At 37.4% G+C, this 69,661-nt stretch overlaps 7 protein-coding genes and 3 pseudogenes across 10 annotated transcripts; 5 read left to right on the top strand and 5 right to left on the bottom strand.

The window, feature by feature from the left end:
* Positions 1–14,726: 14,726 nt before the first annotated feature.
* LOC137736894 (ribonuclease III domain-containing protein RNC1, chloroplastic) lies at positions 14,727–18,721 on the top strand. Its single transcript, XM_068476210.1, has 5 exons — positions 14,727–15,697; positions 16,702–16,927; positions 17,333–17,533; positions 17,912–17,998; positions 18,127–18,721. Exons 1-5 carry the CDS (start codon positions 14,898–14,900, stop codon positions 18,448–18,450), a joined length of 1,638 nt encoding a protein of 545 aa, XP_068332311.1. The 5' UTR covers positions 14,727–14,897; the 3' UTR covers positions 18,451–18,721.
* A 1,506-nt stretch (positions 18,722–20,227) lies between these two features.
* On the bottom strand, positions 20,228–21,219 carry LOC137734690 (uncharacterized; annotated as a pseudogene).
* A 226-nt stretch (positions 21,220–21,445) lies between these two features.
* Positions 21,446–22,829, bottom strand: LOC137721942 (protein ALP1-like; annotated as a pseudogene).
* A 2,770-nt stretch (positions 22,830–25,599) lies between these two features.
* On the top strand, positions 25,600–26,581 carry LOC137733920 (uncharacterized; annotated as a pseudogene).
* Positions 26,582–28,663: 2,082 nt separating this feature from the next.
* LOC137733639 (casein kinase II subunit alpha-2-like) lies at positions 28,664–32,734 on the top strand. The gene is made up of 10 exons (XM_068472779.1): positions 28,664–29,014; positions 29,302–29,431; positions 29,634–29,828; positions 30,688–30,845; positions 31,170–31,260; positions 31,379–31,444; positions 31,746–31,828; positions 32,072–32,135; positions 32,279–32,347; positions 32,515–32,734. The coding sequence occupies exons 1-10, from the start codon at positions 28,716–28,718 to the stop codon at positions 32,569–32,571; spliced, it is 1,212 nt and encodes a 403-aa protein (XP_068328880.1). The 5' UTR covers positions 28,664–28,715; the 3' UTR covers positions 32,572–32,734.
* A 656-nt stretch (positions 32,735–33,390) lies between these two features.
* On the bottom strand, positions 33,391–34,969 carry LOC137733648 (uncharacterized protein At2g23090). Its single transcript, XM_068472790.1, has 3 exons — positions 34,761–34,969; positions 34,432–34,472; positions 33,391–33,780 (listed from the first exon to the last, which is right to left on the bottom strand). Exons 1-3 carry the CDS (start codon positions 34,834–34,836, stop codon positions 33,661–33,663), a joined length of 237 nt encoding a protein of 78 aa, XP_068328891.1. The 5' UTR covers positions 34,837–34,969; the 3' UTR covers positions 33,391–33,660.
* A 5,058-nt stretch (positions 34,970–40,027) lies between these two features.
* Positions 40,028–43,702, top strand: LOC137747829 (uncharacterized). Of its 2 annotated transcripts, XM_068487974.1 has the most exons (10): positions 40,028–40,522; positions 40,767–40,911; positions 41,025–41,193; positions 41,286–41,544; positions 42,137–42,225; positions 42,478–42,660; positions 42,760–42,845; positions 42,956–43,040; positions 43,211–43,475; positions 43,554–43,702. In XM_068487974.1, the coding sequence occupies exons 1-9, from the start codon at positions 40,297–40,299 to the stop codon at positions 43,343–43,345; spliced, it is 1,377 nt and encodes a 458-aa protein (XP_068344075.1). In that variant the 5' UTR covers positions 40,028–40,296; the 3' UTR covers positions 43,346–43,475; positions 43,554–43,702. The 2 variants fall into 2 exon arrangements, with proteins under 2 accessions (XP_068344075.1, XP_068344080.1); XM_068487979.1 differs by lacking the exon at positions 43,554–43,702 and having other exon boundaries at positions 42,760–42,858; positions 43,211–43,246.
* Positions 43,703–43,849: 147 nt separating this feature from the next.
* On the bottom strand, positions 43,850–46,871 carry LOC137747845 (probable prolyl 4-hydroxylase 9). Of its 2 annotated transcripts, none has more exons than XM_068487988.1 (8): positions 46,537–46,871; positions 46,318–46,428; positions 46,038–46,195; positions 45,721–45,823; positions 45,134–45,229; positions 44,635–44,700; positions 44,453–44,558; positions 43,850–44,166 (listed from the first exon to the last, which is right to left on the bottom strand). In XM_068487988.1, exons 1-8 carry the CDS (start codon positions 46,669–46,671, stop codon positions 44,027–44,029), a joined length of 915 nt encoding a protein of 304 aa, XP_068344089.1. In that variant the 5' UTR covers positions 46,672–46,871; the 3' UTR covers positions 43,850–44,026. The 2 variants fall into 2 exon arrangements, with proteins under 2 accessions (XP_068344089.1, XP_068344092.1); XM_068487991.1 differs by having other exon boundaries at positions 44,439–44,558; positions 46,537–46,869.
* An 845-nt stretch (positions 46,872–47,716) lies between these two features.
* Positions 47,717–57,221, top strand: LOC137718484 (protein CONSERVED IN THE GREEN LINEAGE AND DIATOMS 27, chloroplastic). The gene is made up of 7 exons (XM_068458048.1): positions 47,717–48,583; positions 49,092–49,244; positions 49,572–49,649; positions 50,089–50,184; positions 56,380–56,415; positions 56,512–56,693; positions 56,765–57,221. Exons 1-7 carry the CDS (start codon positions 48,350–48,352, stop codon positions 56,925–56,927), a joined length of 942 nt encoding a protein of 313 aa, XP_068314149.1. The 5' UTR covers positions 47,717–48,349; the 3' UTR covers positions 56,928–57,221.
* Positions 57,222–57,540: 319 nt separating this feature from the next.
* On the bottom strand, positions 57,541–62,104 carry LOC137709224 (uncharacterized). 2 transcript variants are annotated; one of them, XM_068448325.1, is made up of 5 exons: positions 61,641–62,104; positions 59,964–60,854; positions 59,278–59,363; positions 58,835–58,975; positions 57,541–58,445 (listed from the first exon to the last, which is right to left on the bottom strand). In XM_068448325.1, exons 1-5 carry the CDS (start codon positions 61,968–61,970, stop codon positions 58,301–58,303), a joined length of 1,593 nt encoding a protein of 530 aa, XP_068304426.1. In that variant the 5' UTR covers positions 61,971–62,104; the 3' UTR covers positions 57,541–58,300. The 2 variants fall into 2 exon arrangements, with proteins under 2 accessions (XP_068304426.1, XP_068304431.1); XM_068448330.1 differs by lacking the exon at positions 58,835–58,975.
* Positions 62,105–69,661: the final 7,557 nt, after the last annotated feature.

The following is a 69,661-nucleotide window of genomic DNA, read 5'->3' as shown; positions in this document are numbered from 1 at the left end:
TCGATTGAATTGTCTACGTCCTACCACTAGGCTAAGACCTTACCACCTAGGCTAAATATTCACCATTGGGTCGAGACTTGCATCCTTTCTTCTCAATTTACTCATTCTCAACTCAAATTCCATATTTCAGCCCCAAACATTACCCTCGCTTCTGAAATCTTTGGCCATTAATACTTGGCTAAAGGATTTTGAAGAAGTGAATTGTTGCTCAACCTCCTCCATTGCATTTATTGCATTGAAAACAATAAACACGCTATTGACTTGTCTCACACAAAACCCATTATATCTGCCAAGCGTTGATTTCTTATGGAGTCTTCTTAAATTTAGCCCCGTAAACATCCAAGCTTCTATTTCTTGGGGTGCCGAAACATCCCCTCATCACTAGATTTTCGCATAATCCACCATCAGTATGTTTTTTCTATTTGGGGACGTGAAAACTGCAGCGACCTTTTTGAATTTCAAAGAAAATCTAATAATAATCCAATCCCGAGATTCTCACGGCTTTATAATTCAAAACCAAAACCCCTAAAACCATTCTTTTTCGTCAATTCGCCCATAAAAGCTCATTTACAACCTCATTTACAACCTCATTCCTCTTCACGCTTAATTTCCAAAAACTCTGCAAAATTGAAAACTCATAGCTCTTGTTCTCTTGCAAACCTCTGCAATCTTCTTTAATCCTTCCAAACCAAATCACGAACGACTCGCACACAATCTCCTCTAGATTTTTGCCGCAAACTCCTTACAAACTAGAGAGCATCAAAGAAATCATCGACCGTTTCGTCACCAAGCTTTTTCGTCATTCGAAGAAGAAGAATAAGCAATGACGCAAGTTTTGGGCCTTATTTACAAGGAATCAATCCCAAACTCTATCATCTCTCTTTCTAAAACTCATTTGCTCGATCCCTTCTTCAAGGCAACTTTCATTGGCCATATTGACTTTTGGCCGCAGAAAACTCTCACACAATGAAAGAAGTCCAATACTTGTAAACATCAGTATAATCAAAACAAACATCGACAAAAAGCACATGATATTCTTCTTACCCCAGCTGCAATTATTTTTCGCCAGTAAGCACGCCGCTTGTTGCCTCTTTGTTTCTTTGAGTATCGGCTTGTGCAGTCGAATGGTTAAGGAATAAAAGTATTGTTACATTATATATATATACACACTTTTTTTTTTTTTTTTTTGCCAACAAAAATAAAAGTGGCTCAATCATGATGAAAATGAGACCAATGATGCTTTGTTCCGAGCCGAGATCTTTTCATATGACCATCTTCATAATTTTGTTGCAGACCCTGATGCGAAATAGCAAGGAATGTTCTCAAATATTCTTGTTTTTCAGCTTGTAAGTAATCAGAGTTATTATGCTCCTCGAGCATAATCACTTTGCCAACTTTAATTTGTAACTCGAACAACTCAGCTAGACTGGATTGCTCCATATCACTTTATCTTTAATAACCATATCAATTGGCATAGTTTTTGCATATTAGGCCGTATTTCAGTCTTGGTTGTCATTGAATCATTCATTCGACATATCATATTTTGAGTCAATTTTCGTATTTTGCTCAGAAACTTGAACATTTTCTTTTGGACCGACCAACTATTTTGTCTCAGCCAGAAGGCTAAACGGGCAAAGATCTTGCTGAGCCAAATTAGCAATTGTCTTAAGCAAAGGTTTGATCAAGGCCGGAGTGGAAAATTGCCCCTGAGACCTTTTGATCCAACCATTCTTTAAATGAAACAAACTTGTACCTAGGAATGAAATGAAAACCCTTCTCATCTACCCATGTATTAAAAAGGGCTTTGTCTTTTTTAACCCATTGTTCTTGTAAGTGACATGAGTTTTTACCTTTATCATTTGGGAGAAAGACTGCATCATTTCCTTATGTATATCAAGAATCTTTGTTTGCTTCCCATGCTATTTTATTCTCCTCACACTTTTGAATGTGTTTCTCTATATGAGCTTGGATTTCGTCTAATCGGTTGAACTGAGTCGGATTGAATATTGAAACATCATTTGAACTTCACAATCTTAGCACTTTGGTCCCATTTGGCGTGCCAAAATGTTGACACTAATAATTACAAAACCTACGTGGTGCGTATGCCGAGTAACTTAATGAGTTAACTACATCCTTATGTGGTCGATTGTTGATGTAGGCGTGCCAATGCCATGCAAATACTTCTAGATGTGGTGATTTGATGGAATGCACTTCTGACTTCTGAATTAGATGACCCTGGCCGAGGAAGAAACACTATCGGCTTGGGTAGTTCTACCTTATCTAGAACTCAATCAAACCATCATCAAACCACTAATTCTTTAATAATCCTAATTCCACCAAAGTTCTAAAAAACGCTAGGTACTAGTTGGGCGACAGACTAGCGCCTAGCGCCTAGGCAGCTAGGCGGGAATTAGGCGGAGTCTAGAAGGTCTAGGCAGATTTAAGTAAATTTGAATAAATTAATTAAATTTTACTACATAAAATATAATAACATCAAATAATGTATATATAAATATAGTAATTTGAGATAGTTTGACAGAAAAGAACAAAAAAATATAGTTTTGATTTTTATTTTAGAAAGAAAAACCTACATAGTTACAACTCCACCCCACCTTTCCCACACCAATCCTATCGGTGGAGCCCATTCATCGATGGAGCCCATTCACCTACCTCTCTCTCATTTTACCCAAAGTTCCAATTGCAATATCAGAGATAAAATAGTGTAAAAAATATTAAAGAAATAAATTCTTGCTTTTGATGATAAGGCCTAGTGGTAGACATGACTGTAAAGAGTGATGGATACACGCAAAACCTTTTGACGTCTTGAAAATCGAAAAGCCCTTATTTTGTATTATTTTTCCGTTTCCTCTTCCTTTTCTCTCTCACTTCGTCTTCTTCAATTTACCTCTCACATCGTCTTCTTTAGTTTTCTTTGCAACCTCTCTTGTTCTTTGAGTTTGGCATTGCGAGATTTGTAGACGAAATGTCACGATTTAGAGCAGAGTAGAATACGATGACGAGAGAATTATGCATAGAGCAGAAGACGGGAGTTCGAGACGGTGAGAGTTGCAGAGCCAACGATGGAAAACGACCAGATTCAATCTGCCTAGACATGCCATCGAGCGCCGCCTTGACCGCCTAAAGCGCCTAAGAGGCCGTCTTGCTCCTCACCGATTTTGTAATCGATTTGTCCCAAATCGCCTCGGACAACCATCGCCTAAAGCCTAGGCAGCCACCTAGAGTGATTTTTAGAACACTGAATTCCACTAAGACTCAGTCAAATTCTCAACATCCTACCACTAGGCTGAGACTTTATCACTTGGTCTAAATATTCAACATTAGGACGAGACTTGCATCTTCCTTTCTCCATTTACTTTTTCTCAGCCCAAATCCCAGATTTCTGGCCCAAACAAATACACAACCCTAAACCCTAATTTATTTATTCTTTTTTGTTTATCTCCTCAGTTATGACATGACAAAATAGCAAAGAAAACAATTCTATTACATAGACATATGCATAATTAAATTATGACATGACTAGCCTTTGTGTGGCAATTGACTCTTTTTTATTGATTTACTTCTTTTATATTTGTTATAGATATTTTTTTTTTTATTAATCTTGTAACATTAAATTTGGTAAATTTGGTACAATGCCAGTCATACCTGTTATAACCTATTTTATTTGACTAAGAGGAAGGGGCCAGCGACAAGGGAAGAGAGAGATGAGAGATATGTTTGTAGAATCATAGGGGAATATGTGTGTTATTTCCTCATACATAATGCCTTTATTTATAGTAATGAGAAGGAGAAGAAATCCTGCATCCCCAAATAATACAAGTTCATATAGAAAAGAATAACTAGAATCAAATCTAATCTAGGATTTACACAATCACACTTAAACTAGGAAAGTTAACAACACTCCCCCTTGAGTGTGTAAATATTCAAGGTAGATTTAGCATCATGCCAAAGTTGAGGAAGTCAACTCATTGACATTGATTCTGGGAACAACGCTATTCTCGATAAGGTAGGAACTTGCATAAGGAAGTAAGTCTCACTAAAAAACCCTAAGGCTATGGCAAAAACCCAAGTAGGGACAAAATCCATAGTCTAAGGAAAAATGCGTCAGAAATGCAAAGTCAAAAGAAATGTCTACGGGACATCATTACAGATATGATCAACCCAAGATGGGTGCATCGTTAAAACCTAGTTAGGTAGCAAAAACCTAGTGGAAAAAATGCTCATTATCGTAGGGAAAAAGAGTACATTAAGATCAAGCAAGTATTCTTCACGATACTCCCCCTGAGTTTGACATAAATCCAAAAAGAAATAGTAATGTTACAACTCAGAAAGTTTACGCATATTAATTCCTTGAACAAGCTTCTGAAACGTCGCCTTAGGTAGTGATTTGGTGAAGAGGTCGGCCATATTATCTTGTGAACGGATTTGCGTGACTTCAATTTTCTGATGCTCTTATTGTTGATGTGATGTCTTGGTGTTGTCTCATTTGATGTAACCCTTCTTGAGTTGTTCGATGTATGCTGCGTTATCTTTATAGATCATCATCAGGACATCCACAACGAGGTAAAGATGCAGGAGCTTCGAATATGGCCTACAACTACTCTCAACCAAAAGCATTCCTGAGTTGCTTCATGTAAAGCGAGAATTTCAACTTGGTTAGACGAAATGGCAACTAAGGTCTGTTTAGTTGACCTCCAAGAGATTGCGGTGCCTTCAACGGTAAAGACATAACCTATTTAACAATGCTCTTTGTGTGGATCAGATAAGTATCATGCGTCAGCATAACCAACAAGGCAAGAATCGACTCGAGAAGTAGGGGGTGCAGCATCACTCGATGATCCATAGGGATAGAACAAGTCCAAATCCGTAGGACCCTTAAGGTAACGGAAAATGTCTTTAACACTAGTACAATGTCTGCGTGTTGGTGCATTACTGTATCTTGCCAAAAGATTAACAGCAAATGAGATGTTGAGTCTAATGCATTGAGCTAAGTACAATAAAGTGCCTATCGCACTTAGATAAAGAACTTCAGGCTCCAAAATCTCTTCATTATCCTCCTTGGGACATAATGAATCTCGTTTTTCATTTAGCGATCAAACGACCATAAAAGTACTTGAAGGCTTCGCTTTGTCCTTATTAAAGCGACGCAACACCTTCTGGGTGTAGTTCGATTGATATACTAAGATTCCATCCGAACAGTGCTCTATCTCGAAATCGAGACAATATCGAGTCTTTCCTAGATCTTTGACCTCAAATTCTAACTTCAGGTGCGCAGCAATTCTCATGAGTTCTTCAGAAGTTCCGATAAGGTTTATGTCATCGACATATACTACAACTGTAAGAACCCGTCCCGATGTTTTATTTTCGGGTTTTTGGAACGAGGGTACATTCGTAAATGTTCACCTTTTGTTTAAAGTATTATTTTAGGGCCTTAATAGGTGTGCCTAAGGGGGCCCACCTTTGGATGTTGTCCCCCGGCCTACTCATCTTTCTCCCATTTTCTCTCTCACACTCGGACCTACCTCCCATAACCCGTACTCTCTCTCTCCCCGAAACTCTCTTTGCAACTCTCCTCTTCCCTCCTCGAGAGACAACACGCACACACACATAGACAATCACCACCCCCCACATTCACCATTTGGACCCTTGAGCCCCACGGATCATAAAGCAAAGGAAAAGCACTCAACCCTTCCCGTATCACGTGCATCGGGGCTGCACCACTGTGCAGTCTCCTCTCCAGTGAACACTCAGCCTAGGTGAGTCCATAAACCTCTTGGGTTACGTTTTGGGGTTGGAATGAAGTAGTATGTTGAATAACTATTTTATTATTATATATATCGACTTGGTCCACTCATGTTTGTTTTGCGCCCCCTCATGACTTACAATCGAGGTGTATAATCCCAGTGTCAAGGCACTCCGCATTAGCATCTTCAAGTCCTCTCGGTGTATGACCTACTCCTTTGTTCATTAAATGTTATATTATTCCTTTTAGTGTTCTAATTAGTTGTATGCTTTGAACATGTTCCTCATTTACATAATCATTGTAATTTAATTCATAACTATTATTTGTATTTCTTGTTCACATGCATTCTAATATGGTTCGTCAACTTTGAGTGTCGGCCAGCACGTGCCTACCTTGGTGTTTGAGAGAATATCAGGGTTAAGCGTGTCAGCAACTACCGCAAAACTAGAATGTGACTTCTTAATGAACATATAAGGGCATAGTTTCTTGTTCACACATCCCTGACTAGTCAAATACTCACTCAGACTGTTATACCACATTCTTCTGGATTGCTTCAAATCGTAGAGTGAACGCCTCAGCCGAATTGAGAGTGTGTTCTAGGGTTTAGAAATATATGATCCAGTCAATATAAGTCATTCGGGAACTTTCATATAAATTTTCATATTAAGATCTCCATAGAGAAAAGTAATCACATCCATAACGGGTGAATAAGTTTCGTCATAGTCAATCCCGGGCGTTGCGAGAAGCCTTGTACAACAAAACAAGCTTTGTTGCGCACAATTTCGTTCTTCTCATTACGCTTCCAAATGAAAACCATTTGTAGCCAATGGGTTTCACATGTGGAGGAGTTGAAGCTACATGTCCAAACACCTGACATTTCCCAAGCAAATCAAGTTCGACTTGGATTGTTTTTTTCCAATTTGACCAAGTGGTTCTACGTTAACATTCATTAACAAAACGGGGTTCAATGTCATCGCTCAACATGATCTCAGTAGCTACTACATATGTTAATGCATCGTTGATGATCATCTCATTTCTACACCATATATCTTCTAAGCTAGCATAATAGAACAAAATCTCATGATTCTCGGGATGAGGATTCGTCTCTTCAAAGACGCTTCCATAATCCAGAATTTCTTCATGAGTTGGATTAATGAATAAGCGACTGTCGAATTCACGGTAGGCTCTTTAAAAGCCTGTGTCATGGGTTTCCTTTTCCAAAGGTGTGAATCTTTTGAACACAAAGGTCTGCCACGCTTTTGTGTAAGGGCAGATGATTGGCTAGCCCCTAATGTACGTAGATCACCAAAGTTGGCATCCCGAGCCTCCAAGAGGGAAGTCTATCGTACATTTGGTACATCTATCTTTGCAGGCACATTCACAACTGGAATATGTGATCTTGTCACTCGCGCTAAATCGATGAAAGCATCTAGCATGCTCTAAGCTATGCTATGGAGATCAATATCCGACATAGATTCCCATCCTTCGCTGAGACCCCTTTTTTGTACGTAAGGGCGGCGAAATCGGCACATAGACCACATAACCAAAAATGTGTAGATGTGATATGTCGGGTTCATATTCGATAACCAACTAAATGGAATTATATGGTTGGGTCGCAACAGGCCTCAGGCGGACCAACATGGTTGCGTGTAATATTGCATGGCCCCAAGCAGCGATCAAGAGCTTAGTACGTATGACCAACAATCGAGTAATCATTTGTAAGCGCTTAATGAATGTCTCTGCCAGGCCGTTCTGGGTGTGAATACAAGGTACTGGATGTTCAACTTCAACCCTAACCGACTTGTAATAGTTATCAAAAGTTTTAGATGTGAATTCTTCAGCATTATCCAATCGAATAATTAGGCTGATGAGCCTTAAGCTTGAGAACCTGATCCAACAGTTTGGAGAATGCAGCGTTCCTTATGAACAACAAGCACACATGTGGAAGTATCAACCAAAACCATAAAATATCTAAATGGTCCGCATGGAGGCTGAATCGGTCCATAAATGTCCCCCTAAATCTGTTGTAGAAAAATAGGAGGATTCGAATGAATCTTGTCATAAAAAGGCTTAGTAATAAGTTTTCCCATAGAACATGTTTGACATGCGATTCCTTGAATCGAACCTAAACTTCGGGTTAGTGGATGCATGTGTGATGATTTGAGGATATAGCGCATCGCTAGTAGTCAAGGATGTCCTAAACAATCATGCTGAAGTGTAATTTCATGCGCAGTCCCAGAGGTAGGGCCAACCACATAGTGGCTTTCTATGGGGCGTATGGTCGTATTATACAGGTCACTTGGGATATGCTTCATCTTTTCTAGAATACGCTTTTGGCCATATTCGTAGGAATTTATGCACAAAAATTCAACTCCATTTTCTACGTGGGTTTCAGCGTGGTAATTGTTATTTCTAATGTCCTTAAGGCTCAACAACGTTCTTCTGGAATGCAGAGAATATAGTGCCTCATCACTGGTCAAAATTGTACCATTAGACAACATTATATGTGCTTTACCGTATTCTTCGATCAGGTTGGATGGGCCTGAGAGGGTTATTAGAGATACATTCTTAGGTACGAAGTTAGTGACATAGATGTGTTCACAAAAAATGGTGTGTGTGGTTGCACTATCTACCAGACAACTAACTTCCCCACTAGTCATATCTAGAATGAAAATTAATTTGAATTGGTTACATGCATAAAAGTTCTTAAAACAAATATCCATTCAAAATAATTCAAGTATCAAGGACAAAAATTAATTAAAACTTAATATCCAAAAAAACAAATCACCAACAAATAATCCAAATATAATTGTTCAAAATTAACCAAAAAACATAAAGGGGGTTCGACCACTACTATGGAATATATTCGACCCCATGGTCTTATTTCAACTAAAAAAAAATGGTTTATGTCTAAGATTCTAATCTTCCATAGATGTCGTATCCTCTTAAAAGTCAGAAACCTCCATTTTGGTACTCTTCAGTTTGTCCACTTACACAAAATTGGATTCAAACTTCTTACGATGAGAATGATATTTAGCTACAACCTTCTAGAGAGCTCGACAAACACGAGATCGATGGTCCCTTAAACCACAGCGATAACACATATCTGCATTCATGGTTTCAGGTGCTTTACCCTTATTCTTAAAGTTTAGGGCCTTAGGAGCAAGGTTTGGGGCCTTCGGGGCTTTATTTCCTCCTTTAGATGGGCCTTGACTCTGTTGACCTTGACAAGGTGGCTTTTAGCCGCCCATAGCATGCCTCTTTGGCGTTTCGGGCGTTGGTTTGTGCTTTAATGTGATTCAGGCACAGCAGTCACCCCAATAAGTCGAGCTTGATAATTCTTCATCAACAGCTGATTCTGCTTTTCAATGAAAAGTAAAACAAAGATCAAATCCGAGAACTTAGTGAACTTCTGAGCTCTATATTGTTGTTGTAGGACAATATTAGTAACAGAGAAGGTTGAATAAGTCTTCTCTAGGAGATCCTCTTCGGTCAAAGTTTCATTACAAAACTTGAGAAGTGATCGGATTCGACAAACTTCATAATTATATTCATTCACAGACTTAAAGTCTTGGAAGCGCAAATGATGTCAGTCATGTCTTGCTTCAGGTAAGAAGATGTCTTTTTGGTGATCAAATCGATCGGCCAAAGTGACCCATAATGCTTGTGGATCCTCCTCAGCAAGATACTCAATTTGCAGTGCATCATGAATATGCCTATGGATGAAGATCATAGCAGTGGCTTTCTCAGCTTCACCATCAGGGTTATCTGTCTCATCTTCAATGGCAAGATGCAAATTCTTTGCAATGAGGTAAAGCTTCACATCTTGGACCCACTTGAGGTAATTCCTTCTAGAGACCTCTAAAGCGGTGAAGTCGAGTTTGTTCAAATTTGAAATGTTCCTATCACAAAATAAAGGACAAGATGTGATTAGTGCAATGGAGAAGAAAAAAAATCAAGCCATTCACATAAGAGTAGAACATTCAGGTTCTAATAGATATATATTGGTTAAAAATCGCATGAAAAAGCTTCGGGTTTTCATGGGTGATGCTTTTAAGGAAAAGTTTAGGTTATCAAACAAGGCATGTTTTTAGAAACTTCAGGTTTTGAAATAATTATGAACTTCAGGTTCATATGTTCCTGCAGATAAACACAAATATATACACAAAAATATGCAACAAGAAAACATGCAGGGGCCCAGAAATATGCAAACACAATTATAATTGAATGAATTATTTGGGCTTCGGGCCAAATTTAAAATGTGGGTGAAAAAATATAAAACCCAAATTGTCTAAAAATAATAAGCAATTGAAACTCGGGGCCCAAAAACATAGGCCAAAACCCCTGGTTGGGCTAAGAAAATTGGAACCGTGTGGCCTAGGCCCAAGAATGGGCTAGGATAGGCTTAGGGGGGTCAGGCCCAAATAACATAGTGGGCTGCAAAAGGAGCTGGGCCCAAAACAAAGGCCCAGACTGGGGGATGATCGTGTGTGAAGTAACATGGGGGAATACGGATACTCCAATGGAGCTGGGACCCAGTACGGTAGCAGGCCGTTGTAGGTGAGCCTTAAAAAAAACTTTGTTTTTTTTTTCGCAGGCCAAACTAATATTTTGGGTTGCTGTAGGCGAGCCCAAAGAAGAAAAAGGAAGCAGGCCGAAAGACAAAGCCCAATAGGGCTCGAGTTGGGTCCAAAGACACCTCAGCTGTAACTGGGTGCATTCGCCAGGGAAGAAAGTCGACGTCATCATTTCAGGAGGCCATGCTTTGGGACAACGATGCTCGTGGTGAGTTTATGGGTCAATGGAGACCACAAATATGAACGGAGATTAAGAAATCTCAACGTTCTACCAAAACCCTAGAAATACAAATTGGAAAATTAGAAAAATTTCGACGATTAATCGATGTCGGGGACGAACTGCAGGTCATCGAAACACGATGACCTGTGGGTGAGGATTGGCTGTAGGCTAACCTACAACAGTGGAGAAGTTGTGGAAGGCGTCAGAGTTTCTGGGTTTCAAACCTGGAGCCTTTGGCTTCGGCTTAAAGACTCGTGGCTTGGCACGGCTCGGCTACCCAAGCTGCAGGCTTGGTCGAATGGTTCAAGGTCATGGGTTCGAAGAACCCAGGTTGCTTTTTCTGATTGCTTTTGCATTTTTTTTTTTCTTTTCAATTCAATTTAATGCATGAGCAGTTATTTGATGCAATTCATGGTAATATCAAATTCACATAATTCAACAATTATGAATATAATCCTACACAATTTATGTAGAATCTAAAATTCGAAAAATGTAAAGTTGGGTCATGCATTATGGTGAATGTTCATGCTATCAGGGCTACAAAAATATTGAGATAAATACCGTTGCTTTGGAAGAACCTGATTGTGTGATGATATGGATGAACTGGTTTGATGCAGAAAATATCTTTGTCAGATTCCTAAGCGCAGTGGTAGGAGCATGCTGATAACATGTTGTAGTTTATTTTATCTAACTAAGGGGAAGGGGCCGGCGGCAAGAGGAGAGATGTGTTTGTAGGATCATAGGGGAATGTTTGTGTTATTCCCTCCTACGTAGTGCCTTTATTTATAGTAATAAGAGGGAGAAGAAATCCTTCATCCCCAAGGAATACAAGTTCATATAGAAAAGAATAACTAGAATCAAATCTAATCTAGGATTTACACAATCACACTTAAACTAGAAAAGTTTACAACAATACCACACTTTTTTAAAAAAAGACAATTAATAGTAATCAGGTATCAAATTCATTGTCCAATAAAATTAAAAATAAAAGGTATAAATGTATGCAATCCATGAGTAGTCACTTTTTTCTCCCAACTTATTGAAAACTCCCTTAACCTCTCCATTTTCATGCCTTTGATTTGTTTCCTCCGAGTAAAACTCAAAGCCCTAAAGTGAATTGAGATCCCCTCCAGAGCTGATGAACCCAAAGATCTAGATCATTCAGTTTATACCATACGGCCCCATTAGCCTATTCAACTGGCTCACCTTACACAAATTAAGAGTTTAGATTTATCTCTCTCCCTTTTTTTAAACGGTTTGAATTTCTAGATCCGTAAGCTCCAGACTGCAAGATCCAGTGATGATCTAAATTCCCCTAAACCAAGCCTCAAACCTCCTCATTTCCCAAATATGAAACCCAATCACCATGATCAAAATCTCTTAAAAAAACCTTTTCTTAAACTCAAGCCTACCAACACTCTGGAAGCTCATGTGTTTTTCATTTACTAAACTTATAGGCTTTAGTTTCCACACCTCAAGTTCTCATGTCAAGCCTTCTTTTTTTTCAAAATCAATCCATCACCATCAATTATTTTGAAAACCGTTGAAAGCGCTACATGAGGATAAATGCGAATTGCTACAAGAACAACAAAATATCTCCTATGACTCTTTTTTCCTTCAAAATGCTTTGGCCTTGTTCTTGATGTGTTTCACCGTTCAACTACAGAATATGTGTGTTTCATTGCACATTACTAACACAAAATTAAACCACCAATAAATTAAAATGTGTTAGTCTTTAGACCTAAACTACCAATTACTTAGTTTGGTTTTGTTTGATTTCTCTACTCATTTTAATTTAAACCGATTCAAATCACATCAGTTCTCACACAACTTAAGAAAGAAACCAGTCTAAACTAAACCTGGCATTTGTGTCATATTTTCCATGTTGTGTCATTTTGTGTCATATCTGATATCTTAACAGGTAGTGTCGTGTAACACTTGTTAAAATAAACGGGTAATATGACCCGACCAAAACTCGACCCATTAATATTACTTCAAAACATAATACTATATGTATACCACATTGTCACATAAATCTTACTTCAAAACATAAAAACACATTTGTCTTTCAAGTATCACATAAATATTAATTAACGTAGAAGTGTGAACATATTAAAAAATATATATACATAAACACTCATTTTTTTTTTTTTCATATTTTCTTTTTTGAAAACATGATCTTTTCATGGATGCAGGAAGATGAATGGTTCAAATCATTGATATTATATTCAAAGTTTTACATTAGTGAAAATATTGCTCAAAGTTTATAAAGTCTCTTGAAACTATATAAAATCGACTCATATTTCAGTAAACCATAAATATTGGAACGTGATATTAACAACCGTTCATTTTCCTACATCCGCTAAAAGATAATGTTTCAAAAAAGAAAATCTTAAAAAAAAAAAAAAAAAAAAAAAAAAAAGAAAAAAAAAACAAAACAAAACAAAACAAAGAAAGAAATTCGGTGAGAATAATAAAGCATAAACGACAATCGATATTGATTACAGTGTCGAATTTTAGAGTTGACCCTTTTACGAAAGTTGTAAAGCTTGTAATTACGAGTGATTGTATGTTTTTATTTACATTTTTCACACTTCTACATTAATTATTATTAATTTTGCACTCAAATTAAAATAGTTTTCATGCGGGTTTGGAGGGTTTTAACAATCTAAACGACGATATAACCATGGCGTGGAGGATTCAATCACGAGGGTTTATATATTCTTTCATATTTTTAACACTTATACATTAATTATTATGAATTTGTATTTATTTTGAACTCCCCTTAAAATATTATTCACAAGGGTTTGGAGGGTTTTAAAAATTCAAAAGACGATGTACCCATCTCAAAGCATAGAGGATGCAATCACGAGCTTTTAAATTTTTTTTTCACATTTTTCGCACTTACAAATTAATTATTATAATTTTTATTGTGTTTGGTATTTTTAAATTACTTGGATGCTTTAATTTAATAATTTGTTTTATAATGTTTTAATCTCACTTTTAAGATGATATAATATTTATGAGTATGACTATATAAGAGAGTAAAAAATTTGTAGGTTTGTTGACTATAAAATTGAAAGTCTATCTTTTTGCCTATACTAACACTACACTAGTTGATTTGAACTTTAGACAACATATCAAGTAAAAATTATCCCAGTAATGATGATAAGAAACTCTCATAATGCAAATAAATAAAACAATTTTTTTAATTTATTTTGAATATCTATACAATAATACATATTTAATACACACACACTATGACTATTGTATTTTATAATAAGTTTTATTAGTAGTTTTTCTTTAAAATCATCAAAATAGTTTTTTCTTAATGGGTTACTCACAGTTTACCCATATGCAGTGGTGGATCTAGAAAATAATATTAGGGGGGTTAGTAAGAATAGCGCGCTGCAAGCGCAAATTTTTTTTTTACCATAAATAGCATGCATATCACCATTTCATCAAGTCTTGGTAAGTCTGAAGTCATTTGGAAAGGCATACTACACACCTTTTAATGCTTCATTTGCGAGGGTAACTAACATGTTTCAAGGCTACTCTCATATGAATGTTTAACAAAGAAACACCCTTATCTTGAAAGCACTAACAATGTTTGATATCATTGCCTTCCATTAATATGTTTGTCCAAGAATGATGATGCTTTGTTATTCACTGAGATCACCATTTCATTTACCTTTTTACAAACATTTTATCAAACAGTTGGAAGGCATATATGAAGCCAACTCTAATTTTCAAAAAGGCAGCACCCAAGGTATCCATGAACATTCACCGAAGTTTAGAGGGTCAGCACCAAGGTATCCATGGACGTTCACCGAAGTTCGGGGAGGTCAACTAACCCCCCCTGTCCCTCAATGCATCTGCCACTCTCTGCATGTAAACTCATTATTAATGAATACTTAACGAGCGACTCAATAACAAACCGATTAGTTACAATGTTAATCTTAAAGCCTGTTAATTTCGTATCGTGTAAGAAATTACTAAGTTTAGTCCAAACCATACCACATCCACCCCACCTAGAAACAGTAAGTTAGGGAGTAAACAATACAACATTATGAACTAGTATATACGACACTGGAAATAGCTATACGACACCATTTCCCTAGCCAAAAAAATGTCTCCACCATCAACAAAAAAATATCTTAACGAGCAGACCAAATAGAAGCTAACACTCGCGCGCCACGCTTCCTCCACCTTATCCATCTTCCATTTTCCCAAAACCCTGCACAAACACCTTCAAAAACCCTCCATCCATGGCGGACCTAATCTCTTAACCCTCATCACCCCCTTATCATCCTCCTAAGAAAAAAAACACACCTCACTCATGGAGCTCTCTTCTTCTTTCACACAAGTCTCCAACCTATCCGCTTACCATAACTACTCCTTCACCTCCTCCTTCTCGCAGTTCCCAACCCAAATCTGCCTCAAAACCCCCAAGTTCCCAAACCGAAGATCGCAAAATCTCCACGTCGTCGCCGTCGCCGTCGACCCACAACAGGAACTCCCCCAAAACAGCCCCCAGCGGCTCCTCAAAGAGCTCTCAGAGCGCAAAAGGGCGACTTCTCCGAAGAAGAAGGTGCCGCCGAAGCGGTTCATACTCCGGCCGCCGTTGGACGACAAGAGATTAGCGCAGAGGTTTCTGAACAGCCCACAATTGTCGCTAAAGTCGTTCCCTTTACTCAGTTCCTGCTTGCCCTCTTCGCGGCTCAACAATGCCGACAAGGCGTGGATAGAGGAGTACTTGCTGGAGGCCAAGCAAGCTCTTGGGTACCCGCTGGAGCCTTCGGATAGGTTCGAGGACGACAACCCAGCAAAGCAATTCGACACTTTGCTGTACATGGCGTTTCAGCATCCCTCCTGTGAGAGGACCAATGCCCGGCACGTCCGGTCCGCGCATTCGAGGCTGTGGTTTTTGGGGCAGTATGTGCTGGAATTGGGTTTGGCTGAGTTTTTCCTGCAGAGGTATCCAAGGGAGTCGCCGGGTCCAATGAGGGAGAGGGTGTTTGGGTTGATTGGGAAGAGGAACTTGCCCAGGTGGATTAGAGCTGCTAGCTTGCAGAACCTGGTGTTTCCTTTTGATGATATGGATAAGTTGCAGAGGAAGGACCGAGAGCCACCTGTGAAGTAAGTTCAATGATCTTTTTTTCTTGGATACTTGAAATCAATGGTAGTTAGTTGAATATAACTCGTATCTGAAGTTCAGAAATTTAGGTGGATTTCAAACAATGGAAGGAGATAATTGCAGTAATCTTCTCATGAAATGGGAGTTTGTATCACTAGATATTGCCATGAATTCTCTTAACTATTGAGACGATCTATGAGATGGTTTAAACTGGGATTTATACTAAATTAAAGAAGCAATACCACATTGGCAAAACAATACAAGTAGCTAAACTAGAAGTAAGCCTGATCCAACTCAGAGAAGATTTCAAAAGTACCATACGAGCAAACTTGGTGAAGACTTCAATACTGATGAATGGACCTTTGTTAAAGGCTACTGATTATGCATGCCTATGATAAGAATTCTTCATTTCTTGGTACCCTGATGCATATGTGGGGATTAGGTTATATTGACTAACCTCTGTGTTGATGATAGATCATATCGCATTTATAATTTTATATCATGAAGGGATAGAATGGAGATGTAGGGTTTGAGGCTGGCTTGTATGGAAGCAAAGTTCTGTGCTTTTGGCCTTTCTCTATTACCTAAGTTATATGGCTAATGCTGAAAATCATTTTTGGGATTAAGAATGGAAGTTGAAGACATGATAAGTGTGTGGCCCTTTCCTAGCCTCAACTTAGGGTGTATCTACATATTAAGTACTAGTTTTTAGCTGATTTTAGTGACGAATTACATTCCTTATTTATATAAATATAAATATATTTATACACATACACGGGCACACTATATGTTTATATGTATATGTATCTCATAGTGATTGCAAGTTATCTCTTACTGTTCTTGTAGATCTCACCTTGCAGAACCAGACCATAGTTTCTTTGGCAGTACATAAATAATTTCTATTTACTTTTTATCATATAATTGTCTAGATTCTTCTGTGCCTTGAAAACTCATAGTTGATGAGAAAATGCATTTGAGCTTCAAATTTATTGTGTATTTTGGGCAGGTCTGTATTCTGGGCTTTGTTTGGGGCAATATATTTGTGTTTTGGTATGCCAGAAGTATATCGTGTTCTTTTCGAAGTATTTGGAATGGACCCAGAAGATGAGACCTGCCAGCCAAAACTACGGAGACAACTTGAAGACGTAGATTATGTTTCTGTAGAATTTGAAGGCAACAAACTCAGCTGGCAGGATGTTGCGGGTTACAGGGCAAGTTTTTTTTTGTGCATTGTTTCTGTTGTTTATGCATACTAACAAAATAATAAACGCTCCAAAAGTTGCTCTGGGATCTTTAGAAGATCAAAGAGTTTTATTAAAAGAATATCAGTTTATATGTACGCAGTTGGCAAAACCATGATGGGTACTGAATATAAAGACTAAATAATTTAAGGGTCGTCAAACGGCACTAGGTTTAACCTGACTCTTGAGGCTTGTTTTGAACATATGTTAAATCCCTGTTAATGTTCTAATGTTGGGATTTATGTTGCATCTTTTTGGATAAATTATTCATGTTATATATTAGAATGACTATATAAATTTTCACATACAATTTGGTTGCCATATTTTACAGAAATAGTTTTGATTTTGTATCTTCTCATGTAAGTTCCTGCAAATAATGTGTTTTCCCCTCTACAGCCCCCAGAAGATGCGCTTTTTGCACATCCAAGGCTCTTCAGGGCTTGTGTTCCACCCGGTATGCATCGGTTCAGGGGAAATGTATGGGATTATGAGAGCCGACCTAAAGTCATGCGGACATTGGGATATCCCTTAGCATTGACTGATAGAATTCCAGACATTACTGCAGCTAGGAACATCGAACTTGGACTTGGGCTACAGGTGTTTCCCTCACTGTCCTCCATCTCTATATGTGCATTTGCGTGTAGTATGCAATTTTATTTAAACTAATCGTAATATAACATAGTGAGTAATCTGAAAAAAAGTTAAAAATAAAATAAGAGAAGACAAAGGCAACATGCCAAAATGATCTGTTACCATTTCTATACGTGTCACCAGATGTCTAACTAGTATTTTCTCTGTCACACTCAAAGTTTACTAGGGCGGATTATCCTATTCCAAGATTTTAGATCCACCAAATCTGGATAGGTTATGTCCGTTTTGTCACCTATTCGATGTACTTACTCTTATTTGTTAATGTTTATAGTCTGTATAGGCCCCGCATCTTGATGTATTGCTTACTTTCTTATTTGCGTACAGCTTTCTTTCTTGCATCCATCGAAGCACAAATTTGAGCATCCTCGATTTTGTTACGAGCGTTTAGAATATGTTGGCCAAAAGATCCAGGTAATAAGTTACACTGTGTAAATGCAAATTTATTTGTCCTACATTGTGTAGGAGACCCCATATATCTCTTTCCCCATACTAAATATATATGTTGAATTTGGGTGGTTGTGTGTTTATATCTTGTCTAGGACCTTGTGATGGCAGAAAGGTTGCTGATGAAACATTTAGATGCTCCTGGAAAGTGGTTAGCAGAGAGACATCGCCGTGTTCTCATGAACAAATTCTGCGGGAGATATTTGAGAGAGAAGCGTCTCCACCAGTTTATCATCTTCTCCGACCAAGTTCAGGATGCATATGAGCACAACCGAAGATTAAGAAATCCAGCCACAACCGCTGTTCAACAAGCCATTCATGGTCTCGCATACACAATATACGGGAAGCCAGATGTAAGACGCCTCATGTTTGAGGTTTTCGATTTTGAGCAAACCCAACCTAAAGCTGTGACTGTGTGAAGATGAAGGATTCGTATTCAAATCTTTATGCATGCCAGAAAGCGTTCTTTTTCCGCTCCCTCAACTTTTTCATTTTTCTATTCTAAATAGGAAATAATTGCATGGAACCATATGTGATTGTGATATCTAACGACACTAATGTAATATAAAGATGTAATAGTTTTAACTAAATTAGTTTTATCATTTATTTTCACTCTCATATGTGACTAGAGCACAATTTTGCAAGTGGCGCCCAATGTAATGTTGCAGCCTAAGTTTTTGCTGTTCTTTCCGGAGTCCCTCTCTTTCTTTCTTAATTCTTTTGCTCTTAACAATCGAAAATCAGACGAGATTCGTTATATTGGTTAAGAGCATTCACTTTGTGCGTAATCTTGTCCAATTTTCTTATCTCTATTATGGCTTGTATAAAAGAAGGAATTTTTGGAAATTTAAAAATTCCATTGTGAAATTTAGGATTTTCACATGAGAGAAAATTATTGAGAAAAATTATCTCAATTTTCACTTTCATTCTTGTAGTTTTTTCTTGAAATTTTGTCCTTTTAATTTTGTTATGTTTTTACATCAGTCTAATTCATTAGTTTTCCGTTGTTATTTGTCACATTTTCTCATTTTGTGTTGTTGTTGGAGACTATAGCATGGATAGCCAAAAAAGTCTACTCCCACCCAACCATGAATATCATTAACAAAAAATGCGTTGTTTGACTACAATCACTAGAGAAAATAAATGGTTTGTTTAGGAAGTGTTTTTGATGAATAAAATTGCTTTTAAATAAAATAATTTTAAATTAATTCATAGTAAAATTCAAGTTAATTATGGAATCTTGTAATAAGCACATAATTGATGTTTCATGCAGAAAGTACTTCAAGGGTGCGTTTGTTGCACCGGACTGTCTCGGACTGGACTAGCTGCAGGGACTAAGCTGGACTGGCTTAGACTAGACTAAGCTAGACTAACTTAATCAAGCGTTTGGTACAATGTCGGACCAATAAGCAGGATAATGAAAATAGTGTTGTTCACCAGATTTGTGTTTGCTTAGGATTACATTATTGTTCTATTTTAATAGCTCAAAAACCTGTGTCCAACTCCTTTGCCATTGTGTAATAGAGTAATGCTACAAATATCATGATATAGGTTAATTACAGCATATTTTTGCCATGTATATTATGAATCTTAAAAAAAGAGGACAATTGTTTTGTTTTTAGTACCTGCTAATATAAATGAAAAGATAAATACATATCCTAATTCAAATGAAATTGGGCTTGGTGTATAAAACGATTTTACCACTTATAGTTTGACAAGGAGACTATTTTGCTTTCTAACACGAATTCTAGTAGCAGAAAACAAGTCTTCAAAGTTTAAACAAGAAAACAAGAAACAAATCAAGAAGATAGTCCAGAAATTTTCTTCCCATGGAATTGAAAGAAACTGCACCGATTGGCGAAAATGAGCCCGAGATCGTGCTTCTTGATAACCCATTTGAAAGGTTGCTAAAAGTGTCTGAGAGTAACTTGCTTAGAGGTACAAAAAGGAAAGCAAATAATATGGTCCCGAGGGTAACTGCTTCTTGGACTAAATCTGGAGAGAAAGAAGATCTCCATAATTTACAAAATACCAGTTAACTATAGTATAGCATTCCAAAGTAGATCTCCATAATTTACAAAATCATAATTAACATTAGCCAAAATACTTTATCGTGCAAAGCTAAGTTAGAAGCCATAACATTAGATTTTACGATTAATAAAATACATCCATGTCAAAAGGCACCACATAATATACTCATCCGCTTGCTTTATCGCTTAAAAGTCTTTGGACGAACACTTTGTTGAGTTTCGAATTGATTGCCCTAAACACTCCCACATTTTGTGGTTTTTCCAAAATAAGAGTCAATGCATCAATTTGATCCATAGGAGAAAGACTCATTGCTCCAAGTTCGTTAGCTATGTCACTATGATCTGCACTACCTTGAACTATAGCTTCAATTACCATTTGCATCCTTTTCCCACTTTCAACATAAAATTCTTTCAGTCCACTGATAATTGCCTCGGTTCCATCACTTGAACTTCCCATAGCTCTTTTACTCTTCCTTTGGCTATTTTCAGATGGGGTGCTTTGTTGGCTTTGTTGGTTCATTGAAGAAACAACATTTTCACCTCAAATATCACTTGCACCAACCTGCTCATGATTTTGTTCCTCCATCATTTCAGCAAGGGTTTCGACTACATTACCCGTAGCCCGATCTTTTCCAAATATATATGCAAATCTATCATACAGTGGAAAATGTTTGCTTCTCCATCCATCGGCTTCTTTATTTTTCTAAGATTATATCAACATAGCAAAACTAAAATTTAGCATGCGTAACAAATATAGCAACAAGAATATAACTACTGTATAAATAAAATAGGATATGAACCTACACATAAGTTTGCCATGAGTCATCACTATCAACTTCAACGCACTTTTTGATATCATTCCATGCAAATCTACTTGTGTTTATCATGCCAAGGTCCAAACTATATGTATTTTTTCCATTTCTTCAACTTTGACTCAATATGTGGAGTTGCCTTTATATTTGAATTAGGACATAAAACATTGACAGCTTTTGCTATTTTAGTCAAAGTACCTTGTTTGAAAGCACCTGTGTCACACCGTTGCTTCCAAGCAACAAAATCCTCAAGAATAGATAGTAATACTTCTTCCTCAAATGCTTCCCATTTACGCCTTCTTCCTTTTGGCTCTTAAGCAGCATTCAAATTATTGTCGTTATCCATACCTAAACAAAAAATATTTGAATGTACTAAAGTACAGTACAAAGAATCAATTTGCATAATATCCAACAATTTGCATAATATCCAATTAATTTGCATACCATCCAATCAATAAATCGAATGACATTCACTGATGAGCAATCTAATCATTTTGCTAATATCCAACATATGCATGATAAAAAGGAAAACTAAAATAAAATGTTATCATTAACACATATAGCTAGTTCGGTTACTGGTTTCTAATTGCTCTCCATTCATTATACATTTCCTGAGCCATGGCATTCCTTTGTGCAGTCCACTGGTCAGATGTTTCAACACTACCAACATATTCACCTTCTTCTATATTTTGTCCATCTTCTATTATTGGCAAATTCTCCATTAGATCTACAGACATCTCTTGCTTAATAAGATTGTGTAGTAAGCAACAAGCGGTAATTATTCGACCTTGTGTCCTTATCGAATAGAAAGATGGACTCCTTAGTATCGCCCACCTTCCTTTTAGCAAAGCCAAAACAGCGTTCAATTACATTCCTTGCCTTAGAATGCTTCATGTTAAAATATTCTTCCTTATTAGAAGGTGTTCATCCCTCCCATTCAGATAAATGATAAGGTATTCCTCTATAGGGTGCAAGGAATCCTTCACCATTTGTATAACCACCATCTACAAGGTAATAATAACCTAATACAAAAAAGAAGACCTTATTAGTGTTTTGTAGTTCACAAACAAAACTAGACCTAACTTACAAAGTTGAGACTAACTAATAGTCTTACCCACTGGTACCTTTAAACCATTAGGCCTAGTAATTGCATCATGTAGCACTCTATAGTCTGATGCGGAACCCTCCCACCCCGAAAACACATATATGAACTGCATATCTCCTGAACACACACCTAACACAGTAGTTGCGACTCGACCCTTTTTTGTTCGGTATCTTGGTTTGTCAATTTCAAGTACATGCACATCAATGTGTGTTCCATCTAATGCTCCCAAGCAATTCTAAACAAAAAAAACAAGCTTTTGTTAATTTATACAAAGGGAATGAAGAGTTAAAGCTTAGGGAAAATGACAAAAAAAATTATCATCATACCTTAAAACATTGCTACCTAGGATCTGTAGAATCAATAGGCACAAGCTGAGAGACTTTTAGTAGGATACCTTGTAATCGCAAAATTTCTTGCAATACACTATTGAAATACCTACTTATAGTCTCTCCCGACCTATAAAATCTACCGCCAACACGACGATTCTTAGTATAATGTGATAGTATTTGTAAAGTTATACACACCTGCTCCTCTACAGACACCAAACCATCCATTTTTACCCTTCCATCTTGACGAAGTAAGTCACATAATATGGCAAAAGTCCTTCTATCCATTCTCAATTCGTTGACACATTCAACATCAGTATTCCCTATTATACCATTCAGATAACACAAACTAATCTCTCATCTAATAAGTGAACGGTTAGTCAAAGTGCATCATTCAACATGTCTCTATTCAACATGTCTCTATTTGGCCCTTAGCATCAACAACAGAAGAAGCGTACAAATGAAAATTGACTCTAAATAAGATATCTCTAACAATAGGATCAATAAAAGCTTCCTTCGATCCATATCTATCCAAAGAAAAAAAAATAATAATAATAATGACATTATATATGTAATATTTACTATTATTAAGGGTGATGGAAATGAAGTGATTATGATATGAAATGAACTAGATCAAAAGAAACGGTATGCAAAGAATTCTGAAACAACTAACTGCATCAATACTCCTTTGAAGATATTGTCATCTAATTAAACATGTAGGACACTGGAATTTTCTCCATTTACCACCTAATTAAATAAATGTATTTCTAAAGTTAAATTCATACGATCAAATATCAAACAGCCATGAAGTTTTACAAAATGGTGGGTCCTTTTTTATATTTCATGCTAGATAAAGATGCAGATATGTTTGCACGAGTAGACACGCATATTTCGTGTAAAATGGTTTCAATCACCACAACCCACGTATAACTATTTCATCACATTCACATTGCTGATCCATACCTTCAGTACAAATCTGCAGGAAAACTGTGGCTATTTCTTTTCCCCAACACTGCAGCCCAAGAAGAGCCTGAAATAGAACTTAACCATTTACTTAAATACACAACAGAACCAACAACGAACCACTATATGTTTCAACCAAACAAGTGAAGTTGCATTTATCAATATGATAAAAATGACCATGAAGATACAAATGGATTGAGATGCAAAATGAGATATTTCCAGACTACCCTTCTGTAAGGGAAAAAATCATCAATGATGAAGCATTGACAGGACATATGGAATTGCTTCCTGCCTATCTCTAATGTCATTCAAACAAAGTGGTCCGAGGAAGGTAAAAGGAAATCAAAAAATGAAAAAAAAAAACCAAACAGAGGATACGACTTCGAACATAACCACAAACCATTAAAAGAGTGCACAACAAAAATTTCTTCAACTTGCAGAGATTTCTCATCCAACAATTTTACCGAACGTTCTGCTTTTAGTTTTCATTTTTCATGGGAGAAAGAATGTAAATGAGAGAGGGAGGGAGGAAGGAGAGATTGTTTTTCCCTTCAAGTTTTGTCTCATCATTTATGCATTCACCATTCTCACCCCCTTCTTTCTTTCTTTCTCCATCCTTTCTCCTTCTCCCATGTTTTCTCTTTGAAGCTAAGAAAATCGAAACTAAAAATTAAGAATGAAATGGTTATCAAAAGACTATAAACTAATACTTGTTGTCTCCCAAGTTCATCTCATATACCCATAGACAGTTATCGTAACATGCATAAAGAACACTACACACAAAAGAGGAAAAAGAAAGGAATAAACCAAATTTATTTGGTTGTTTGCATTGAATTCTTCTTTTTAAACAGATGACTTAAGGCCAATGATACAAGTCGAAAATCAATATCACAAATATTAGGAAAGGGTGATGCAGATGAAAAGGGGGAAGGGAAGAAGGAAAAAAAAAGAAAATAGAGGAATGAAGGAAAGCAGGGCAAAACATCGATGATATCATTCATGTGGAGATGAATCAAAGATCAATCCACAGCACTGACATTGCACTAGCAAATAGAATTTTGAAATAACTGAAGATGGCAGAGTACATAGTTGACGGAAAACGCAAACGCCAAATTGGTTTAGTGCTTTATATTTCCTAACATCATACTAGCAATAACAGCATAGAGCCACAAATTGGAAAATCATCTGTGGTACTTCATGTTACAAAACATATGTGACTTTAACCGGAATGTGAAGGGCTACAAAACAAGTAAAGTCACCCACGTTTCTGAGTTCGGATTTGAAAGAAAAGTTGAAATATGAAAAAACCCCAAATTCTAATCTCAATTTGACCTAAAAATCAAAACCCTAATTTGTTCAAGTGCAGAGTTCTATGATTGAAAATTTCTCAAACCTAAAACAACAAAATCAAATAAAGCTCAGTAATATCACAATTTGCAAAACAAATCGACGAAATAAATCGAAGATTCAACGTTTACCAGACAACTCAGAGCAGATGAGGCCGAGCAGATGCAGATGAGGGTGAGGACGACGACAATGAGGGAGCAGGGCAAGGACGACGATGAGGGAAGACGCAAAGATAAGGACGAGCAGGATGAGCGACGTTGGGGGGGTTCTTGGACGACTGAATCTCTCGTGGTTTTCTATGGCTTGTGAGTCCGCCCAAAATTAGGGATCCTCGTTAAGAACTGCTAAGGAGGCGTATAATCTGAGTGAGTCCATGCTAAGGTCATTAAACCTAATCTTGGTGCTAAGGTTATCAAACTTAGTCCCTTGTTTGGTCTACACCAGGATTAGGTTTAAACCATGAAGCATTCTAAGGCAAGAAATGTAATTGAACGCTGTTTTGGCTTGCTAAAAGGAAGGTGGGCGAAACTAAGGAGTCCATCTTTCTATCCGATAAGGACACAATGTTAAATAATTACCGCTTGTAGCCTACTACACAATCTTATTAGGCAAGAGATGTCTGTAGATCCAATGGAGAATTTGCCAATAATAGAAGATGGACAAAATACAGAAGAAGGTGAATATGTTGGTAGTGTTGAAACATCTAACCAGTGGACTGCAAAGAAGACTGCCATGGCTCAAGAAATGTATAATGAGTGGAGAGCAATTAGTAACCATCAACCGAACTAGCTATATGTGTTAATGATAACATTTTATTTTAGTTTTCCTTTTTATCATGTATGTTGGATATTAGCAAAATGATTAGATTGCTCATCAGTGAATGTCATTCGATTTATTTATTGGATGGTATGCAAATTAATTGGATATTATGCAAATTGATTCTTTGTATTGTACTTTAGTACATTCAAATATTTTTTGTTTAGGTATGGATAACGACAATAATTTGAATGCTGCTCAAGAGCCAAAAGGAAGAAGGCGTAAATGGGAAGCATTTGAGGAAGAAGCATTACTATATGTTCTTGAGGATTTTGTTGCTCGAAAGCAACAGTGTGACACAGGTGCTTTCAAACAAGGTACTTTGATTGAAATAGCAAAAACTATCAATGTTTTATGTCCTAATTCAAATATAAAGGCAACTCCACATATTGAGTCAAAGTTGAAGAAATGAAAAAAAAACATATAATTTGGTCCTTGACATGATAAACACAAGTGGTTTTGCAGGGAATGATGTCAAAAAGTGCATTAAAGTTGACAGTGATGACGCATAGCAAACTTATGTGCAGGTTTATATCCTATTTTATTTATACATTAGTTATATTCTTGTTGCTATAGTTGTTACGCATGCTAAATTTTAGTTTTGCTATGTTGTTATAATCTTAGAAAAATAAAGAAGCAAATGGATAGAGAAGCAAACATTTTCCATTGTATGATAGATTTGCATATATATTTGGAAAAGATCGGGCTACGGATAATGTAGCCAAAACCCCTGCTGAAATGATGGAGGAACAAAGTCATGATCAGGTTGGTGCAAGTGATATTGAAGGTGAAAATGTTGTTTCTTCAATGAACCAACAAAGCACCCCATCTGGAATAGCCAAAGGAAGAGGAAAAGAACTATGGGAAGTTCAAGTGATGGAACCAAGGCAATTATCAGTGGACTAAAAGAATTTTATGTTGAAAGTGGGAAGAGGATGCAAATGGCAACTGAAGCTATAGTTCAAGGTACTGCAGATCATAGTGACATAGCTAACGAACGTGGAGCAATGGGTCTTTCTCCTATGGATTAAATTGATGCATTGACTCTTATTTTGGAAAAACCACAAAATGTGGGAGTGTTCAGGGCAATCAATTCGGAACTCAAGAAAGTGTTAGTCCAAAGGCTTTTAAGCGACAAAGCAAGCGGATGAGTATATTATGTGGTGCCTTTTGACATGGATGTATTTTATTAATCGTACAATCTTATGTTATGGCTTCTAACTTAGCTTTGCACTATGAAGTATTTTGGCTAATGTTAACTAGGATTTTGTAAATTATGGAGATCTACTTTGGAATGCTATACTATAGTTAACTGGTCTTTTGTAAATTATGGAGATCTTCTTTCTCTCCAGATTTAGTCCAAGAAGCAGTTACCCTCGGGACCATATTATTTGCTTTCCTTTTTGTACCTCTAAGCAAGTTACTTTCAGACGTTTTCAGCAACCTTGCAAATGGGTTATCAAGAAGCACGATCTTGGGCTCCTTTTTGCCAATCGGTGTAGTTTCTTTCAATTCCATAGGAAGAAACTTTCAGGACTATCTTCTTGATTTGTTTCTTGTTTTCTTGTTTAAACTTGGAAGACTTGTTTTCTGCTACTAGAATTCATGTTAAAAAGCAAAATAGTCTCCTTGTCAAACTATAGGTGATAAAATCGTTCTATACACCAAGCCCAATTTCATTTGAATTAGGATATGTATTTATCTTTTCATTTATATTAGCAGGTACTAAAAACAAAACAATTGTCCCCTTTTTTTAAGATTCATAATATACATGGCAAAAATATGCTCCAATTAACCCATATCATGATATTTGTAGCATTACTCTATTACACAATGGCAAAGGAGTTGGGCACAGGTTTTTAAGCTATTAAAATAGAACAATAACGTAGTCCTAGTCTAAGCAAACGCAAATCTGGTGAACAATATTGTTTTCATTATCCTGCTTCTTAGTCCGACACTGCACCAAACGCTTCACTAAGTTAGGCCAGCTTAGTCTAGTCTAAGCCAGTCCAGCTTAGTCCATGCAGCTAGTTCAGTCCAAAACAGTCCGATGCAACAAACGCACCCTTAAGGAGTTAGCAACAATCCCCTTACATATAATATTAGACAACCTAACACATAAAAAAATCAACTACCACTTTGGTTTTGGTAACTTACAAAAGAGTTTTGGCTCATAATGCCCATCTTTTCATTTGAAAAACTCAACAAGAAAAGAGTTTTGGCTCATCCCATTTGACGGATTGGACTAGAATAGAAGAAAACAAAATTATACGAACGAAAGTGAAAATCCAGTTAAACTACTTGTAATCTAATGTAGTTAATAGAGTGCATTTTCACTCATCACCATAAATTACGGTGTATGTTCATCATACATTTCGTCATTTGTCACGCATCTTTTCATAATTCTAAAAATTTTGAAAAAAAATTAACTATGATTAGAAGAACAAAAATGCTACTCTTATCATTTAATTGTACAATTTTTGTATCATCTCTCTAATAAAAATGAGACTCACTATATTTGCACTTAAATGAAAGGACACGAGGCACATTATAAGGTGTATGGTGAACATACACACTTATGGTGGTAAGCAAAAATGCTACCACAACCAATAACAAAACCACTAAACAATGAATTCAAATTCTCTTTGTATGGATCACGGGGATCTGTGAATTTTTACCGTTCATTGTACATCGTGCGGTAAGAAATCATTTTAAATTTTTTATTTAAAATTGAAGACCAAACAGTACCAACAAAAACTGACCTTACAATTACAATGAACGGACACAATTTACGGATCTCCAAAAGCCTCACAAAGAGGATCTGGAGAGGATCATGTTGGCTAAACAGGATCTGGATCCCATTCGGATCCAAATTGTGAAGATCCTCACATCTTAGCCATTCATCGTGCATTTGTAGGTTAGAAATCATTTGACCTTTTTTTATTTAAAATTAAATACAAATAGTATCTAACGAAAACTGAATGCATAATATACAATAAACGGCTAGAATTTGAAGATTTCTAAGATTTCCACATAGTGAATCGGGAGATGATCCTCTTCCGGCTAAACAATGGCCACTCTGCACTTTCCACGTCAACATATTGTCCACTCCACCGCACCACAGGCAAGCCCAACTCCCCACCATTGAATATTTAAGTTTTAACCGGAAAAGTTGCAAAAATTACGAACCAACCAACCCAACCCCCAATGCGCAGGTTTTTCGTTGGGCGTCGTTTGACGTTATTGGTGTCGTCGTTCCACAGCCTCCTTCCAAGCACATGATACATGCGCACAAATCCAGCAATACCCCTTCGCTTCCTGCTAGTGTGCACCCTCGCTGCCTTGCGTGCGCCGGTCGCGCACCCTCCTATCGTGCGCACCCCCTTCCCTCTTCCAAACCCTCCCCACGAGACGCAGACTCCCACACTAACCCAATCCACTCGTCGCCAGATCTCGGCCTCGAGCAATCCCACCTCGGCGGCGACAGCAGCAGAAGCCATGTCCAAAGCACGCGTCTACGCCGACGTCAATGTCCTCCGCCCTAAGGAGTACTGGGACTACGAGTCCCTCACCGTCCAATGGGGGTAACCGTTTTTACCTCCCTAATTTTATTGATTTTCTCGAATTTCAATCCAATTCGGGAGCTTTCGTATACGGATTTATCAGAAAACTGTTGATTTCTGATTTGGATTTCTGTAAGCTTGTAGTGGAGTTAAGATACAAAGCAATAGTTAGCTGATTAAGATTAATACATAATTAATTGTGTATTTACTGTGCTATCTGTGGCAATGATCCCCCCCCCCCCTTCTTTTTCTTTTTTTCGTTTTAATACAACTTTTTGTGGGTTTTTTTTTTTTTCCTTTGTTTCCAGTGATCAAGATGATTATGAAGTTGTTCGAAAAGTCGGAAGGGGGAAATACAGCGAGGTGTTCGAAGGTATAAATGTCAATACCAACGAGCGCTGTATAATCAAGATCCTCAAGCCTGTTAAGAAAAAGAAGGTAAAGTAATTTCCTTTTAGGATATTCGGGTTTTCGGTTCTGGTGTTTTGTTCGATTCAGTTGCCAATAACCCCATTCTGCACTTTTTAATATGCATTTGTTGTAAGTACATAATGGCGTGGTTGTGTACTATATCAAATATGTGGATCATTTGTTGTAACATTTAGCACACCATTTCATCTTCCTAGTGGTGTTTGTGCAGATTAAGAGAGAGATCAAAATTCTCCAGAACCTTTGCGGGGGCCCAAATGTCGTCAAGCTTCTTGATATTGTTCGAGATCAGCACTCGAAAACCCCAAGCCTGATTTTTGAGTTTGTGAACAGTACAGATTTCAAAGTTTTGTACCCCACACTGACTGATTATGACATACGCTACTACATATATGAGCTTCTCAAGGTAATTATTGTACTTTTAACATGGCACGGTTTGCTATATGAGAGAAGGGGAATTGAGCCTACATTTTGAGAGAAAGAGGTTTAATTTAGAAATGAGAGACCATACCCTTTCCGCAAGAGATTGTTCTAACTCTGCCAGAAATTGTTTTAAACTTTTAAATGTGTTTTTTTTCTTTCATGGTACCTTTGTGGATGGTCATTGCTTTCTCTCAGGAAGGAGAGATTTTAATCTCTTTGGGGCCGTTTGGGATGACGTATTTCAAAATCAGGGAATTAGTTAATATTATGTTAGTTAAGTTGTTGGATTGGAGTCACTGGATCATTACATAGTATTTGTATATTTTTTATGGAAAGAAGAAAGTAAAACACACAAGGATCAAATTATTAAAACACACTTGGATTCAAATGATTCATTGGATGTAGGCATATTGAGTTTTATTATTAAGTCCCGAGTCTTCCTTTCAAATCATTTTAATAATGGACCTTAAAGTGCTCTCTGTTGTGCTCTGTTCCAAGTTACTCAGGGATTTTAAATTTCAGTCCATGTGATGGTTTGCACAATGACTAGTATGTCATTTGACTCTGATATGCTCTTGGTCCGTTGTTCTGTATGCATTTTTTTAATGGTGGTATGTTAACTCGTGGGAAAGAGTTCACACCATGCTTCAACAATTTGCAATTTAATGTCCGCTCAAGCTTAATTACTTGATCTAAGGCATTGCCATCAACTTTTCTATGTGTTACGTATAATAAGAATGCTGGGTTAACATTTTTTTCTGGACCTATATAAGTACTGGCGAAATTAAGGTCCAAGTAGTGTGTAATTTTGCCTTTCATAAGTTAATTATTTTTCATTGCAGGCATTAGATTACTGCCATTCACAAGGTATAATGCATAGGGATGTCAAGCCTCACAATGTTATGATAGACCATGAATTGCGCAAACTTCGCTTGATAGACTGGGGTCTTGCTGAATTTTACCACCCTGGCAAGGAATACAATGTCCGCGTAGCATCCAGGTAATATTTTACGGTAAATTGGTAATATAGGACTAATGCCGATTCTTAGGAGCGGGTCGTTTAGAAAACATGCATGTTAATGAAAGAATGTTGAAAAATGAATTGTTTGAGTAGAACAAATATGTCATCTAAATTAGTAATGATCAGGTTAGGTGGCTAGGATGAAAATTTTCTTAAGTAGGTTGTTTCTTGCACATTCTTTAATAATTTTAGCATTGTGACTCTGTGAGGGTTCCTTTTGAGGTTTTTTTTTTTTTTCACATCCTTCAGTTTATATATTCATCTTTGTGAGATGATTGAAATGTCTTTCCGTGTTTTTTCTAGATACTTTAAGGGCCCTGAACTTCTAGTTGACCTGCAAGATTATGACTATTCTTTGGACATGTGGAGCCTTGGCTGTATGTTTGCGGGAATGGTGAGAATTACAGTTACTGTATTCTGATAAGATTTGTTACTTGAACTCCAGAATGTGCTTGCGTTTAGAAAATCATGTAATCATGTCTGTTTGCTCGTCATTACTTGTTTTTGTGTAGATATTTCGCAAGGAACCTTTCTTTTATGGTCATGACAACCATGACCAACTGGTCAAAATTGCCAAGGTAATGCTAGTACTTGTTTAGATGGCATAACTTGTTCCGTATGCATGTTATAGCTACTGTTAGAATTCCTGAAAAGAATCAAATTAGTGGTTTATGTTGGTTTATGTTTATACACAACTACTTGCACTACAGTGTTATGTAATCTAATGTAGTTTCACATTAGCGCTTACGAGCATGCACGGACTCACACTCATACACATATGGCCTAATGATTTCATGTATACATTATATATGGTCTAATCAGTATCGTTCGGTGTAACGTCCTTTCTAATGAATTGTAGTACTTCATATGCATTTCTAGGTACTTGGGACTGATGAGCTGAATGCATATCTGAGCAAGTATCATTTAGAGCTTGATCCTCAACTTGATGCTCTGGTTGGGAGGTATGTTGAGCAAAATTCTCTTCTAAGGGATGATAATAAAATAATAGGTCGATTCTGTGAATTCTTTGTGGAAATGTCTTTAGCATGCGACTGCAATGGTTCCATCTTCCGCTTGGAAGTGTTGCAGTGTAACTTATAAAACAAAATAAAAAGGTGCAAATGCAAATGAAACCCTGCCAAGTAATAAATAATGTAAAATTGGTTTCTCTATACGTGCATTGATGCGTTGCTACACTACTGCAGGCACAGCAGGAAGCCCTGGTCTAAGTTTATTAATGCAGATAATCAACATCTAGTTTCTCCAGAGGTCACTTACTCTATTTTTTCTTGGAATTATTTACACTAAAAGCTCTTAAGTTATTCACATTATATGTCATTTAAACGTGCCAAAACGGTTTTTTATTCCTTATGTATTATACAAATGTCAACTCAAGGGTAATTGATATGCAGGCCATCGATTTTCTGGATAAACTTCTTCGGTATGATCATCAAGACAGACTAACTGCAAAAGAGGCAATGGTAATTCTACCCTGCTTTCACAATTTAGCATTTAGTTATTTGTGGTCAGGGTGAAGGAGGGTAACACAGTTCATTCCTCATTTTCCTTTCATTTTATCAACATCTCGATAGCTTTTACCATCATTTTGTGGATGATAAAAAGTAGCTGACGGTGGTAAATCCTGCAGGGCCATCCATATTTCTCGCAAGTGAGGGCAGCAGAAAGCAGCAGGATGCGGACGTAATTGCTTGATTAGTCCGATTACATAGACTAGAGGTCCATTGCTATTTGGAATTGGGAGTGTTATTTATCTGAAAATCATCACTGTGGTTTGCCATTGTCAATTGTTGTATGTTTAAAATTGATTGTATGTTTTCATGGTCATTTAAACGAGTTTTCTTTCAATATTTCTGCTTAGTTTGTATAAACCAAATTAAACCAATGCATACCCTCATTCGCCAAGCAACGCCATTGCCAACATTATGTCACTATTTTCAGCAATGCGTCTCACCTATGATCCTTTATTCTATATTCGATGGAGAAAATAACCCCGACATTTGACCGGTTAGAATATGCACAAGGATATTTATCAATTTTCTTGTTTCGATTCATTTCTTGAAGAAAGCCGGTTTTTAACCGGAAATAACTATCCTTTTACCGATGAATTGGTCTTGCATTCGTTATCCTCCATCGCCCTTATTGCCATTATCTTGCCATGAAAAAATGACTACCATCGACGTCACCACCAGCACCGTCACTCTAGCAGCTCCACCACCATCACATGTGATGTAGCCACCACTACAGCCATCGGCCAGCCACTAGTCTCGCCCTTATCTTGCCATGAATGATCACCCCTACAGTGGCTGCTCCTGTTTACCAAATAAAAACTTGATAAAACCTGGAATGCTAATCCAGCATTTCCAGTGTCCAGTGTAACAAATTAACTAGCGAAAGCAATTTAATGACAAATCAACTTTCTGAAGCCTGTATAAAATGGGAATTTTCGGTACTAGGCGGGAATTTGACTTTCAAGACAGAAAGCACAACACGATGAACACCAAGATTCCATGAAACACACCTCTTTTCAAGAGTTATACCACCAACATCCATGATCATTCAAGACCGAGTTTCGGTTCAACAAGGAGATGCATCTCTTTCTCTCTCCCTCACTCACCACACACACACACACACACACACACACAAAAACAACTCCACAAGCAAGTATTAAATAGCTATCGTTCTAGAAGAACTCTTGGTAAATTCATTCCAGGCTTTAATATAGAGGGCCATGACATTCATAATCTGTCGCTGCGACTTCTTATCAAATGTTCTTTCATTTCTTGAGATGAGGGAAACAAGCGTAGACATCAGACTTGGGATGCTTTGCCTCAGCATGTTCCCTGCACTTCACTTCTGATGTGGTGCACATAAATGCTTGCATGCACACCTTACACTGCATTCAACATATAATCATTGTCATATTAAAGCAGATGAAGTGGAAAATGCATTAGCTCACCTGAGAAGCAATTAGATTTGATTACATCGATCGACCAACAATTAATTGTACTATATGTTAACTGTCTTGGCCCCAAAACTCAAATATATTGATCGACCAGGCCTTCATCAATACCTACCAACAATCGACATTATATAATAACATACTCTTGAGACCGCTGCATATGCAAACTGATGGCACATACTTCATTTGTTACTGAAACACAATCTTCCCACCCCAAAAGAAAAATCTCTCAGACGTAGGTTGAAACTGAAAGGCTCTCATAAATTATATGCAAAGTCATCTTGACCAATACATGATAATCACTATCACCTCAAACTTTCGACAAAGTAACTGAATTTAACTTTCTACCGGTCACACAAGGAGCCGATTTTATCACAAAGTACCGCAAAAAGAGGAAGAAAAACGAATGCACAGCATTGGCAGGCATAAATTTAACATTCCCTGATAACCCACTTTCAATTACATTCCATTTAAACAAGTAGGAACGAAAGTAGACATTCTAAACCGACCGAAAGACTTAACAAATGGTTTTCTGAATTAACTATGAATCATATTATCACCAAACCAATTAGTTGAAGTAATTACCTGGATAGACATGGCTTTCTCGTTTGTTTTAAGCTGACTTCCTGTGCAAATCAAACAATTAACCCAATTGTATTAGACCAACAACTAGATCTAATCATAATCCCCAATTGGAGCTACTAAACATAATACTTCAATTTTCTTTTTCTTCTATTTTCTCACAATGGACAATTTTCAGTGAAATTTTACACATAATCATCCCCAAATAAGCTTGCAAGCAATTAAAACCTAAATCTAAATGCAAAATTTGTATTTTTTTTAATTTCTATATCAAGTGAAAAGGGTAATTTACATCTGTGAAAAAAGGGGGAAAAAGAAGATGAAATATTTACCTTTGCCGGCAGCCTTCTGCTTCTCCAAGTTCTTCTCGCGCGCCATCTTGGCCTTCTGACCGTTGCCTCCTCCCATGGCGTGTGGTAAATCGAAAGAAAGGGTGAGGAGCTGGAAACCCTAATTTCGCAATTGAGCTCTGTGCGCTGTGCCTCTTAAGGCAGAAAGGGCGAGCAATTATTGGGCGCGAGCCGAATTAGTCAATTTCTAGCGCACCTCCCTTCTCATAGTCAACTTATATCTTTTACAAACTTTTCCATGAGTTTCTTTCCGTCACGGTAGTTGGCTAGTGAGCTATAATTGCTATGACACCAACTGCACGTGACCGGCACGATCCTTAGAGTCCAGGCCTGTCGGCCAAATATTAGCACAGGCACACCGAGTTTATACAAGTTGCTCTCTTTTGTCACATTCCTTCAAGGGATTTGTATTCAAGTATGAGTCTAAAGGATTTCAAAAGAATTTTAAAAATTCAAGAATATTCAATTAAGATTTTAAATTTATAGAAGCATACATGTATTGACTTAAAATATTAAAGATATTGATGGATTTAGAGGATCTTATAGTGTATTTTAGGCTTTAGCAAATCAAACTTCTCTTCCAAAGATTTTGAAGTGAATTCACATAGAGTTTATGAAACTCTACTAGAACTCCATCAAACTTCACGATTTTATATCTCTTTTAAAAAAATTCAAAATCTCAATTGTATGACTTATGTTTGGAAATTCATATTATTCTAGATAACATTGATTTACAACTTATTTTTAATTATCATTTATGTGCTTTGATTAGAGATTGTTGAATCAAAATATTAAATGATTTTCTTTTTATGTTCAAGGTTGCAGAATTTTAAAGTGTAATAATAGGGAGACCAAAATTTTAAACTAAATTTTGTAAATCAAATAATATGGTTGTTGATGATTAGATTATTATTTTAGTATTGATTAACGTGTTTATTTCTTACTGGTGACACATCATTTGAATTGCAAATTCAGTTTAATAGTTTGATCTTTCTAGCATTATCTTTTTCTTTCTTTTTTTTAATTGTAATTCACATGTTTCTGTACTAGTCCTTGAGCCTGATAGTGCATTTACCATACCTTCTATGGAACATGATATTGTCGCACTGTCAATTGATTAACGACATACTTACAAGACAAATATGGTACCCAAATGATAATTGTCACGTGTCACTTAGTTTTTTGTGTTAAAACATGTCACTTGATACAGTTTAATAATATTTTTCTTCACTTATAAATGGGTTATTGTACATGAAGTTTGATGGACTTTGGTTGACTCTCTGTTGACCCTAGAAATTACAAGACATGTGTGATATGCATACTGAATAACCATTAAGCGAACTATGTCCTCTTGTTGATGCGGGCGTTCCAATTCCCAACCGAACTTAGTCAGGCGAATGAAATGAATGTGGTGATGCAGTTACAAAACGTGTTGATGACTTTTGTACCAAGCAACTTTGACCAAAGAAGGAACACTCTCGACCTAAGATTCTAGAATCTGAAGACAAGGGGATGCAAGTCAGTACTAGGTACAGGATCTTCTACACCAGGTTCAGCAACTTTAACTATATTAAATCAGAGTATGGTACCCAAATGATAACTGTCACGTGTCACTTAGTTTTTTTGTGTTAAAACATGTCACTTGGTACAGTTTAATAATATTTTTCTTCACTTATAAATGGGTTATTGTACATGAAGTTTGATGGACTTTGGTTGACTCTTTGTTGATCCTAGAAATTACAAGACATGTGTGATATGCATACTGAATAACCATTGACTGAACTATGTCCTCTTGTTGATGCGGGCATTCCAATTCCCAACCAAACTCAGTCAGGCGAATGAAATGAATGTGTGATGCAGTTACGAAACGTGTTGATGACTTTTGTACTGAGCAACTTTGACCAAAGAAGGACCACTCCCGACCTAAGATTCTAGAACCTGAAGACAAGGGGATGCAATTCAGTACTAGGTTCAGGATCTTCTACACCAGGTTCTGCAACTTTAACTATTTAGTTCATAAACCTGTATAACAATAAGGGGTGAGCTTCAATAGCTTAGTACGGACATAACATTACCATGATAAATTGACCAAACTAAATTAAGAGTCATAATATCATACATAGTTAGATATCAAATCATTATCGATAACAATGCATGAATGCAATGCATACTCTTCGTCTATACCCATTAATTTGAATAACTAAACATCCAGACCTCATATGTCCCATTCCATACTTATACCACTTGGTCCCAAGTAACTAATTATACGAACTAACTCCCCTAACACAGCCATCCCAATCTCCCACCTCTAATCTTGTGAATACATAACATATCCATTCACTTGCTATTGTTCTTTCACCTAACACAGCCATCCCAATCTCCCACCTCCAAGTCATCCCTCACATAAAGATCGTCTTCACCGCTGATCACATAGAGAGTGTCTTAGAAAATCCAATCTCTCCCTCTAAGATGTTGATAGAATTTTTTTTTTTTTTTGTTAGATATACTCACACCACTTTCATCGCCATGTTGCCACCACCACCTTATTATGACCATCTTCTCTACACCCACCACCACCACTGTCACCGTCACTGTCACCATTGTCATTTCCATGAGCATCATTGTTACTCCTACCATAACCACCGCCTACACTACCATCACCATGATCACCACCCCTACCACCATCATCATCACCACCGCCCCCCATCTCTACTCCTCTAACACCCCAACACCGCCCCGCCAAGACAATCACCACGTGACATTTCCACCACCATTGTATAAGACTACTTTGTCATAGTCATGATCACTAGTTCAATAATGAAACTTAAAAATAATATTGCTTATTTATAAATTGGTGATTAGAAATTTCATGATAATTCACATAGTTCTAAAAAATTCTAGCATGAAACTCTCTGGAATTCTGCAAAGTTTATCATGTAACTCTTTTCTTTCTCATAAAAGTACATCATTATCAGTCTACTAAATCAGTGAAAGTCTACCACTTAAAAAAATCAACTGCATTTAAATTTTAAGACAATACACCCGTCAAGTGAGAAGAATTAGATTCAAATTTCGATACAGGTTTCGCAAACAAACCTAAAATTTTTGTTCTTTGTTTAAAAAAATAAAAAGAAGCTACTTAGCACTACAATCTAATAGTATTCCTTTTCACGTATAGTGAGAGGTTTTAAATTCAATTATCGCTAAAGAAGAATTTGAACCATATTATTACTAGTCTATTATGAGGTTTAGGAGGTGTAGTCAATTTGGATTTCAAAGGATTTTGATGGACTTTTTATAAGTGACTGATTTTAGAGGATTTTAATAGACTTTGTAATCCTATATGGATTTGGCAGATTTACATAGATTTTCATTACGATTTTTGTGGATTTGTATGGATTTCTATCATGGATTTCTAAGAATTTCAAAAAAAAATTAAAAATCACATGCAGAACTGTCAGATCATTTTTAATGAAATCATGCGGCTATGACTAAACAACTCCAATACGTGTTCAGTTATGGGTCTCTTCTGTTTGACCTTCCTTCATTCCATCTAGCATATCGATCACAAGCTGCAAGCATATTCACCATGATACTTTCGTTCCCCTTCAATCCCATGCCCACCATTTTCCTAAACTTCAATGCACGCTCTGCCTTCCCACCCTTCCAATACCCACCATGCATTACAATCCAAGAAACCATATTTATCTCAGGCATTTCATCAAACAACCTACATGCAACCTTCAAATCACCAAATCCAGACATTTATGTACAATCATCTAAGAAAAAGTGGAGAAGAATTCATAGTAGGACTATTCATCTTCTTTGCTCATGAAAAGAAATCATAGGGGGAGGGTTGGATTGTTGATGACATTTTGTATTTATACTTCCCACCCTCATATCCATCAAAATCCTTCATTTACAAAAATCCTAGCAAATCTTTGGCATTTCCACTACACCTAGATTTGTATGAATTTTTAAAAAATTTAATTGACTACCCATGTATTTGGATGTATTCTTCAAATCCCCTCAAATCCTAAATTGACTACACCATGATTTTCAAATCTTTTAAAATCCTCTTTCAAACTCCTAATTACCTATACTCTGATTTTAAAGTCTATTAAAATTCTATCAAATCCTAATTTGACTACACCTTCTTAGTCCACTTCCACTCCCTCACCCTCTTAATATAAAGGGTAAAGTACAAAAAATTACCTAAACTATTGGTGTCACGACACTTTCATACCTTATCTTTTAAAATTGACAATGTCATACCTCACCCCAACCCAACTCGAAGGAGGAAGAAGAAGAAGAAGAAGAAGAAGAAGAAGAAAAAAGAAGAAGAGGAAGAAGAAGAAGAAGGAAAAAAAAAAAAAAATAATGGGAAACTCAGTTTGTCCTCCCGCTGCCCCCTGCAAAAGAAAAACAAGAAGAAGAAGAGAGAAGGAAAAAAAAAAAAAAAAAAAAAAACCCAGTTTGTCTGTCCCTTCCATGGGAAGTTCATCCCCACTACCCACCCACCCTCTTCCCTCCACTCTTCCCTCCACACCCATTCCCCCCCCCCCAATTTTCTCTGCGCCCAGGTTCTTAACCTTCAGAATCGGCCTGGCGAAGGTTTCCCGATTCCACCTCAACGGGATATGGGTTTTTTTCTGGGTTTTTTTTTTTTTTTTTTCCTTTCTTTTGGGTTGCAGGTAATGGGTGCGAGGTTGGGTGCAGGGGGTGGGTGTGAAGGTGGGGAGGTTGGGTGCAGAGAGTGGGTGTGGGGAGAAGAGGGGGTGGGGAGAGAGGAAAACAAATTGGTTTTTTTTTTTTTTTTTTTTTCTCTTCTTTTTTTTTCTAAGTTGCAGTTGCAGAAATGGGAAAGAAGATGAAGATGGGGAGAAGAGAGAAAAAGGGGGAAGATGACGAACTGATGTTGTGATGTTGATTTTTTTTGTTTTTTTAATAACTTTTATTTATTATTTTAATATTTAAAAAATATTAAATGATTTTTTTAGTTTTTAATAATTTTTTAATAAAAAATGGATCCGGAACAAGACACATCAATATTTAACTGAGAAATAAACGGCCAAGCTAACGGAAGGTATAACATTGACACAAATTCTAAAAATGAGATATGACATTGTTAATTTTAAAAAATAAGATATGAAAGTATCGTGACATCAATTTTTTGTACTTTATCTTAATATAAATGATACCATTTGCTCAAAATAAATAAATAAAGAACGATCGTAATGAAAAGAAGAGCCCGGGTAACCGAACTTCCTCTCGAAACGACGACGCGTCCAGCTTCCTGTACAGTTGTACTACTCAGTCACAGGCTCCGCTCCTTTCACAGTTAACAGGCATAAAGAGAGCCCATCTCCATGTGCGAACGTTGAAGTTTCAAAAACCCCAAATTCCATAATCCATTGACAGATCTCTCAACTCCCGATCCGCACCAATGCCTCCTCCAATCTCCGAGATCCGAAGCTTCTCGCTCTGATCGATTCCAAGAAGCTCCGAATCGGAATCAATGGCGGTGGTGATTGAGAGCTCCGTTTGGGAACCGAATCCCGGCGTATACATATTCATCTTCCTGGTCTCTCTCTTCTCCATCCTCGTCTTCCCTTATGCTTCGAGCAGCGGCAGCAGCAGCAGCTCCGGCAAAGCTCCGTCGCTCTTCGACCATGGAATCTCCCCCACCGCTTCCTCTCTTCGCTTCCAGCGCAACTTCCTTCTCATCTATTCTCTCGCCTCAGGTCCGTACTCCTAACGACGTCGTATGTTATTCCCTTCCACTTCCAGATAGATCTTCTCTGTTTAAATTCAGATTTTGTTTGGTTGCCGAGAAAGTTGAACTCAACTTACATAGAAATTTATATTTTTGTACTTCCATTTTGTCATTGCTCAAACTGAAAATCGCATTTTTAATAATCTAACTTAGTAATTTAGCTATTAAATTTCAATCACTGATCGGATACTTTTGTACTTTGATGACGCCAGTTATGGAAGGAGTGTGGTCTGTATTTGGCGAGTTCGAATTAGCTTACCACGGTTTGAGCAAAGAGCAAATGATGTTTTCTCTGTGTGTTGGATTTGCAGCATCTCTCATTGTTGGTTCTTTCTTAGGCGTGCTTTCGGATTTAATGTGAGTGTCGATTTCTAGCTTAACTTGTCAGTCTTGTTTCTTGTTTTATATTCGGATGCCCAATTTTAAACCCTAATTGATTTCCCTCTGTTGTTGTTTTGTAATTTGTGTAGAGGTCCAAAGAAAGTTTGCATCCTCTTTTGCATTCTACATCTCTTTCTTGGCTTGTGGAAGAGAATTACTGATCACCTGAGCATTTTGGTGGCGAGAATTTGCTTGTCTCTCACAGCTTCTATTTTTTCAATCAGTTTTGAGACGTGGATGGTAGTTCAACACGAAGAGGTTGTTAAGAAATGTCGTCTTTCAGATTTGATTTGTGTGCAGCAATTAGTCGAGGAAATGAAATGGTTAATATATAGGCTTTGTGTTTGCAGCAAGCGCACAGGCAAGATATGTTGAGTGAGACGTTCTGGTTAATGAGTTTCTTTGATGCTGCATCTCTTATTGGAAGCCAGGTGCTTTCGAATTGGCTCATTGGTGATAATTTGGAGAAAAACATGGCTTCTCATTCTACTACAGCCGTCTTCTTGGCAATACTTGGCTTAGTCTGTCTCCTGAGAGGATGGACACAAACCCCACAAAAAGTAGCTCTTAAGGAGTATAGGGCATCTTTCTCTGCATATATTTTTGGTGGTAAGATTCCATTTTGTTTATAAACTTCCATCTACTTAATATACTCAAAACAAAGTATACTGCTTCGATACATTCATTATGAAAATTAATCAATTATTAGATGAGATTGATTGAGACTGAGTGTATAATCATTTAAGATTTGTCAAATGCTTTCAATTTTTGCAAAACTCTATTCATGAGGACCAAACTCTTATGTGCACTGCACTTTATTTCTTTCGTTGTTTATGTTTGCCTCCATTGACACTCGGCTGTATCTACTTGCCCCTCCATTGATACTTCTTGTGTATGTTTCACCATTTAATACCGTCTTGAATAGTTAGTTACTGATGTCATCTTTCCTTTGATGGGACGAGTACTTGTAGCTGTAGAGCATTTTCACACTTTTATCTGGAAGTTTTGTTTTTAAAAGTTCCCCATTTCTCATAACTGATTATTTTCCAGTTAAGAGGTTTGATTATGTTATGTGTTCTCATATAAGTATTTAGCTGCTCTTCTGCATATGCTTTACATGTCATGGTTTGAACTATAGGCGTAAGCTTTAGCTATGAATTTGAGTTTTATTCTTACTGTTGCGACTTTACACAATTGCCAGATAAAAGAATATGGCTTTTGGCATGGGCACAAGCTTGTCTTCACTTCTCTACAGCAGTCTTCTGGATACTATGGGCCCCTACAATAGTGGTATGGTTATCTATAATTAAAATTAAACTATTTAATAGAAGTGAAAGTAACCATGCTTAATATCTGAAGGACTTTGAACTTTGCACTTATGAGATTCTTTTCTTTCCTCCATAAATTGAACAAACAATTCTTTCTTGGTTTCTTCCATCTGGGTTAATTTAAAAGATGTATTTGAAGTTTTGGACCTTGGATATCTCTTGAGACTGAGAGTTTCATTTTCTTCCTATAATTTTAATAACAACATGATTTTAGGCTGATGGACGAGAAGTGCACCTAGGGTTGATATATCCATGTTTTCTGGGCTCAAGAATGCTCGGAAGCACAGTATTTCCATGGCTGAATAGTGGACTGTCATCCCTTAGAACTGAGGATTGCCTAGTATATGCATTCATCATGCTGGGGCTTGTATTGTCCATAACAGCTTATGATTATCAGGTAAAGATGTTTCTGTTTTGGAATATTTGAGAAATATAATATCACTCCTGTTTGATGCTTCTCGTTCAGAAGTTTAAACTTTTAAACGCTGATATGCAGGAAATTGGAGTTTTAGTGACACTGTTTTGCATATTTCATGCTGGTCTTGGTGTGGTTTTGCCTTCACTTGCCAGATTGAGGACCATGTAAATTAAACAAGTGCTCTTTCTTTCTATTAGCTGATATCTCTTCTCTCAATTTTTGTTACGTGGATTTTTATTTGATAGTTTTTGTGCTTTTACTTGTTTGTTCACAGGTATGTCCCTAATGCACTCCGTGGAGGGATGATAAGCCTTTCTCAAGCACCTGCAAATGCAGCAATTCTGCTTTTTCTGGTGCAAGTAAGTGTTTCTTTCTAGAATCACTTCGACGTAGAAAAAGAAAACATATAATTAAGCATCTCCCGCAGCCACAGTAACAGAAAGTTCATTCGACTGGTGATTTCCATCACGGAGATTATTGATTTGGCATTCATCCACTGACTTTTATTGCTACGGTGGTGTTGATGCAGGGGAAATATTACCATAACATTGGTAATTCAACAATCATAGCTTTTGCTGCCCTTGGGCTATTCACAGCAGCTGGTTGCATGCATGTCTTGAAGCGATGGGGGAAGCAACCATATCACAACTGGCATAAATTGTGATGTTTTTACCTAATCATCACCGAGCTTATCGGCCGAGTTGGAGAATCCTGATCATTAATTGCTCAGTCCCTGACTAGCACAATGAGTGTGTTTAAAGAAAAAAATTATGTGGCTCTGAATCTGCACTGAGGTATGCCACTATAGAAGAATATAAATATTGAAAGAAAGTGTGAAAGATTAGATTGATATGGTCTTGTATACTCCTTAGGGATCAACTGACCGACTGCAAGGCGGAAATCAATTATCGGTTCCTTGTCACTCAGTTCGATTCAAGTTGCCAAATCCATCTCACACGCTCAACTTTCAGGGCACGTCTGCTGGTTAGTCAGGAAAAGAGCAAGGGATTTACATGTTTACTAGTAGATTTTACAAGTTTATAATCGGCACTGTTGCAGTTCAGGGATTTATAAATCGACAGTAGCTGAGAGCTGCAAATCTCTGCCATCCTTATTCCGAAGATATATTTTTTTCATTTTTTTGTTATGTAGAACTGAAACAGAATGGAATTGTCAAAATTCTTTACTTTTACTGCACATGAAAATACATCTTATTTTTACCTGCCACACATCATTTATTTAATTCAGTTGCTAGATGAGATACAAGCCGTCAACACGACAGAAAACTTCTCAAGATTCCGATCTATAACACGAAAGAGCCCCCCTGCCGCCGGCTGTTGTGTGCTTAATGCTCAAGTGAAGATAAAATTTGAGCATTATGCAACAATATATTAGCAACTAATCCTCTTGTTCTTGGTCCCTGATCCACTTTGTAGCTACCCATTTTTCCCCTTCGATTACAGGGCAGCTCCCGTGTAATGCTAACTGCAGAGGCATCATGCCAAATACGAATTAGAATGGATGATTAAACAGTAAGTGTATAGGAACGTTTTACTGTTACCGATTTGGTGCACAACGTATTGTATAAAGACACCGACAAAATAAACGAATAATTTCTCTCAGACAGAATGATATACAGCAGTCGGGATAAATTTCTCAAGACAAGCTAAGGAAAACGTTTTTTCTTTCTGTTTTTCATCGATGATTCTGGAAATGATGGTAATAATAGTGACAATGGGAAGCAAAGCAACACTAACCATATCAATTGTACCATTTGGAAGCAATGAATAAAACAGAAGTCCATCCCCTTTGCGTGGCTTCACTTTCAAACCAACACATTCCCGAAAATCATAGGTTCCATCCGTGTTTGAGCCATTCTGCAGATCAAATGCAGGATGATCGATAATGAACAAACCAAAAAGGCAATGAGAAGCACGGAGGTCTTGACCTTACCTCGTAAGGAAACATGGTTTCACCACCTTCTTGAACATCACTTAAATACAACAAGAATGATGCAACCTGCACAAGTTCAAATACGACTCTTTAAGAGCTTTTGGTAAATAAACAGTACAATTCTTTCAAATCTCTAGCTTGGTAACGATATTATTTGAGAAAATTCTAGAACTTGTCGTAGAACATCTTTTTGTGACTTAAGACAAGAAAACCATGACATCCGTTTGGTTTCGGACTAGCTACTCCAATTTATCCAGGTAACATACACTGATGTTTCAAAGTGACCAACTGTAGTAGTTGTGCAAATGTGGCAAATAAAACATTGAGGTTTATCTTTGCCTAGTTTTATCTGTCTGGACGTGGGAGTGCAAGTGTATCGGTGATACATAACCACAAACATTATGAGTGCAAGTGTATCGGTGATACACAACCACAAACATTATGATCATAAAACCAACAAAGGCCAATTGAAAATGCATGTATTACGCTGAAGATGTACCCTTTGGCTCTTTTGAGGACCATATTGATCAGGGTGGAATGCATCATAGTGAGAATTATACTTCTGCCCGATCTCATAGCGCAAGACGTTAAATGCCTGAAACATGATGATATCCTCAGCTCAGACAATTTTACAAACTGGCCTGAAATAAAAGGTTAACTAATTCAACAAAAGGATCAGCGACTTTCAGCAACACTACACCGATTTCATTTATTTATGTTTCTATTGGGTGGTGGGCACATAACAGAAACACATAGACATGTGAGGAACAGAACCAAAAATCCATAAAAATAACTAGTATGTAAATGTAAAGTCTTCTCATCTAATCTAACAGGATTATTTTGCAACAACCCTTCTTAACCCAGTTTGCGCTTGCAGAACAATTACATTACAAGTTCAAGGAATATAATTTGGCAACACAACATACGATATTTAACTTCACGCTGTCAGCTTGGACATGACTGAAAAACTTCCACAAGTATTGCTTACAACGAAACATGACAAGCCATTATGATCTTTGTATAGATATAGATAAAGAAATGACGAGGATGATAATCACAAGCTCAAAAACTATAACTAAACAGTACCTCTCCGTGTGTCCTGGGAAGCATTGTAGCCCTTGCAATCTTTTCCTCAATCACATCCAAAGTCCCGGATTTATCATCAGAAGCGGAAAGAAACACGCCTGAACTGCTTCAAAATACCGTGTAAGCATGATATGTAGCATCTATAACCGCTCATCTTTACAAAAACTACTTACATGTGAACCCGAATCACATTAAATGCTATTTTTTCTAAGCTTATATCAACAATCAACAATAAAAATGGGATGCATAACCAGTACTAATAGTGCAAATCCGGAAAAGGGTTTGCTGATTCACCACAACAAATGTTGAAAATGTACCTTGTTCGTATATCCTTTGTGCTTTCCTCTGTCTCTCCTTCTCGCAAAGCCAAAACCGATGGTTTAAGGCGTGGTTTTGCCAAACCGATTATGCTTTCGCATTGCTCCGCAGTTGCAAAATTAGGAAAATATAATGCTCGCGGATACCAACTCAAAACCTATAAGCAGTTCATATGCCCCCATTTCTTGTCAGCTAATCAAAATTCAATCTTTGATTACAACCCATTGATCAAACTGTTCATAACAATCCAATAAAAAAACATTAAAAAGCAACAGAAACCTGAAAGGGAATGGAAGTTAAAGAATCGTCACCGGTCTTGCCATAAGGCATCGAATTGTACTCTGTCTCCAACAGTCTCGCTCTCAGCCTATTACCACCACCACTCACATGCTGCCAAAAAATTCAAAAATAATCTAGTCAATTTTGAAAAATTGAAAAACCCCATTAAAGTTGTTGATCAAAATAAAAAACCCAATAGAGGAAACGGGGAAATTTTACCTGGGAGAGGAGGGAGGAGCCATAGAAGCCAGCAAGGAAGAAGAAGGAGCAGAAGATCAAAGTGGTGGGCAATCCGAGTATGCCCTTGAACTTGAACTTGGAGCTCCAATTCCCTTTCCCACTTTTGGGTCTCATCGGTAATTTCACTTCCCTTCCAATGCTGCTGCTGGCGAATTGGCAATGGCGGTGGTGATCGGTGGCTTTTATCTGGTCTCTTCCGTGTTAACAGTCACTCAAATACTGACTAATTGCAGGGTCTCAGTCGTGCTTTTAGAGTAAGCAACCCGCCTTCTTTTGATTCTAATTGCACGCACGGCACCGCGGAGGTTGGTGTTGAGAAAGACTGGGATTTTGTGATTTGAATTATTTACAAAATTACTGGGGGTGGTAAATTTTTAAGAATATAACAGGAATACGGTCCAGTAAAAATATAATTAGTTGGAAGCATGAAAAAAAAAAAAAATTTGATTAATTGTATTATTACACTTATATTCAGCCGTGTTATCGGCGCACGAAAAGTCTTTCTGGGATTTTGGAGATTTGGAAATTGGAATCCAATGGTAACTAGGAATACAGAATTGTGTCTCTTTCTGACAAAATCGGTAGGCAATGTGGCGTGGAGCATCTTCTTCTTTTTGGTTATGCAGTTTCACTGTTCAGTTTTTCCACTTTCCTGTGGAGTCAAGTCTCAACGGCTCAATGTAATCACAATCATAATGTTACTACTAAAATACGGTCTGGTGATATTTCTCTTTGACAAAGCTAATCTTCTCAAATTAGGGCAATATGTAAAAGTGTTTGTTAAACTATTAGCCTTCCCTTCCCTCCCCTCCCCTCGCATCCGCACCGTCGTCCCCCTACCCCTCCCCCTCCCCCTCCCCCTCCCCCTCCTGATGGGTGGTTTTCAGCGCTCCATCCTCTTATCCCTTACCGGTGTCTCTCCCACCATTTTGTGAGCCTCCCTCCAAGATATGGGCCATGCCTCCTCCCAAGGTCGTATTCCTTGATATAGGGTTAGATCCCTGGTTGCTGGTTGGATGGATGACTTCATTATTTCGATACACATTTTGTGTATTTAATTGTCTTCAAATTATCAAGAAAAATATCATTCATCTAAAGCAAAGATAAACATTCCGCTCACAAACTTGCCAGACATAGCAAAGCTCAAGTTTGGCTCGTTTATTATATGAACTTGAACTGTGTTCTCAGGACAAGGGCCAATACCCTTTAACCCTTTAATCACATGAGCTACAAGGTCTTACACCGCCCCATGAAAGCACGAGGAATGTGCACAAAACAGCGCACCCTTATGCCGTCCCATGAAAGCATTAGGAATACACACGACACTGCGTGGAAGGCTAAAGGTGTTCACGTTTCATTTGTACAATCAACGTCGCCAACACACTGTTTACAGACAAGAACAAAATTACTTTTTGAAGTCCCTAACATTTGGATAATCCTATTTACAAGCCTACATAATCGACGGTCCAAAAGTACACACACAAAGGAGAGGCTTGCACACATGTCCAATTGTGTGGGTCCCCCCTTCCAATGTAAGTATATAAGTAGTACCACACATTTTGCCTACCTGGATTTGGGTCATTGTCCAAACAAGCCCTCCTCTTCCAAGTAAATTACAAATATGATTTTCCGAATCAGTTGTTTTCCTCCACGTAAATAATGCATGGTCCCTGAAAAAACACAACCATCCTTGTAAAACACTCATCTCCTCCCCCGGTTTCTTGCCAGTTGAACCAAGAAATTTAGGATACCCCTCGGCTGCGCTCGGTTCGGTTCGATTTTCAGGAAATAGATGCTCCGAGCGCAAGTGTATTGCTCTCTGCTCTTTAGTCCTCCACAAGTCAAGTTAGTGACGGTTGGTAGCAGCTCCAGCTCATGGCTCATCCAATACCGTAGTGCTAGAAGGCTGCCCAGGGGGGTTTCTATCAAGGCCTTGAAAGATGGGGCAGGTGGGGAAACGAGCGGCTTCCGCGGGCAGAGTTGGGATCCGGGATCAGAAATTGAGGTTCCTTTTGAGCAAAGGCCGGTATGTTTTCATTCTCTGTCTAATTTTGCAGTAGTCTCAGTCCTTCATTGTTCAACAGAAAATTTGATGAGCATATTCGCTGAACAAGAATTCAGTCGGTAATAACTTCAATTCACTACTTGAGGAAAACAATTCAGATTTTAGTTTTTCTTGCATAAATCAGAAAATATAAAAGGATGACATAACCAAGAAGAATAAGTATGACCAATGACTAATGAAAATATGCCGTCCAAACAAATTTGTGGGTCTTATAGCTGAGTAGCATCTACCCGCACTTCAAGTCATGGGATTGAATCAAAGAAAGTGGGTAAGTGAATCCCAAAAGGGTTGGGAGAAGTTTTGCGGGAAATTCAGAGAAATCCCTTCTTATGCACCCCACTCAATGAGCAACAAAGAAAATAAATAAGGAATAAAAAGGAAGAAAATCAAATAGATTCCTACACATCATGTCTTGCATGCAATATGCCATAAAAAAATCCGTACTTACAGTTATTTGATTCCATGATAGGTGAATGAGTACTCATCTCTGAAGGACGGAGCCTTGTACTCGTGGGGCGAACTGGGACCTGGGCCCTTTTTACTTCGACTCGGAGGTTTGTGGTTGGTAACTTTCACAACTCTAGGATTGCCTATTGCAGCTGCAAGCTTTAATCCATCAAGGGTAAGATACAGATATTGTGCATTTGAAAGTCAACATCAGAAAATATATGTGGATATGATGAACAGATAGGCCAATATCATATGTATAGTAGTGTAAAAGCAAAAAAGATTAATGTCTCCGCACCAACAAGGTTTCTGGAAACTAGAAGAGAATGTTCTCTGTGCTTCCATGCCTAAGAATATACTCAAATAGTTGTAAAAATCACACACAGAATCCTTGACATGCTACTAAACAAGTTAAATAGGAAGATGTAAACCCAGCAAGAGGTAATTCATTTGTCTTTACGTAACCTGTTCCAACCTACTTTTATCTGTTCCAACCTTGCAGGACCCTCTAAGATTTGCGCTAGCCGCTGGAACTGGAACTCTTTTTGTTGTATCGTTGATTGTCTTAAGAATTTATCTGGTACGGTTTTCAGCTTACTTCATCTTACAATCGCGGCTGCAGTGCATGAGTAAAAGTTTTGCATGGAGTACTAACTAAACCTCACAGCCAAAACTTAATACTAGATAAGACAGACACATGGTTGTTGTATTTCTGGCAACCATGGATTAAATTCTACCGGTAGAACATTACAACCATCTCAGTCCCGAATACCAGAGAACATAGTTTGCTACAGGCTCCCTGGTATGTATGGATTGCACGAAAACAAATGCAAGGCTTGAAACTTCATATGGATAAATTAAACAGTACTATGGTAAGCAATAAGAACGAAGAACAAGTTTATCTTTTAACAGAATGAACTTTACATCTAAGCAATTTTCATACTTAATATTTGTTTGGCAGAACCTCTCTCATTGTACAATCTTTAAAGCAAGTAAATCATATAATTACCGTACTGCAGGGATGGAGTTATGTTGGTGATAGGCTACTATCAGCAGTTATACCTTACGAAGAGAGTGGCTGGTATGACGGACAAATGTGGGTAAAGCCACCTGAGGTTAGTGCCAAAATAGAGTTAATTTCTTGATGTTTTCATCTCCCAATCGGAGGATTTATATAGGAATACAAGCAATGATGATCAGGTATGAAACCAGTACAAGAAGTCATAAAAAAACTGCTATGAAACTACTGCCTATATCTAAATTTACTGCTTACAACTACTCTATTAATTACAATGGATTTCATGTCTGATTTCCTAATTCTTTAGTCAACAATGGCTGCTTCAGTTAACACTCCCCCTCAAGTTGGTGCATAAATATCTCGAATGCCCAACTTGCTGAGTGAAAGATGGAAAATCCTACTTGACACTGCCCTTGTTAAAATATCTGCTAGCTGGTCATCACTCTTCACATAAGGCAAGTTAATGGTACCATCAACCAACCTTTCCTTAATAAAGTGCCTATCCACTTCAACATGTTTAGTACGATCATGTTGAACTGGATTATGAGCAATGCTAATGGCGGCTTTGTTATCACAATAAAGATTTGATGGCTTTGTAGAATTGAAACCCAATTCTCTCAACAAAATCTTGAGCCATAACAATTCTTGCACGCCGTGTGCCATACCTCTAAATTCAGCTTCAGCACTGGATCTAGCCACTACATGTTGCTTCTTACTGCGCCAAGTAACTAGATTTCCTCCAACAAATGTAAAGTATCCAGAAGTCGATTTGCGATCAGTTACTGACCCAGCCCAATCTGCATCAGTGTATCCTTCAACTTCTTGATGTCCATGATTGGAAAACATCAAGCCTTTTCCAGGAGCAGACTTCAAATACCTGAGAATGCGTTGTACAGCATCCATGTGGGCTTCACTTGGCCTATGCATAAATTGACTCACCACACTTACAGCATAGGCTATGTCAGGTCGTGTATGAGACAAATAAATCAACCTCCCAACTAATCTTTGGTATCTTTCCTTGTTAGCCGAAACTTGATCAGGATAGTCTCCTAATCTATGGTTTTGCTCAATTGGTGTGTCTGCAGGTTTACAAGCTAACATCCCAGTCTCAGTTAATAAGTCTATAACATATTTCTTTTGAGAAAGAAAAATGCCATGCTTTGATCTTGCAACTTCAATACCCAAGAAATATTTCAAAGTACCCAAGTCCTTCATTTCAAATTCCTTGGCTAGATACATTTGAAGTTTTTGAATTTCCTCGACGTCATCACCTGTAACCACCATATCATCCACATAAACAATTAAGGCTGTAAGTTTACCTTTATCATGCTTAAGAAATAAGGTATGGTCAGCCTGAGTTTGCTTGAACCCATAATTTCTCATCGATTGAGCGAACCTGCCAAACCATGCCCTTGGTGATTGCTTCAATCCATACAAGGACTTTCTCAACCTGCATACTTTGCCAATATCCCAAGTGGTAGTGAATCCAGGAGGAAGATCCATGTATACCTCTTCATCCAAGTCTCCATGTAAAAATGCGTTTTTCACATCAAACTGTCGTAGAGGCCACCCCAGATTTGCTGCCAATGACATAAGAACCCTAATAGTGTTGATCTTTGCTACCGGCGCAAATGTCTCTTGATAATCAATGCCATAGGTTTGAGTATAACCTTTGGCTACCAATCTGGCCTTGTACCTCTCCACTAAACCATCAGCTTTATGCTTTACTGTGAACACCTATCTACACCCAACAGGTTTCTTGCCTTCAGGAAGTTTAACCAGTTCCCAAGTGGAGTTTTTTCGAAGAGCTTCCATCTCTTCAATCATAGCTTTTTTCCATTTTGGATTTTTAAGAGCATCCTGTAACTTATTAGGAATTGAGACTGATGACAATTGGTTTGCAAAAGCTATATAAGAGTCTGACAAGCGATGAGATGAAACAAAATTAGATATAGGATATTGAATACCCTTTGTAGAAGAATGACCATAATGAACAGGGGGTATCCCTCGATTTTCTCGAATAGGATAACGAGAACCAGACTCATGATGTGGTTCATTTGGATCAGCACTTAATGAAATCTCATGATTGGACTCATCAAATATAGTAGGCTGAAGAGAAGGAGAATGAGTGGTTACCTCAGGATAATTCGTATGAGTAGCAGCTGATTGGTCAGAGAGTTGGTCAATGAGGGGATCTATATGTGGGTGGTCTATCTCATCAGCCACTTTTTCTTTTTCTTTTCCTTTATCTCCCCTTTTTCTTGTCCTCTCATATACCTTCAATATTTTTCCACTCTTTGCCTCATCATTAGGCAAATTTGGACCATCACCGGCATCAGACAAGTGTTCATCCGAAAAATGCATACCACCAATGTCAAGTGGCAACTGCTCTTCCTCCTTACTCCCCATCTCCCCCTGAAGAGAAGTGACCGAATCTCCCTCTGAAAAATAAGCCTCTTGTTCCTGAAAGGTAACATCCATAGAGACAAAAATTTTCCCATTGGGAGGATAGTAACATCGATACCCTTTCTGAGTAGCAGAATAGCCAATAAACATACATTTGATGGCTCGAGGATCCAACTTATCACGATTTTGCATGTGGACATGAACATAGCAGACACAACCAAACACTTTTGGAGGAATATGAAGGAGTGAAGGAAGAGAATGATACTGGGAAAGGGTTTGGATAGGTGTTTGAAATTGGAGAACACGTGATGGCATGCGATTGATAAGAAAAACAGCTGTGTGAATGGCATCACCCCAAAAACGTTTAGGAACATGCATACCAAAACATAAAGATCAAGCCACATCCAAGAGGTGACGATTTTTACGTTCTGCTATACCGTTCTGTTGAGGAGTATGTGGACAAGATGTTTGATGAATGATACCTTCTTGTTGAAAAAATGTTCCAAGTCCATAATTCAAATACTCTTTCCCATTGTCAGATCGAACAACTTGAATTTTAGCATTAAATTGGGTTTGAATCATTTGATGAAAGATTGGAAAAACAGACATAACCTCACTCTTACTTTTTAGTAAGTATACCCAAGAAACTCGAGTGCAGTCATCAATGAAAGAGACAAAGTATTTAGCACCAGTATAAGTAGGAATATGAAATGGTCCCCAAACATCAGAATGAATAAGAGAGAAAGGAACATCACTTTTATTGGAGCTTAAAGGAAATGAGACACGATGATTTTTAGAAAAGATGCAAGTTTCACAATGGAAATTAGAAACCTTGACTTTAGAAAATAAAGAAGGGAATAGATATTGCAGGTACTGAAAGGAAGGATGTCCCAATCTTTTGTGCCATAACCAAATTTTTTCAGAAGCTTCAAATTGTTTAGCTTCCACTTGACAACTGTAACTTGTCTTCTCACAATCTGGTGGTAAGTCCAAGTAGTATAGACCTCCCCTCTCTCTACCATGACCAATCAACGCTTTCGTTCGAATATCCTGAAACCAACAATGAGTAGGAGAAAAGATGGCTAGACAGTTTAGTTGATTTGTAAGTTTACCAATGGAAAGCAAATTGTGAGAAAGATTAGGAACATGTAAAACAGATGAGAGAGATAGGCATGGTGTTAATGAGATGGAGCCTGCTCCAAGCACTGGAGTGGAAATACTATTAGCAACTTTAACGGTATTTAAAGGTGGAGTAGTGTGAGAAGCAAACCATGAAGAGTTATTGGTCATATGGTCAGAAGCCCCCGAATCAATGATCCAAGGTTTATTTGGAGCACCAAATGTGGTGTTCAAGGCAAAACCAAAGTTACCTGCGTCGACTAAGGAAGTGGAAGCAGTAGTAAGAGAAACTGAGTGAGCAGATTGATCTACTCGAGGCACGGAAGGCGTTGGTGTAGACAGGTGTGCTTGTGATCCAACAATGCTTTTCTTTTGATTTTCCTTCTTTTGAACCCGCCAATCAGGATATCCATGCAACTTAAAACAAGTGTCTCTAGTATGCTTATCCTTGTCACAATAAGTACACTTCCTTGTATCAGTAACTTTAGATCCACCTGATCGAGAATTCGAGACTCCACGGGGAAATCGAGACGGAGCAGCTACCATGGCTAATCCTTCCACTTGTGGGCCAACCAACATAATGGTTTGCCTACTTGCTTCAGCATTCACAAGAGCATAAGCAGCACGAACAGATGGCAAAGGTGTTTGAGTCAAAACTTGACTGCGAACATGATCTAAATGAGGATCAAGGCCAGCCAGAAAATCATACAATCTTTCTTCTGAAATTTCTGTCTCTCGAGCAGCAACATCATTAGCACATTTCAATTTTCCAGGACGTAAGAAATCTATTTCTTGCCATGTTTGCTGAAGTTTACCATAATATGCAGATAAAGGCTCACCATTCTGGCGAGTCGCCAGTGCTTGACGGTGAAGTTCATATAATTTTGATGCATCTTTTTCAATTGAGTAAGTTTGGGTAACAGCATCCCAAACATCTTTTGCAGTAGAGAGTCGGAGAAAAATGGCCCGCAAATCTCTAGTCATGGAGTTGAGAAGCCAAGATTGAACCATGGCATTCTCTTCCTCCCATATAGCATACGATGCATCGGCTTCTGCTCGTGCCTTCTTTTTTCCACTGACATAAGACCATTTGCCTCTGCCAGTGATGTAGATGTGGACACTTTGGGACCACGAGGAATAGTTGGACCCATCCAACTTGTCTGGGGTGATATGCAGAGACATATCATTTTGTGTAACAGCAGCTGAAACAGTGGTCTTGGAGTCACCCATTACTACTGCAACGAATTCTCTTTATTGAAACAATAGAGTCAGTCTCACTGAGAGAGATGCAGGAACAAAATGCAAGGAGGAAGAGGCAATGGCACGGGTTTGTTGGGTGATTCCAACGGGTATTGTTTATAGGGTATGGGGTAGTATTTAAAATTTTTTTTTGTTTTTTGGAAAGTATTATGGGTTCGTGGAGATATTGTAAATGGACAGAAGATGGGTAGAGATGCAGCGGAATGTATATGGTTAACAAGCTCAATATGGGTAGTGATGTTAGCAGATATGGCCAAAGAGAGATTGGATTCGTATGAAAGTAGAAGGCCTGCTATTTTGCATGTCTTATGGGGTAGATGGCAGTAGTGCCAGTAGGTTAATCAGAATAGAAACTCCTTTTTTGGATCAGAATGGCTCTGATACCATGCCAAAATAGAGTTAATTTCTTGATGTTTTCATCTCCCAATCGGAGGATTTATATAGGAATATAAGCAATGATGATCAGGTATGAAACCAGTACAAGAAGTCATAAAAAAACTGCTATGAAACTACTGCCTATATCTAAATTTACTGCTTACAACTACTCTATTAATTACAATGGATTTCATGTCTGATTTCCTAATTCTTTAGTCAACAATGGCTGCTTCAGTTAACAGTTAATATTGCCTATACATCAAAACCTTGAAAAAAAAAAAAATGATTTATGCTATGAAAAATGAATCCTGTCACTTATCACTAGAGCTTAATAGTTAATACTTGAATAAAGTTTCTGAAAGTCGGACTGTGTCCATCGTGTGACATATGTGTGCATATGCAATTATGGTCATAAATATTATACGTTGCATTAACTAAGTAGGGTCATTGAAGATGCAAATTTGAAGATATCAAAACCTGGTCATCAAGCAATTTAAACATTTCATAAATGGTGTCTAGTACATAATAAGAATGAAAAGAGAACACTCAAGCAAGCAAGCTAAAACAGATTCCAATTCAACAAAAAGGGAAAAAGCAGATCGGAACTATCTATGCCCGTGCCAACCCATAATTTAGGCAGAAAGCATCAATGGGGCATCATCCCAATCAATTTCATCATTTGATTACTGAGAAATAAACATCATGTAACAGAGAGCACCTTGTAAGAATATGCTGAACTCGAAATACAGCGTAAGCAACTCCACAATACCTCTTCTGCCGTAATTCAGGTACTGTGTTGCTATGGTGGCCATTTCACCTCGCTGCCAAATGCCAACCGCTGAATAAATGATAGCAAGCAGACCTAAGTAAAGCATCTGATCTTAATTTGGGATCCCGAAAAACGAATAAGAAAAGAGTCGCCCATAGTTAAGAACTTTCAGAAACCATTTATCAAGATCAGTTTATTCTACGAATTGTCCAGTTGAGTTAACAAGCAAAATGAATATGATAAGGAAGAAGGGCATACGAACATCCTTCACCCTCACTCTGCTACTCATACAGAATAATGCAGGAACCATCCTTGCCTAAGATATGGTTACTGAAAACTAACAGCTCACTATTTTCCTTGCAGGTCTTGGCTCGTGACAGACTCTTGGGATCTTACAAGGTACTAGCAACAAGAACTTGAAATAAGTGCAAACCATCAAAATATAACCTAGAAAAGGATGATAATGAAATTTGTATTTGAAAATTTATGGTGCAGGTCAAACCAGTCATCAAATTGCTGAAACAGACTCTAGTTGGAACAGGGGCATTACTTGTTACAGGAGTGCTGCTGTTTATCTTTGCTACACCAGTGGAAGACTTCGTTCGCACCACATTTGGCACGAAACAAAACTCGTCAGATATTTCCGCCTCAAAAATCAGCTCAAAGTTCAATATAAGGTTTCACTCTGATCTATTATATACAGATTGCTTTTGATACTTTGTTCTCTAAATGTTGCTTGATCATGCAGTAAAGAGGAGTTGCTTAAATTGCCTACGGATGTGAAGGCCAATGATGATCTAGCAGCAGCTGCTGCTGAGGCTGCTGACGGAAGACCAGTCTACTGCAGAGATAGGTTTTATCGTGCATTAGCAGGTGGACAATACTGCAAATGGGAGGACCTGCTTAAGTGATGGGTCGAAGGCAAAAGATAAAATCATAATTCATATGCAATTCAATATTCTACAAAATTGTTTTACAAACAAAGTAGTGGTCTGCATGGAAATGCCATGTCCATCCAAGGAAAATCCAATCGCACCGGCAAATAGATTGGGGGTGGGGGGAAGGTTAGCATGAGACGGTGGAATGCCTCTTAGTCACTACTACATTTTATAAAACAGATTTTGTGAATGTCATTGAACAAATGCTGATAAACTATGCTTTGTAATTTGTAACATATAACAACAGAATCTAAAGGTACTACTTTATTTTAGGAGAAAAATGATCAGAAAACAGACATAAGGAAAGCACGAGAGAATGATTCAATGTGGAACATATTTACAATAGGTGATGTGACAAAAATTGAGCAATTAAGTTTCCTTTAATACTTTGTACTGACATTATGCCATTAATGGAGAGGAAAAATGATCAACTTTCGAAATAAGCGGCAATTGTCATAGTAAATATCCATGATAAACCAAAGAACAGGGAACCAAAAAAAGAAAAAATGTATTATATACATATACATATACATACATATATATATATATATATATATATCATTTGCTATGTGAGGCACATAAAAAAAAGAAAAATGTATTATATATATCATTTGCTATGTGAGGCACATTAAATACCATAACTCTTCAGTCACTGGACTCATGAAGTTGAGATGTATCTAATGCATGCTCTTCTCGCCTAAAACAAGAATTCTTGAGAACAGCTTCAGGAATCAGAACAACAGCTGTGGAAACAACTAGACAGACACGCTTCCACAAATATCTAAATTATAATCTTACAAAACTTGATAGCAGTATGTGAACTCGTCTCCGTCAACACCAAAAAAAGGACACAGAAATGATATCTGGAAAATAAGTGCCAGTCGTACTTGGCGTCCAAACAACCTTGACCAGTGGCATTTTTGAGAAATAAGAAGCAGAGCCTCCGATGTCAGAACTCAAGCATTCCACCCCCAAAGATAGATCTACCAAGTTAGTGTAACTGTGTAAGTCCATAAACAGTATCCCCTGCAAACAACTTTCTAGCACTGGTTATGAGCTGTAGCCTTCAACAATATGCCAAGAGCCATTTGTGATCATGGATACAAATAGCTGTGCCATATCATGGTATAAGTTAGGCTCAAACGGTATCCCTCCCATACAAGCTCTGCAAAGTCAAGACAAATGGCCTTCAATATATGTTCATGGTAAAAACTGATAGCAGGATATAGAACCATCGATTTTGTCCTTATTGCTGCAGTCTAAGCTTTCTGACGCCAGATTAGAGCAAAGCACTGTTGAATACTTGGAGGAACACACAATGCGTAATTCCCCGACTAGTATACCTCCTAAATAAGTCTTTTGCACCAATTGAGAATTTTAAAAAGTCGTCTGTCAACAACATCCCTGAATGTATTTTTCCTTCTTTGTGTATCTTCAAGATCTAAAGTTCTATATGCAAGAGCAAGAAGATACATCGCAGGATGGAGTCTCCTACACACACCACAAGAGGATGGTAAGTGCATTTCTAAATGTATGAGAAGACCAAGTAAAGTCATGATGAACTAATGGAGGGATAATATCCTAAAGATCCCCTTGAACAAATTCAATTATAAAAATGAAAGACAACAGCATTGTTCAGAATGGTGGCTTTTTTACTAGACACGCCAACATAAAAAAATAAAAAAATAACCATTCACGAATTCGAAAATAAATGTTTAAATTTCACTTTGCACTAAATTTAAAGTATAAGTTGACCTGCTTCAATACAAGTTGAGCATCAATCCCTATTCTGTTTAGTAAATTAGTTATACACTAGATTTAAAGAAAAACTGTGAATTATGAAATAGAGCTCAAGATCCAAAGCACAAGACATTACTTACTTTTCAAATTGTTTTCCAGCATCAAAGCCATCCCAATATCGTTGAGATGGCAACATGCGGCCTTTCTTATCTCTACCAAATGTTTCAATATACCAACCGCCTATGTCATGCATGCCACAGCGAGGCTCAAACAGCCAAAATCTGTTCATACAAGTTAAGAAAACAATTTATTGATATGCTGGGCTCATCTCACATGACATACATAGGACTAAAATGATAATTTTACCAACAAATTGTTGGGTTGATATGTAAAACAGACTCACTGGAGAACACAGAAGTAGATTTATAACTTTGTTCATGTCCTCAACTATGACAATGAACAAACAATAAAATTGCGCATGACAAAACCATATCAAATTCTTGCAAGAAAGAAAAAATATGGAGGCACATTTACTTAAAAATAAAGTATCAGAATGTTCTTTCATACAGATGTCACAGCTTACTTGCTTGGTGGCAACCGAGCTCTACTGCATCTGCACTCACAAACAGAAACATTTTCTCCCAATTCATACCAATACAAGTGTTTCACCTGTAAAAATTACAAAAATAAATACATGAATAATACTAATCCAACAATATAGTCTATATATAATATATATTATAAGCACCTCTTATCCAGATATAATTACAATCATAAATAGATATATAACAAAAACTAATACCAGGCAGGCATATATGGTGAGCAATAACGGTTCTTAACAAGATGCTTCATGCAACGATATACGTATGTACAAAAAGAGGCCCTGTTGAATCAAAATCTGTTCATGTTGGAATATACTATGCATTCAGGCAAAATGAAATGTCTTGAAGGAAAAGATTCCCAGTATGCCTTACCCAGTACAAAAAGGTTAATCATCAGTACAACAAAACCCTTTTTAGTTTAAAGAACCATTGGCAACCATATGTTAATGACTTGGTGCATGTACATCTTAGATTATGCACCACTAGAATATATTAGAAACTTCTTAAATCATGCAGGATCTGAAATCTGCAGAATCACCCTCTAATCAAGTATGGAAAATTAGAAAGTGTAATATTGAAAAATATATACATTAACTTTAAGCAAGAAATTTTATCAATAAGGATGAAAGACAGAGCAAAATAACTCGAAGGAACCAGGTTTACGAACCAGCAATGTTCTATGCTTCATAATCACATGGGTTTTCGAACCACTGCTACTGTAGACAAAGCAAGACCCTTCTTCTGAGCTAGTCCCTAATCCTGTTATTGTACCCAACAGAATCCTTGATCCAATGGCACCACCTAAAAATGAATCTTGAGAAAACCCTTTGTTGGTATGCACAGGATTTTCATTACAGCTGAGAAAAACATGAATGCGATCAGACTTTTGATTCTGTTTCCCATCACAATTGTTTTTTGGAGGGACTCTGGTGGCTGTAGCAACCACCCTTCCACATAGATGCAATTCTAAATCTTTATATGCATCTGATGGGTCATTTTTGATATCCCAAGTTTCTGTATTTGCGTTTCCAACATCATCAACGCCACCAGAGTTCTTGCTGATGCTAGAGTCCTCAACAGAATGACAAATTCCCAAACCCGCAGATGTGGAATAATTCAATTTCATATTGTTGTAAAATGACAATTCTGGAATTTTATTGCCCAGACGGACCATCCCAAAAAGATCACGCCCCGAAACCAAATGCAGCACCTCTGGAGTTTCATACACAGACCTCTCTTCAGCTTCGAAGCAGTCCGGAAGAAGCTCCATAGACTCTATCAGAGGGCCATAGTAAGCCGCATGTATGGCTGAATAGAAATCTCTCTCAAGAACATCAAAATAACCTGTACCAACCACCACCCTCCTCTCTGACAAAACATCATTTATAGCTAGTCTATACCACTTCAACCATTCAACAACTTCCATCTTCTTATATGTACTTAGATGACCCTTATACATGCTGAATGTCATGACATGTTCAGAATGTTTCTGCACAAGCTTTCTCTGAGATAACAGGTCCATGTCGTAATGGGCCCTCTTTTCGCAATCCGAAAGAATCTGCAATCCATTACCAGTTAATCAGTTATACGGTCAGATTAGAATACCTGTATTTTCCTGGTAATTTATAAATTCCTTTCTGGACTATTGCTCATAGAAGGGTAAATACCCTGCAATCTAATTCAAAGAAGAACACGTAATGCTTGTACGGAGCAAGCTAAGAGTATTCACTATATTTTCCTTCAGTATTCCCTTGCTTTAAGACTACAGCACAAGCTGTTTATGAAAGCAAGTTTAATTTGGATACTTTAATCTTTATGAACATTTGCTCTTGGGGGAGAGAAGAATATAGCAAGTTTTTACGATCTTAAGAAGAATAACGGGAACTTTTCGGCCAGATGTGAGGAGGTGGATTTTTGTGGGATAGAGTTCGATTTTGAGTTTCTTTGTGGGCATCAATGTGTACTAAGTTTTCCACATATTCGAATTTCCTTTATTACAAGCCGATTCTGTAGTCCTGTAAGATGATTGTGTTCCTTTAGGCAACTTCCAAATAGCCAGCATTTCAATTCAACTGCGGATATCGCCATGTTTATGATTCAACTACTATCTAGATTCCTCTATTATGTCATGTTAGTTTGGGATTTTGTTTGATTTAATTGCAATAATCCACCCATTTTTCAGTAATCCAATTTCAAAATTTAAGACTGACTTATTTCTTTTGAATGCAAAACTAAACCAAACCTTACTTCCTATATGTGATAATTAATCCAAAATTTAACTGCAATAACAATGCGATTATATGTATAATTAAGCTCAGAGAATTGGAGCAGCGAAGATACAAACCTCATAGGCGGCGAGGATTTGCACGAATCGGCGAGAAGCATCGGAATTGGTCTTCGACTCGGCGAGGTCCGGGTGAGTTTGCTTCGCCAATTTGTGGAAAGACACTTTGATTTCGGCAAATGAGCTGGTTTCGGAAACACCTAGGACCTCATACGCGTTTTCTGAGCCGAACTCGGTCCGAGCTGACTCGGTTCTGCTACAGAACCACTGAGCTCCACCACTCCGATTGAAGAGAAATAAGACATTGTTCCTTGGGTTCTGTTGAAGTGATAGCAGAAGAATTGGACGACCGCGAAGCAGAACGTCGTCTTTGCCGCCATGAGAAGCCATTTTCTAGTATATTTTTTTAATTTAATTTTGGATTAATAGTGGGGGAACTTTGGAAATGGTGGAGCTGGAAGAGAGGGGGTTGGTTTTCGCCCTTTCGGTAGGCGGGGAACAGTGAAGGTGCGGTTTCGGAGTCCGGAAGTAGTCTACTGAAGTTGGTACGTGTCGTTTGTTGCTCATTCTTAGGGGAGTTTTATGGTCTTGACACGTGGCCAGAAAGTTGAATGGATTAGGTACGGATACGGTATCATTCAGTTCGATTTGGTTTTCTTTTGGGTTTTTTTTTTTTTAAAAAAAAAAAAAAAACTAATAAAAAGAGTTTGAAAATTTTTAATTTTAACGATAAAGACAAAATAAAGGGTAAAGTGAATAGTATCAGGATTGACTTTTTAGTTTTAACATTGAATAGCTGCTCCACCACAACACATTTGAAGCTTTCTTTATGTGCGCACAACTCCACCATACAACTGGCGCCATATCCATTCAAATTTCAAGTTTTTGTATTCGTCAAGTTTAATCAAGTACCCTCCACTCCAAATTTCGAATCGTTGACAATTTTGTTATCTTAGATTTATTGTGGTTTTTAGGGTTTCATTCAATTTTAGTTATGAATAAAATAAGGATTAGGTCTGAGAGCTATTCCAATATAGAATTAGGTCTGAGAAGGGCAAAGTGTCATCCTCGTATCCATTTATAACATTGCGCATGAAAAAAGTTCTTGAATGTAGTATAGTTTAGTCAAATTATATATTCTTTTAGTGCATATGCAAATATGCTCATGATTTGTTTATTCCAAATTCCATTAGTTAATTATATAATTCCTAATTTTTCATTAGTTAATTCCAAATTTTATTAGGCATTGGACATAATTTTCCATTAGTTAATTCCATTAGCCAAGCCTCAATCACTGAAGACAAAAATTGCTAAATAGTTTGTTTTATTGCTTGTAGTTTGATTGAGTCAATTATTGTTAATTTGATCAAATTTATATTATGTTGTTGACTCTTTTTGGTATTATTTAAAACAGTTATGGAGAGGTTAAGAGAAAATCAACCGAAGATAGCCTCTCACCCTTTACAACGGATATTCCTGAAAGCTCAAATGAAAATGACGTAGAAATCATACTGGCAAATCTTCCAGGAAATCCTGGGCTTCGACTTCGGATATGAGAATATGATCCAAATCAAGTTCGAAGAGCTTTTTCACAAAGGGAGTTGGTTCAACCTTGAACCCATCAATTTCCATATACGTCATTTGCAGGAGTACAACGCCGTTTCAATCCAAAATGGTTTGATGACTTTCCTACTTGGTTTAAGTATAGCATATCAAAAGTACTATTTTATGTCAAAGTTGTTATCTCTTCAAGCTAGAGATTCCAAACCAAGTAGGTAATGACAATTTTACTAGCAAAGGTTTTCATAATTTGAAGAAAAAATGTCGACTTCGAGTTCATGTTAGAGGCCCTAATAGTGCTCACAACCAAGCTTTACTTCATTGTGAAGCTTTAATGAATCAGAATCAACATAGTCAAACAATTGTCCACAAGCAGTCGGATCAAGCACGTATTGATTATCGCACTCGTTTGAATGCATCACTTGATTGCAATTGCTTTTTATTATGACAAGGTCTTGCTTTTCGCGGTCATGATAAAAGTGAAGATTCAAGCAATAAGGATTTTCTTGAGCTTTTGAAGTTTCTTGCAGATCATAATGTGGGTATTAAAGATGTGGTGTTTAAAAATGCTCCTTAAAATCTCAAGTTAACATCACCTGATATTCAAAAAGATATATCAATCAAGGAGCAAGTGACAGTTGTACTTTGCTATGTGAATACCAATGGACAAGTAGTTGAAAGATTTATGGGCATAAAGCTTGTTCCTAATACCACTGTTTTTTCACTTAAAGAGGCAATTGATCAATTATTCTCTATAAACGAATTAAACATATCTAGATTGCGTGGACAAGGTTATCATGGGGCTAGCAATATGCAAGGTGAGTTTAATGGTCTTCAGACACTTATTTTGAAAGAAAATGAAAGTGCATTTTATATTCATTACTTTGCACATCAACTTCAACTTGTTCTTGTAGCCATGGCAAAAAATCATATTCAAATTGGCTCTTTTTCTACTTGGTTAATAACGTTGTTACTATTGTCGGAGCATCATGTAAACGTCAAGACATGGTTAGAGAAAGACAACAAGCCAAAGTAATGCAAGCTATTCAAAATTATGAGCTTCCAAGTAGGCAAGGCTTGAACCAAGAAATTAGTCTTAAACATGCAAGTGATACACATTGGGGTTCACACTATGGTACCTTGGTAAGCTTGATTAAAATGTTCTCTTCTGTAATTGAAATGCTTAAGATGATTGTAGATGATGGTGTAAGTCTTGCTCAAAGAGGTGAAGGGGATATTTTGTTGAATCTTTTGCAATCTTTTGATTTTGTCTCTAGTCTATTTCTGATGAAAGAAATATTGAGAATCACAAATGTGTTGTCACATGCATTGCAAAAGAAAGATCTTGATCTAGTAAAAAGATGGCTATAGTCAAATCATGTAAGCAACAACTACAAGCAATTAGGGATAATGGATGGGATGCTCGGCTTGATAAAGTTTCTTCGTTTTGTGGCAAGCATGATATTGATATTCCTGATATGAATGATATCTTTGTAGCTAGAGGGAGGTCACGGCGTAGAGTTGAAAATTTGACAAACCTTCATCACTACCATGTTGATCTCTTTATTGATGTTATTGATAAGCAACTTCAAGAGTTGAACAATTGTTTTAATGAGGCAAGTACATAGTTGTTTCTTTGTGTTGCATGCTTAAGGCCAGATAACTCATTCTTAACTTTTGACATTGAAAAGTTAGTTCGTCATGCTCAATTTTATCCAAAAGATTTTTTTTGATATGGAGCTCACACTTCTTGAAGATGAACTGAAGGATTATATTTTTGATATGCAAATAATGAATTTTTTGCGTTGAAAGGAATTAGTAGCCTTGCACAAAAGTTGGTGGAGACAAAGAGGGATAGACATTATCCCTTGGCGTATTTGCTAGTCAAATTAGCATTGATTTTACTTGTTGCGACTACTTCAGTTGAAAGAACTTTTTCGGTGATGAAAATTGTGAAGAATCCACATCGTAATAGGATGATTGATCAACGGTTGTATGATAGTTTGGTTGCGTACATTGATAAAGAGGTATTTGATTCTATTGATAATGATGTTGTAATACAACGTTTCCAAAATATGAGAACACGTTGTGGACAATTATAAATGAAAGTATGATTGCTTTTTGAAAGCTATTTTTTTACTCCATTGTCTTAAATTCGTAGCTCCACCACTAGATGTAACATATACAAGATATAACAACGATGACAATGGACAATTAGGTCATTTCATAGTCTATGTTTAGACTTGCAACTTTGTTACAGCATTGGATGTTTTGAACTAGTCCAAAAATGTTTCTTCTCTTTTGGTGGTTTGAGTTGTGGAGAATATTTGAAACACTTCTGATCAACACATTCTCTACTTAGAATCCATCATTATAGCCATGTCTTTGTTGTTGGGAAAGTTTCTAGTGGCTTAGTTGTTGTTGCCATTACTGCATGTGGGTTCTTTGAGCTTTCCTATTGGATTCTTGTGGGGTTTTTTCCTATTTGTTTATTTAAAGCCCAACAAAGTTGAGGTAAATCCATTTTCTATTTGTTTTTTGTTTGATCATTAGTTAAGTTCCCTCCTAAGTTCACTTTAGATACTTGGACTTAGGTTTAAATACTAAAATAAAACTGCATCATTTTAAGTGTATAGGAATTTGGTTCAGCTTGATTTTCCTTTTTTCGGCATGTTTATTTTCGATTTTCAGTTTTTTGGTTTCGATCCCTTTTTTTTTAGGGTTTTTGAACCCACTCCTAGCATGGATTACAAATGGAAAAATTGGCACTCAAAATTCTTGATGTCAATGCACCAAAGTTCGTTTCTTATAATCAAAATTTGTAAATCACATTACAAACATAATTTAAAAGTATAAGGAATTCTAAAATAATAAAAATTGAAACAACGAAATTTTGTTAGAATTTGTGAATTTCTTTTTTGGTTAACTTAAAAAAACAATATAATTTAAGTACGAAATTTGATGAGTCTATAGAATCATTAATATATGAAAGATAGTAGTTAGGAAATGTGATAGTAATGGTGGCGGAGATGGTGGAGGAGATGGTGGTGATGATGGTGGGTGGTGGTGGTGACAGTGGTGGGCAATGGTGGCAATAGTTGTGATGGTCATGATGATGGTGGGTGGTGGTGGCGGTTGTGACATGTCTTGTGGTGGTCACTAAATGTTGAATTTTTTTACCATATTATTGTTTTTTCCCTCTTACCCATAAAAATTTGGAAATAAAACTATTCACTTAGGAATTGCAGGTTCCAAATTTCAAATTTTTTCCTCGCGAAAATTCTAAATCTTTATGTTTTATGAATCCAAATAAAGGAATTGGTGCATGTCAATTTATAAATGACTTTTTTTTTTTAATTTTAAGTTCATTTTTCTCATACAAAATAATGCAGTTGATTTACTAAACGAATCGTTGATCTATTTGCTATAGTTGATTCACTAAACGAGTTTAGTTTAAAATTTTCTTTTACAAAATAATATAATATAATTGATTGTGATTATAAGTATGTACCTTTATAAAATCGGCTACAAAGATTGAGTAGTAGTTTCCATAACTAAGTATTATTCGACATGAATTTGACAAGTGAGAATCGTAACACATATGTTAGTATATATCCGTCCAGTAGATAAAATTTCTGAATTTGATATTCCCACATGAACCTTCTTTCATTTAACAACATCCACAAGATAGTAATGAATTTTTCTATTGTGATAATGACACACCCTGATCCCGATGTCCTGGGGACAATGGGATGGCCGCGTGCTGGCCGACACTCGAGGGTGATGCAAGCCATTTTATGAGTCCATATGCCGAGAACATGTGAAATATGCATATAAATTGCACGCTAACTACATAACGAAATTTTCATATACAAACCTTACCCAAAATAATATAATAATATTCAGCTGTTAATAAAAATGATAGTGATAGTGCATGACATGTTCAGAGCATACTTCTAATTCAGAAAACAAACGGAAGGTGTAACAGAAAGTGCTATTACAAGTCATGTCAAAGGCAGAGAGGATGATACAATATCATTGGTAGGGCAATGCCTCGTAGCTCGGATCGTATGCCTCGTTCCTATGTCCTGAGGGGGCGCAAAAACAAACATGAGTGGACCAAGTTGATATATATGTAGTACTAACATAGTTATTCAACAATATACTAACCCCTAAAGTTTATGAAAACTCATATAGCATAATAAGTAATAGGTTTTTCGAAAACCCTAAGATGCCATAAAACCTTTAATAAAACATATATCACATAATGTGCTTAATAGTGGTATCGTATATCAATATCTTACGGCCGAAGCCACCAGCCTACGCCCGACCAAAACCAACTTATCTCCAGGCCGAAGCCACCAACCTACACCCGGCCAAAGCTAATATAAGTATCATCACCCGTAGGCAGAACAATGACCACTAGATAAGCACAAAAATCATTGAACATAATATTTCCAAACATAATATATATATATCTCATCGGAGCTCAGTAGCTCAAACTTCATATCTAAAAACATATTCGTAGTATATAGTCATCCATCATATATACTACAAAGAACATGAAAATCGATAAAGTATGGTATTCCAAAATAGTCTTAGTAAAGCATGATATCTCATAAAGTGTAAATCCAATTTACTCATAAACGTTTCATAAAATGTAAACATTAAATCATGTTTTTCATGTATGCATTTCTAATAGTAAAATCATGCATTTTAGACGAGATTCACTCATAGATACTCTGTCATCAAAGAGCCGTGCGAAATCAGAAGGACGAAACCGCCGCTAATAAACGCACCTAAGCATATAAAGGGTCTAATTAATAAAACTCTACCATAACGATTGAATTTCAGAAAACGAACATAATAAACAGATTTAGGACGTAGTAAGGGAAAACCTCGGGTACCCCACACGCCATCGTAAGGTGGCGGCCCTGGCAGCCACGTGCCTAGATGGGTCGCCGGAAAGTTGGTCGAAAAAGTTGATGGTACCGCCGTGGGCAACAATGGAGGTGCATGTGCTCCATGCGCAGCACATACGACCCTTAACACGCGCTTGCACGCCACTCATGCGTGGCCTGGGTTCTAGGCTTGGGCTTAGGCCTAGGGTTCTAGGCTTGGGCTTGGGGTTCTGGGGTTCAACAAGCCGAAAGCCTAAGTTTTCATGGCCTAATGGCCTCGGTTAAAATGGGGTTTTAGGCTTGAAAGCCCGGCCCAAAGTTTTGGGCTAGAAGACCCAGGTTTCCAGGTTTGGGTCAAGCTGACCCGGTTTCTTTAAGGAAGAAGGCCGGAGCATCTCTAGCTTCGGTCAATGTCGATTCACAACCCTACCCTACAATCTACCTACCACAATAAAGATAGAGATGAGAGGAATAGATTCATACCTTCGTGGTTCCTCCATGTGGCCAGAAAATGGGCTTGAAACCGTCAGACTCGCAAAAAGGGTTGGGTGTGCTCTACGCTTCACGAAGAAAATGAGAGAGAAAACACGAAGTAAGGGTGATGGTGGGAGGTGTCATCGCTGGAGTGGTGTGGGTTAGTGCGTCCTCAGGGTAAAAGAAAGTTGAGAGAGAGATCTGCAAAAGGGAAAGAAAGTGTGAGCTGAGAAAGAGTGTACTCGGGGGATGGGGAAAGATAATGAAAGAAAGAAAATGGGGAGTTGCCACGTGGCAGCCAAAAAGAGAATGAAAGTTAGGAGGAAATCCAAAAAGGGAATCTGAATTAGGTAGGGGATAGGGGACAAAAATCCTATGTGGATCCCATGGTTCGGAAATTAATAATCGTAAAAGATGAACACCAAATGTTCGAAAATGTTCGACGTTAAAAAGATATAATAAAAGTGGGATGGGGTTTCACAATCTACCCCCTTAAAAGAATTTCGTCCTCGAAATTACAATCTCAAATAAATAAGTACGGATACTAACTCCTCATCAGTTCCTCTGTTTCTCACGTCGCTTCTTCGACTACATGATTTCTCCACAACACTTTTACTAACGGAATGACTTTGTTACGCAGAGTTTTATCATGTCGATCAATGATCGTCACTAGTTCCTTAATGTAACTCGCGTCCTGACTCCCTTGTAACGGTTTCAGCTGAATAATGTGAGAAGGATCTCGTACATACTTCCGAAGCATGGAAACATGAAATACGTCGTGAATCTGCGATAACTCTGGTGGTAGCTCCAATCTATAAGCGACCGTACTAATTCTCTCTGTGATTCGGTAAGGGCCAACTTATCGAGGACTTAACTTTTCTCGCTTACTAAAACAAACCACACCCTTCCAAGGCGACAACTTTGGAAAGACAAAATCACCAATCTTATACTCACGATTCCTGGAATGTCGGTCCACAATGTTCTTCTGTTGATCTTGTGCCGCATTCAGGTTCTTCTTTATCAACCGGATGTTAGTATTAGTTATGTCGACAATTTCTGGCCCCACTAACACCCGCTCACCAACCTCAGTCCAACACAATGATGTCTGACATGCCTTCCTATACAGTGCCTCAAATGGTGCCATGC

This window comes from Pyrus communis, chromosome 1 (assembly GCF_963583255.1).
Source record: "Pyrus communis chromosome 1, drPyrComm1.1, whole genome shotgun sequence".
NCBI lineage: Eukaryota > Viridiplantae > Streptophyta > Magnoliopsida > Rosales > Rosaceae > Pyrus > Pyrus communis.
Note: the sequence above shows the minus strand (reverse complement) of the source record. Positions and strands in the feature narration are given on the sequence as shown.

What these genes read in the sequence shown, in the direction of transcription:
- LOC137736894 (XM_068476210.1), top strand. Translation starts at nt 14,898, where the DNA reads ATGGAGCTCTCTTCTTCTTTCACACAAGTCTCCAACCTATCCGCTTAC. An exon ending in CAAGTTTTTTTTTGTGCATT is followed by an intron (nt 16,928 to 17,332) that starts GTTTCTGTTGTT and finishes TCCCCTCTACAG; the next exon opens with CCCCCAGAAGATGCGCTTTT. An exon ending in AACTTGGACTTGGGCTACAG is followed by an intron (nt 17,534 to 17,911) that starts GTGTTTCCCTCA and finishes ATTTGCGTACAG; the next exon opens with CTTTCTTTCTTGCATCCATC.
- LOC137733639 (XM_068472779.1), top strand. Translation starts at nt 28,716, where the DNA reads ATGCGCACAAATCCAGCAATACCCCTTCGCTTCCTGCTAGTGTGCACC. An exon ending in GCTGTATGTTTGCGGGAATG is followed by an intron (nt 31,261 to 31,378) that starts GTGAGAATTACA and finishes GTTTTTGTGTAG; the next exon opens with ATATTTCGCAAGGAACCTTT. An exon ending in AACATCTAGTTTCTCCAGAG is followed by an intron (nt 32,136 to 32,278) that starts GTCACTTACTCT and finishes ATTGATATGCAG; the next exon opens with GCCATCGATTTTCTGGATAA.
- LOC137733648 (XM_068472790.1), bottom strand. Translation starts at nt 34,836, where the DNA reads ATGGGAGGAGGCAACGGTCAGAAGGCCAAGATGGCGCGCGAGAAGAAC. An exon ending in GCAGAAGGCTGCCGGCAAAG is followed by an intron (nt 34,473 to 34,760) that starts GTAAATATTTCA and finishes TGATTTGCACAG; the next exon opens with GAAGTCAGCTTAAAACAAAC. An exon ending in AGAAAGCCATGTCTATCCAG is followed by an intron (nt 33,781 to 34,431) that starts GTAATTACTTCA and finishes TGTTGAATGCAG; the next exon opens with TGTAAGGTGTGCATGCAAGC.
- LOC137747829 (XM_068487974.1), top strand. Translation starts at nt 40,297, where the DNA reads ATGGCGGTGGTGATTGAGAGCTCCGTTTGGGAACCGAATCCCGGCGTA. An exon ending in GGCGTGCTTTCGGATTTAAT is followed by an intron (nt 40,912 to 41,024) that starts GTGAGTGTCGAT and finishes TAATTTGTGTAG; the next exon opens with AGGTCCAAAGAAAGTTTGCA. An exon ending in CTCTGCATATATTTTTGGTG is followed by an intron (nt 41,545 to 42,136) that starts GTAAGATTCCAT and finishes CACAATTGCCAG; the next exon opens with ATAAAAGAATATGGCTTTTG.
- LOC137747845 (XM_068487988.1), bottom strand. Translation starts at nt 46,671, where the DNA reads ATGAGACCCAAAAGTGGGAAAGGGAATTGGAGCTCCAAGTTCAAGTTC. An exon ending in GTCCTCAAAAGAGCCAAAGG is followed by an intron (nt 44,701 to 45,133) that starts GTACATCTTCAG and finishes GAACTTGTGCAG; the next exon opens with GTTGCATCATTCTTGTTGTA. An exon ending in AAACCATGTTTCCTTACGAG is followed by an intron (nt 44,559 to 44,634) that starts GTAAGGTCAAGA and finishes TTTGATCTGCAG; the next exon opens with AATGGCTCAAACACGGATGG.
- LOC137718484 (XM_068458048.1), top strand. Translation starts at nt 48,350, where the DNA reads ATGCTCCGAGCGCAAGTGTATTGCTCTCTGCTCTTTAGTCCTCCACAA. An exon ending in GACTCTTGGGATCTTACAAG is followed by an intron (nt 56,416 to 56,511) that starts GTACTAGCAACA and finishes TTTATGGTGCAG; the next exon opens with GTCAAACCAGTCATCAAATT. An exon ending in AGCTCAAAGTTCAATATAAG is followed by an intron (nt 56,694 to 56,764) that starts GTTTCACTCTGA and finishes TTGATCATGCAG; the next exon opens with TAAAGAGGAGTTGCTTAAAT.
- LOC137709224 (XM_068448325.1), bottom strand. Translation starts at nt 61,970, where the DNA reads ATGGCTTCTCATGGCGGCAAAGACGACGTTCTGCTTCGCGGTCGTCCA. An exon ending in TGAAGCATAGAACATTGCTG is followed by an intron (nt 59,364 to 59,963) that starts GTTCGTAAACCT and finishes TAATTTTTACAG; the next exon opens with GTGAAACACTTGTATTGGTA. An exon ending in GCTCGGTTGCCACCAAGCAA is followed by an intron (nt 58,976 to 59,277) that starts GTAAGCTGTGAC and finishes TTGTATGAACAG; the next exon opens with ATTTTGGCTGTTTGAGCCTC.